We start from the raw sequence: 60,948 nt of genomic DNA, 5'->3' as shown, positions 1-60,948 counted from the left end.
AGCTAAGCAGAGATATAGCTCGCTCTGGCAGAAGAATCTAGGAATCGGACACAGGAGTCCAAGGTTGTGGGGACTGATATTCACCCAGCAGCAGAAATCAGCCGGCAGGGGATTCCAGGTCCTCTGGCCATAGAAGCCCGGAGGCTCAGTCACAAGGAAGGGACCAGCACAGCCATCCAGATGCGGAGGCTAACAGAAGGCCCCAAGTCACCAGCCATACGGGTGAGCACCATACAGTATACTCAGGGACGTGGGCTACTTCTACCCGCTTACAGCAAGGTAGCCAGAAAGAGTGCAGATAGACGGGGAGGCCTACAACTCCACCTGGCCAGGGGAACTCCTGTTTGCTTGCAGACTGACCAGGCCCCTTATGTTAGCCAGTACTCCCGGGAGGGTCTGCCTTAATATCACCAGTAAAGACCCTGAACTGCACTGCAAAGACTCTGAGTCGTTCCTGCTTCATCGCCGCACCAGCACTACTAGTGCTGGGACTCCCGTGCACTATCACCCTCACCATCAACTACACTGCCCTGGGGCTCCACTCCTCCCGTTGGGAGTCACACTACCTCAGCTGCACACACCATCAGCCCCAGCGGTCTGCCTTGCAGCGGCGGTCCGCGCTGACCGCAATCCACGGGTGGCGTAGTCGGACAATTAACCTAAAACCCCCACAAAATACCGCCATCGGCCTGACCACCCTGAGCCACGGGACCGGGTCACCGCCACGGATTCTACAACCCCCAGAGACCCGGCTCCGGGTATCCCACACACGTCCACACTAGGCCCAGGGGGCGAGTTAGCTTTGGCGTAGTCGGCAGGATTTCGTGCCCGCAACCACCGGGTACTGCGCGCCTTCAAAAGCCTGTCATACCTGCCGTGGTGAGGGTCCCCGCCATCCTGAGCCGTTTCCCGCCATCTTCAAAAGTTTCCCGCCATCCGCAGTCGTTTTCCCGCCATCGGACGCCATCTTCGGGACGCCGCGCGGGAAGAAGAGGGGCGTGGACGCCGAAAGCGCGCGAGACCCGAAGCTCTGCCTCACGCATCGACGCTGCGCAAGGTCCTGGAAAGGAGAGAGAGCGACTCTGACATCACCAGAGCGCGACGCAAGGTCCTCCACCCTGACGATCATCTACGGAGCCGCAGCCTACGGAGAAGAAGCAACAGAAGGTAGGCCACACTTAACTAGGGGGGAGGAAGATGATGGATACGGAGGGACCCTCTACCACCAGCGCGGCCGCTGCCGCAGTAATGCCATTTACAATGCCCTATATCCCCGGTGCGGCCTGGCTGCCCCAGTACTCAGGGGAGTCGCTTACCCTAAGCGACTTTAAAGAGAGACTGTACAGCCTGTTTAAGGTATACTCCCTGACAGAAGGACAAAAAGTGAGCATATTGGTAGGCCAGCTAACCGGGGCAGCCCAACGTGAAGTAAAGTCCTGTCAGTCTGGGACAAGGAGACTGTAAAAGAGATCTTAACCCATCTGAGAGACACTTTTGATACCCGTACCTCAGCAGAGATCAAAATGAAATTCTATGGGTGCAAGCAGCGGGCCCAAGACAGTATAAGAGACTATGCTTTGAATTTGCAAGAGGCCCTGGGAGCCATTAAACAGGCAGACCCTGACAGTGTGCGGAATGCAGATGAACTGTTAACTGAGCAATTCATTGAGGGTCTGCTGTCCAACGCCCACCGAACCCAGTTACGTGCAATGGCCTTGCAGAACCCTGGTTTAGACTTTGCAAAGTTCAAAGACAGGGCCATCCGGGTGCTCCGAGAACCGGCACCGGGTAGCGCTGTAACCCACCGGCGCCCTGCTATTACCTATCACCAGGAGGCGGAGCCCTTGTCTACAGAGTCTGTAGGAGCTGGTGCGCAGGCTTTGTATAACAACCCGGCTACAGACCTGCACCATCAGGTCCAAGAGCTGACTAAAAGCGTAGCCGCGCTAACCCGAACTGTGCAGTCTTTACAGGTCTCTCCTCCAGGAAGGATCAAGCTGGCCACCAGTCCGGAGGACGTCCCGTGGCACCGACAGAGGAGGATCCCATCGTCCAGAGGAAGACCCAGCGACAGATACAACGAGGACGGACAACCCATCTGCCACCGCTGCAATCAACCCGGACATATGGCAAGGTACTGTCATTTAAACGGGCACAACCTGGGGCAGAGGGCCAACCCCCAGGCATAAGATCATCAGGCCCATCGAACTGGCGTGATAAATACGTAGGGGGACGTCTGTGTTAGAACCTTGCTCTTAGTTTTTTTTTCCTTTGCTGGTCACATGACCTTGTTGGCCTATTTAATCCTGCTCCGCCCTTCTGGCTTTGCTGGACTTCATTGTATATCTACTTTCTAGCTAGCCTGTGCTCTGTGTCTTGCTCTGTTAGTTTGCTTGGTCTACTGACCTCTATGTTCTATATATTTTGTTTGTTCGTCTGTCTGCTACTATTTCTGTTAGGAGGTGTCCCATATTCCTCCCAGTCCTTAGTACTTGTAGGGATTCCTTCCCCACATCTATAGGTCTCCGTACAGACTAGCTTAGGACTTTAGCAGGTCTGATCGCAGGATCAGTTTCCCTGTTACATCGTAGGGATTAAGCTGAGTTCTATCGTAGGGACAGATCTCCTCTCTTTCCTTAGCTCTGGTAGCAGAACATAACAGTAAGTCCAGCCAGCAAATTCTCTAAGGAAAGATTTTTCTGTTCCATCATGGTGTCGGTTCAGGATTTGGTTCATCGCCTGCAGGGACTCTCTCTGGAGGTGGCCGAGCTCCGTCAGCACGTGAGTAACTGTCCTGGAGCACATTTCTTGGAGCCTAAGGTATGTTTGCCGGATTTATTTTTTGGTGAACACCGAGAATTTTTTTCATTCAAAAATGCTTGCTTATTGTATTTTCGTTTGAGACCTAAGTCCTCTGGGGATGAATCCCAGCGCGTAGGGTTCATAATGTCACTTTTGCGCAAAGAGCCTCAGGAGTGGGCCTTTTCTTTGCAACCTAGTGATACATGCTTCAGATCAGTGGATAGTTTTTTTTCTGCTTTGGGACTATTATATGATGATCCTGACCGTGTCGCATCAGCTGAGACTGAGTTGAGACGTTTAAAACAAGGATCAGGTAATGTGGAAAAATATTGTACTCATTTCCGTCGTTGGTCTACTCAAACAGGGTGGAACGATTCTGCTCTGAAAAGTCTATTTCTTGCTGGGCTCAGTGAAAGGGTTAAAGACCTGCTAATTGCTTATCCTACACCTGAAGATTTGCAACAGGCTATGCAATTAGCTATACGGGTGGATAGAAGACTGCGTGCAAGGGTTAATGAGAGCAAATCCTCTGCTATGTCAGTTTCTGGTTATGAGAATGTATGTACTAACAGTGGTGAACCGATGGAGATTGGATCGGTGGCACCTCGCTCTCAAGAAAAAGACCGTCGATTTTTTGAAGGCTTGTGTTTCTATTGCGGAAAATCTGGTCATTTGATTAAAGGCTGTGAGCTTCGTATGAAGAAAGAAAAAAAAATGGTCAGTCATGCCCGTATTGCCTGTTTAAATTCCAAGGGTGTATTTTTAGCTGCTTCCACGATTGCTCAGGAAAAATTAATGGAATTTCGGGTGTTTGTCGATTGTGGGTCTACTCTGAATGTTATTGATGGGGGATTCGTGGAAAGACTCAATTTAAAACCTGAACCTTTATCATCCCCCATTGCTGTGGTTTCTGTGGATGGTTCCCCTTTGAAGAATATTACTCTCAAGGTCTGTGAATTTCCTCTCACTATTAATGGTGTTCACCATGAGAAATTGGATTTGGCAGTGTTGAATAACTTGCCTTCTCCAGTAATATTGGGATTGCCCTGGTTAAAATTTCACAATCCTGTACTGGATTGGTCTACCAGTGAAATTAAATCCTGGAGCCATAAATGTTATGACAAGTGTTGTAATGGGCGTATTGCAGCTTTGGATAGGGGAGAATTGCCTTTTCCTATTCAGGATTTTTGGAGAGTTTTTTCTGAGAAGGAATCGCAGGTTTTGCCTCCCCATAGAGACTATGATTGTTCTATTGAATTTGTCCCTGGAGCGACTCTTCCTAAAAGTCGTTTATTTAACCTTACTATTCCTGAGAGGAAGGCTTTGGAGGAATACATACAGACAAGTTTGGCCGCCGGTCACATTAGGCCCTCTAAGTCTCCTGTGGCGGTTGGATTTTTTTTTGTAAAAAAAAAGGACGGCGGTTTACGTCCTTGTCTGGATTTTCGTGAGATTAACAAAATTACTGTACGCAATCCTTACCCACTGCCATTGATTCCTGATCTGTTTAACCAGTTAATGGGGGCCAAGTGGTTCTCTAAAATTGACCTTAAGGGGGCATACAATCTGTTGCGCATGAAGGAGGGTGACGAATGGAAGACTGCTTTTAACACTCCTGTGGGTCATTTTGAGAATCTGGTTATGCCTTTTGGTCTTACTAATGCTCCTGCATTTTTTCAGAATCTGATTAATGACATCCTTAGACCTTTGATCGGTAAAAATGTGGTTGTGTATTTGGATGACATTTTGATTTATTCGCCGGATCTGGAGTCTCATTGGCGGAGCGTGCGTGAGGTATTACAGTTATTAATGGACAATTCGCTTTTTGCTAAGCTGGAGAAATGTGAGTTCGCTGTACAGAGAATTAGTTTTTTGGGCTACATTATCTCCAGCAAAGGTTTTGAGATGGATCCGGTTAAGGTTCAGGCTGTGCAGGAATGGCCTAGGCCTATTGGTTTGAAATCGATACAGAGGTTTTTGGGTTTCGCCAATTACTATAGAAAATTCATAAAAAATTTTTCTAGTATTGTCAAACCTCTGACTGATCTCACCAGGAAAGGTGCTGATGCGGTTCAGTGGTCTTCTGAGGCCATTGAAGCTTTTGTGTATCTCAAGGAGAGGTTCACCTCTGCTCCCATCCTTATGCAGCCTGATGTTACTAGGCCGTTTTTGGTTGAGGTTGATGCTTCCTCTGTGGGGGTTGGCGCAGTATTGTCTCAGGATAACGGGGATGGATTACATCCCTGTGCCTTTTTTTCAAAAAATTTTTCGGAGACTGAACTGAATTACGATATTGGTAATCGGGAATTATTGGCTATTAAACTCGCATTTGAACACTGGCGCCACTTCTTGGAAGGTGCGGAATTTCCCGTTCAGGTTCTTACGGATCATAAAAATCTGATATATCTTGATGCTGCCAAGCGCCTGAATGCCCGTCAGGCTAGGTGGGCACTGTTTTTCTCGCGGTTTAATTTCTCCGTTACTTACATCCCTGGTACTAAGAATGTTAAGGCGGATGCCTTGTCTCGCAGTTTTTCTCCCATAGTCGGTGCTGAGAAAGAGGAGAACATTTTACAAGAAGGTGTTGTGATAGCTGCTTTGGACTCCGTTTTGGAAAATGAGATTCTTAAAGCACAGGAGAATGCCCCTTCTAACACTCCTCATGGGAGGTTGTTTGTGCCTGGGACCTTTAGGAGAGATTTGTTTGTTGAGTGTCACGAATCTCGGTTGGCAGGTCATCCCGGAATCTCTGAGACCAAGAGACTGGTGGGTCGCAGTTTTTGGTGGCCTGGATGGCAGAAGGAAGTCATTAAGTGGGTGCGTCAATGTACTATATGTGCTAGATCTAAGTCCTCACATACTCCTGCTGCGGGGTTGCTTTGTCCTTTGGAGGTTCCCAGTGCTCCTTGGACACATTTGGCTATGGACTTTATAACTGACCTTCCCCCCTCTGAGGGTTTTACTGTCATCTGGGTGGTCGTGGACCGTTTTAGCAAGATGTGTCACTTGGTTCCTTTCGTCAAACTGCCCTGCGCTAAAACTCTCGCTAAGGCCTTTGTCAAGGAAATTGTCAGACTTCATGGCGTTCCTACTGACATTGTTTCTGATAGGGGTCCTCAGTTCGTGGCTCGTTTTTGGCGTGCCTTTTGTGATAGGTTGGGAGTTCATTTGTCGTTCTCGTCCGGATATCATCCTGAATCTAATGGCCAGACAGAAAGGAAAAACCAGGATGTTGAGCAGTTCTTGCGTTGTTTTGTGGCAGACAATCAAGAGGGGTGGTCTGAGTTTCTGCCACTTGCTGAATTTGCTCTGAACAATCATACATCTTCTTCTGCTGGTTGTTCGCCTTTTTTTTGTTGTTCTGGGAGACATCCGTCGTTTGGGTCGTTCTCCAAGTTGGGATCTGCCGTGCCTGAGGAGGAGAATTTTTCCGGTGATTTGGAGAGAGTTTGGACGGATGTGCGTGGTAATCTTCAGGAGGCCAACAGAAAATCTAAAGACTACTTTGATAGGAAACGACAGGAGGTTTTGTTCGCTGTTGGTGACATGGTTTGGTTGTCCTCTAGGAATCTGCGGTTGAGGATTCCTTCAAAGAAATTGGGTCCCAAGTTTGTAGGGCCCTTTAAGGTGCTTCAGGTTGTCAACCAATCTGCTGTTAGGTTGGAGGTTCCTACCTCCTGGAGAATTAATCCGGTATTTCATGTCTCTCTGTTGAAAAAAGCTGTTGTATCGGATTGTGACGCCTCTGCCTCTGTTCCTCCGGTGGTGGAGGACGGGGAATATGAAATTTCTCGCATCCTTAACTCTAGACGGTATAGAGGTAGTTTGCAGTATCTTGTGGCCTGGAAAGGTTTCGGTCCCGAGGATAACTTTTGGGTGAGGTCGGATGATGTTTCCGCGTCCAGACTTATCAGAGCGTTTCACAGGAGATTTCCTGATAAGCCTGGTCCTAGGGGATCCGGAGGATCCTCTTAGAAGGGGGGGTACTGTTAGAACCTTGCTCTTAGTTTTTTTTTCCTTTGCTGGTCACATGACCTTGTTGGCCTATTTAATCCTGCTCCGCCCTTCTGGCTTTGCTGGACTTCATTGTATATCTACTTTCTAGCTAGCCTGTGCTCTGTGTCTTGCTCTATTAGTTTGCTTGGTCTACTGACCTCTATGTTCTATATATTTTGTTTGTTCGTCTGTCTGCTACTATTTCTGTTAGGAGGTGTCCCATATTCCTCCCAGTCCTTAGTACTTGTAGGGATTCCTTCCCCACATCTATAGGTCTCCGTACAGACTAGCTTAGGACTTTAGCAGGTCTGATCGCAGGATCAGGTTCCCTCTTACATCGTAGGGATTAAGCTGAGTTCTATCGCAGGGACAGATCTCCTCTCTTTCCTTAGCTCTGGTAGCAGAACATAACAGTCTGGTCTTGCCTGTGGTACTGGATGGCATTCCTATGAGTGCCCTACTGGACACTGGGTCACAAGTGACTACCATCCCGTACGTGCTCTTTAAGCGGTACTGGAATGACTCGGACATAACCCGCTACCCAGATGACGACCTGAGTATCATCGCCAGCAATGGTCAGCCCGTGCCGCAGGTGGGATTCAAGGAGGTGACCATTAAGGTCGGTAAAGTCGAACTGGCGGCACAAGGACTGATTATTGTGGACATAGACCGTCATGAGAGCCACCCTAGAATAACCTTGGGAACTAACGTGATTGAAAATTGTCTTGCAGAGGTGATTCTCATTTTACAGCAGGTTACCAAGAACACCAGTTCCAGCCAGCAGCGTGTGCTCCAAAAAGAGATCCAGGCACTGATGAAGCGGCAACAAGTGGAACTATCTGGTGGTGAGATAGGTAGTGTGAGAATGTGTGACCCGTTCCCTATTGCCATGCCCCCGAAAAGTGAGATGATGATCTGGTGCCGGGCAGCTATTGGTCTAAGAGGTAGAGACTACCAAGCAATGGTAGAACCCATCTACTCAGATAGTAGGCCCACCATTTTGACAGCACGGGGGGTGGTTGATGTACGCCATGGGAGGGTGCCCGTCCGCATCATAAATATCGGGGAGAGAGAAGTATACCTGCCCCGGTATGCCACGCTAGCCAAATTGTTCACCATAAACCAAAATTCTGTAAAGGCCATAGAACCCTTGCCTCCATCTCAACCAGAGGAAGGTAACGGCTCTAAGAAACAAATGGAGGACTGGCGTCAGCAACTGCATTTGGGTACTGACTCCACTCCCTCACACCAAAAACAGGGAGTTTACCAGGTGGTTCAGGAGTACGAAAGAGTCTTTAGTAAACACCCGCTAGACTTCGGGCAAGTAAAGGGGGTAGAACATCACATCCCCACAGGAGACCATCCGCCCATAAAGGAAAGATACCGACCTGTACCCCCCTGCACACTATCAGCATGCAAAAGGGATGTTGCGGGACATAAAGGAGGCTGGGGTAATCAGGGACAGCTGTAGCCCTGGGCAGCTCCACTAGTTCTAGTGAAAAAGAAGGACAACACCATGAGAATGTGTGTAGACTACAGAAAGGTCAACCGTATCACACACAAAGATGCGTACCCGTTACCTAGGATAGAAGAATCTTTAGCTGCATTAAAATCTGCTAACTTCTTTTCCACTTTGGATCTTACTAGCGGGTACTGGCAGGTTCCTGTAGCAGAGGCAGACAAGGAGAAGACTGCATTCACCACCCTGATGGGCCTCAGCGAATTCAACTGTATGCCGTTCGGGCTCTGCAACGCACCAGGAACCTTCCAACGGTTGATAGAATGCTGTCTGGGACACCGGAATTTCGAGACGGTCCTGTTATACCTGGACGATGTCATCGTCTATTCCAAAACCTACGAGGACCATCTGAAACACCTGGCAGAAGTGTTTGACGCCCTGGCAAGCTACGGCCTCAAGGTGAAACCCTCCAAGTGTCACCTGCTTAAACCAAAGGTGCAGTACCTGGGACACGTGGTGCTGACGGAGTGGCTCCCGACCCCAATAAGATCACCGTGATTAAAGACTGGCCAAGACCCTTCAGCATAAAGGAAGTGAGGCAGTTTCTCGGGTTGGTAGGCTACTACTGAAGATTCATTCCCGGTTTCACCAAAATGGCAGCTCCTATGCAGGACCTCCTGATAGGCCAATCCAGGAAGGCCAAAAACCAGAAGCCGCCCTTCAGATGGGAAAAGCTGGAAGAAGAGTCCTTCCGCCAGATGAAGATGGCCCTCATGGGGGATGAAATCCTGGCGTACCCTGACTACAGCCAGCCCTTTATCCTCCACACGGACGTGAGCAACATCGGGCTAGGAGCCGTACTGTCCCAGATCCAGAAGGGGAAAGAATGGGTAATCGCTTACGCCAGCCGAAAACTACGGCCCACAGAGAGAAACCCTGAGAATTATAGCTCATTCAAGCTAGAGTTCCTGGCAGCGGTGTGGGCGGTGACCGAACGTTTCAAGCATTACCTTGCCTCTTCCAAGTTCACCGTGTACATGGATAACAACCCGTTGACACACCTGGACACTGCAAGACTTGGTGCCCTGGAGCAGAGATGGATGGCTCGCCTGTCCAACTATAAATTCACCATCAAATACCGGGCGGGACGCTCAAATGCCAACGCGGATGCCCTGTCCAGAATGCCAAACTTACCGGACGCAGGGGAAGATCCAGAAGAACTGGAAGAAGTCGAACTCCCTGCGTTCCACCGTCATGGGATTACCCTATATTCCCACCGTGTAAGGGACAGGCGCTCTGCCACGTTCAATCCCTTACCTCACTACAGCTGGGCGGAGACACAAGACAGTGATCCCGCAGTCCGTCTGGTGAAGGAAATGCTGACACAGGCTGATGCCCGTCTTGACCCAGACGCTCCGGAGGAGACCAAGCAACTGTGGAAGGAGAAAAGCAGGCTGTTTCTTTACAAGGAGAAGCTGTGCCGGAGAATGGTCAACTCTAGAACACATGAGCTGACCTGGCAGGTAGTGGTCCCATGACGAGACGCGGCTATGGTTCTGGAGGCGTACCACGACGGAGCAGGACACTTCGGATGGAAAAAGCTGGAGTTCTTGTTGCGTGAACGGTTCTACTGGGTAGGCATGAGAGGAGCCATCGAGAGGTGGTGCAGAGACTGTGGCCCTTGCAACCTAAGAAGAAAGGACCGTGCCAGCCAGAAGAGTCCCCTGCAGCCCATCATCACCTGGCAGCCACTGGAACTGGTAGCCCTGGACCATGTGAAACTGGCTCCAAGCAAATCTGGGTACGTCTACGCCCTCACCATCATAGATCACTACTCCCGGTTTCTAGTGGTGGTCCCTGTCAAGGTCTTAATGGCCCAAACAGCGGCCAGGGCCTTCCAGTTGCACTTCTGCCGTCCACACGGGTACCCGGAGCAAGTGCTGATGGACCAAGGACCAGCCTTCGAAGCGGAGGTCTTCCAGGAGTTCTGCAATCTGTATGGCTGCAGGAAGATAAGAACAATGCCCTATCACCCTCAGACCAACGGACTATGTGAGAAAATGAACCAGGTGGTGATAGACTTGCTAAAAACGTTGCCCCTGAAGGAACGCAGTCTGTGGCCTGAAAAACTGCCTGATTTGGTGGACTTGTACAATCACATCCCCGTGGGCTCCACCAACTGTACCCCGGCTTACCTAGTGAGAGCAAGACCTGGTAAGCTGCCTATTGACCTGGATATGGGAGTCCTGACACCTGAGGACACCTCGCCAGAGGCAGACTGGGATACAGAACGGCAGCCGCAGTATCGGAAAGTACAGGAAAGCGTCGAGCGAAGTCTGTCTCAAGCAAGAGAAAGGCAAGAGAAGGCTTATAACCAGTATGCTCCCGCTGTTCCCCTGGTACCTGGAGAGCAGGTCTTGAAGAGATAGAGACGGCTCCACAAGTTGGATGACCAGTGGGAGAAGGACCCGTCCACCGTACTGCCCTCAAGTCATGAGAACCCAAAAGTATGTATCATCAGTAAGGATGGAGGAGAGACCACAGCCATTGTCTCCAGAGACCACCTGAAAAAGTGTCCCGAGTAGCTGCAAAGCCCTGAAGAAGATCAAGAAAACCCTCAACCCGCAGAGGAAAGGGAATAAATGATCAGTACCGTACTCGGAGACTTTCCCCTGTCCTGGACTCAGATCAACAACGCAGTCGTGGTACCCATCCTCACCTTTCTCCAGCCAGCCCCTCAAGGACCTACAGAAGAACAGGTAGTGTCAGAAGAGCAGCCGGCCCAGGAGGCAGAAGAATCCATACCAGCAGCCCAGGAGAATCAACCCTCTGCTAGTAGTGAGCCTGCCGTGCCCCTAGTGAGCCAAAGAGTACGCAGAAAGCTGCCAGGCCTGCCCGTAACACCTTCTACACCCTGTAGTGCAGAACCAGATAGTGGGTTACGTAGGTCCACCAGGAGCACTAGAGGACATATGCCCGCTCGCTGGAGAATCTAAAATGTAATCTGTAAATTGCAAATGTTGAAAAAGGTTTATGTTTTTGTTACCTGGTTACTAATTATGTTTCTCTAGTTACCCTGCAGGTTTATTTGGACTGACAGGTTATGGACGCTGAATAACCGGAACTACATGTAGATAGTTGCACCTTGGTGCCTCTTGCGAAGATGGCCGCGGAAGAGAAAACCTGTCTGGCGTGGCCTCCTTGTGGCCCAAAGTAGCTAGCCTCAGGCTTGCAGCCACGCCCAGGGCCAACGCTTGGGGCTTGCTTTGGACAGGTCCCCTACTCTGTGCCAAGACTTCACCTTGTTGGGTGATATGGACACCCGGTCACGGACACGCCGTGACCTCTAAAGACTAAAGCTTCTTGTATATATGTTGTTGTATTATTGTTTATACCCTGCATTTGTGTTTTCTTAAAAATGTGTTTAGTCCCAGAGTACTAAAATTTACTAGGGGGGAATGTGGCACCCCAGGGGTCTGGTTACCACAGTAATAGAAATATTACGTCTGAGAGCAAGTGGGAGGTTTCTCTGGTCAGGAGCCCTTAAACATGCAACACTTCCTGCCCAGACCTGGGAGGGGAGGAATCTGCCCTTATAAACTGGGTCTGGGGCGGGATTAGAGAGAGGATTCAGAGCCTGAAGACAGTTCCAGACACAGGGAGAGAAACAGCAGGAGCTCTGTAGGAGCAGTAGCTGAAGACCAGGGGCTGGAAGCTAAGCAGAGATATAGCTCTCCCTGGCAGAAGAATCTAGGAACCGGACACAGGAGTCCGAGGCTGTGGGGACTGATATTCACCCAGCAGCAGAAATCAGCCGGCAGAGGATTCCAGGTCCTCTGGCCATAGAAGCCCGGAGGCTCAGTCACAAGGAAGGGACCAGCACCGCCATCCAGGAGCAGAGGCTAACAGAAGGCCCCAAGTCACCAGCCATACGGGTGAGCACCACATGGTATACTCAGGGACGTGGGCTACTTCTACCCGCTTACAGCTAGGTAGCCAGAAAGAGTGCAGATAGACGGTGAGGCCTACAACTCCACCTGGCCAGGGGAACTCCTGTTTGCTCGCAGACTGACCAGGCCCCTTATGTTAGCCAGTACTCCCGCGAGGGTCTGCCTTAATATCACCAGTAAAGACCCTGAACTGCACTGCAAAGACTCTGAGTCGTTCCTGCTTCATCGCCGCACCAGCACTACTAGTGCTGGGACTCCCGTGCATTATCACCCTCACCATCAACTACACTGCCTTGGGGCTCCACTCCTCCCGTTGGGAGTCACACTACCTCAGCTGCACACACCATCAGCCCCAGCGGTCTGCCTTGCAGCGGTGGTCCGCGCTGACCGCAATCCACGGGTGGCGTAGTCGGACAATTAACCTAAAACCCCCACAAAATACCGCCATCCACCTGACCACTCTGAGCCACGGGACCGGGTCACTGCCACGGATTCTACAACCCCCAGAGACCCGGCTCCGGGTATCCCACACACATCCACACTAGGCCCAGGGGGCGAGTCATATGCACAGTGTAAATGACGTGCCCCCTGGGCCGTGGGGTACTCGGTGCCGGGCCGGTCGTTGTTAGGGTAGATGTCACAGTGGCGGGACCCGGTCCGTGACCCTAGGCGGTCAATAAAAGGGGATATTTACAGAGGAATTAAAGTTCTTATGTACAGTTTGTGATGCCACCTGTGGTATGCGGCTAAAGGGAGCCGCCGCTGCGGAGCAGATCCTCTGGAGCTGATGTTAGTGCTGCAGAGTTGGTTCAGCTCTCCACAGGCAGAGCTTAGCTCCAAGGCAGTGTAGATGTTGTTGTTATAGATGTTGCTGTGCAGTGTAGTGCAGGGGGTGATGGCGCAGCAGTAATAATTCACAGAGACAGTGGGGTGCAGTCTTCCAGATTTACTCACAGTTCTCACTTTGCTCCTGGTTACAACTGCAGATCATAACTTCCCACGTCATTCTGTGCTTACCCAGGGAGGGGTTCAGCCAACCCCCAGGTACCTCCGGAGTACATAACAGGACCCCCTTCTGTGTGTTCCTTCTGGCCATCTCCCTGCACCTCACACCCAGTGTCCCAATCCAGTGACCGCTGACCTTGTCGGGCGATGTCTTCTCTGTCCCCTGGGTCCTCTATGGCCACCTTTTCCGTGAGTTAGATGTGGCTTTGGGCTGCAGCACCTGAAATGCTGCACCCTCCGGGTACCTAGTTGAATATTGCAATTCTCACTAGTTAGGGGCCGGTCCCCTCTGTGACCCGATCCCTCCACCGCCTGGTAGATTCGGGCATACGGGTGGCCTCCAGCACTGCCTGTACCCCTGGGATCCTTCCTTCACTCCTGGAGCATTCTCTCTGCTCCCGTTCCTTCCTCCTCTTCTTCTCCTGGGCTTCCTCACTCAGGCCCGCGCTTCCCTGAGCAGAGCTCCTGCAGAGCTCCTGCTCCCAACTCTTCCTCTGACTCAATCTCCTCAGACTCTACTCACTCTAGAATGTTCCACCCTCTCTTTTATATCGCTACTTACTGAGCTCCCCTGAACTACTTCCTCCACCCACACCCACTACATGGTTCCCCCTACTTTGGTTCCCCCCACTCCAGCCAGGGACAGGGCTCAGCAGAGGAGCAGTGCATCTTGCCCCTCCTGCTGGTCTGGAGTAGTGTAGTGTGGATGCAGGTGTTTGGGTCCCGGGCAGTACTCCATCCTTACCTGAGAGTGAGATGCAGTACCTCTGTGGCGACCGAACCCTCAGGGGTGCCACATAAACTGTAAGCAATACTCAGATTTTTATATGCTGTCATCTGGGGAAAATAAATTAAAATTGTAAATGCAAAGTAATATTTATATAGCTATGTAGACCTTATTATGACTACACTGTCAAATATTTTTGAAAACTGATACTTGCATAGTGTGCAGTAAGGGGTTAATAGGATGTCTGACAGCGATCCCTCCCACCTTTATGGTCAGCCATAAAGTTACCAAACAATACAGTCATACAATATCCCAATAATGCTGCCCTATTAATAAACTAAGGAATGCAGCTACATATTATCTTTCATAGGTTTGTGCACAAAAGGCTAGTGAGACTAGAGGTTCAAGTTCCAGGGCCAAAGCCATCACAGTTAGATTGTCCAGCTTCACGGCCAAAAATTTTGAGATCTAAAGTTTTGTTTTGCTGCTTAAGTGTTTTTAGATCTTTTCTACGGTTACTGGAGTATAATTATCAGAATTTCATACGTTTTTAAACTTTTATGGACAAATACATAAACTTTATATAAAGACCCAATATTTATAGTTCTGGCCCTAATTTTCTAATTTTGAAGACTTCTGCCCTTCTCCTTGGCAGCTGGATATGACCTTCTGGCCCACATCCTGACTGATGACCACCCATTCTTGTCTAATTAGGGCTTGGAGTTTATCACATTTTCTGTGTTTTTGTTTCCCACCCACATTTTTGAGGACCACAGGTTCTCAATGGGGATCTGGGGAGTTTCCTGGCCATGGACCCAAAAGGTCAAAGTTTTGTTCATCAAGCCACTTAGTTATCACTTTTGCCATGTGACATGGCCTCCATCATGCTGGAAAAGCATTATTCATCACCAAATTGCTCCTGGATTGTTGGGAGAAGTTGCTCTTGGAGGATGTGTAGATACAATTCTTTTTTCATGACAGTGTTCTTAGGAAAAATTGTGAGTGAGCCTACTCCATGGATGACAAGCCCCCACACATGGAGGGTCTCAGCATGCTTTACTGTTGGCAGGACACAGGACTCATGGTAGCTCTCACCTTTCTTGCAGTACAATCCCTGGACTTCCTGCAAAGTTATCTAAAAACACTTAAACAGCAAACTGCGGAAACCAAAATTTGTGTCAGTCCTAAAACTTTTGCCCACAACTGTTATATCAGAAGATAATATGCCCAGAGATGATATAGCCATTAGGCCAGCCCTGGTGGGAGATATAATAATATACAGTTCTTGTGATATCCAAAGAAGGTGCCCCAAATAACTTAAAGGGGAGCAAACATCAGAAAATTGTCTATTGGTTAAACATTTTTGGCAATTTTTGGAATTTTTTTTAATGTAACAATCTTTACTAAAAAAGACATTATTACTCTTGCAATTTTTGCACTGCCTACTTCAGGTTCGTCAGGAAGAGCTTTCAGCAGGCTCCTTATCATCAGAGTCAGGATTACAGTGACAGGTAACACCCCTATACACAACTGATAACATAGGATCCACCAACCACAATAGGTGATGTCACACCTCCCTTCCCTTTGCACAGGCTCAATTGTTGCTTTAGTACAAAAGATAGGGTCTGACTATGTTCATTTCTGCTAATGTACGTACGTTGCCACATTGGCGGGAGTGAAAATTGCAAGAATTCTAATTTTTATACAGTTTGTGTGTCACGACACAGCTGTCGGGTGACCAGGGGCTCGTACCCTGTCCCTAACCTTAGGGGGCGCTCTAGCTCGCCCTATTCCCCGGGATACCTCTGAAGGTGAGGATGCCGGGGCCCCCACCCTCGCCCTAACTCCTGAGTAAGCCCTCCGTCTGTTCACTCCCCCCACCCAGAGAAGGGGGCGCTACTGTGCACCGTAGTACACCAACCCGACAAAAAAGGTTACACAGACAGGAGTAAACAGAAAACTCCAGGCACACAAAATATTCATTCACATATAACAGAGGAAAGCATCGGGGTGTGAAGGTAGGGGAATAAACCAAAAATGGGGAAGGATAAGGCATTACCATGCATACAAACCAGACACCAGTCACAAATAATTCCTTCAGTTCTCCTTCTCATAAGAACTTCTCTCTCTCCATTAGCCATGCAGCAAAAGCTAGCTCTGACAAGGATTAGTATCAGAGCCCAGATTATAAAGGGAAAAGGAGTGGCTAACCGAGCTCAGCGGTGAGCACAGGGAATTCCAACATGGCCGCTTAACCCCTGTTCTGCCGGAAGAAATAAACACACATTTAAAATGACGGAGACGTGCTTCTTCTCGGAGCTGGAGTAGGAGCCATCTGACGCTGAGGTCTTCTGGCTCCAAAGTGTCGCGGTAACCCCGTGACATTGTGATATAAAAAAAAGCACTGGTATAATTTAAAAAAAATAAATTAATACAAAACCTTATTGAAACATGTCATTTTCTACTGATAGTTTCCCTTCAAGTAGGGAACAGACTGGCCCACAGGAGAAGAGGAGAATCCCCCGGTAGGCCCCACCTCGCTATATGAGCAGTAGATGGCACAATACACTTGATTCACTATGTACAGTTAGAGGCAGAATCTCATCATTCATTTAACAAACTACCCAGATTATTATTATATAGAAGCAAAGGTAAATTTGTGGATGAGGGTAAAGTAATATTTGCATGTAGCTAATTATTGGCCCCTCCAGAACCAATGTTACTAGTGGGCTCTCAGCACCCCAGTCCGACACGGGCAGGGAATACAGCTTCATTTAAATTTTGTAATATTATATAGAGCTCCCTTACTTTGCGCTCTGATGTGATAGTCACCTCTAAGGTACAGATGGAGCAGAGCGTAGTGCAGTGTACAACGTATCATTGCAAAGAGGGGAGTTGGGAATCCATAGTTTGTTGTCTCTTTCTCCAAAATCTTTAAGATTTATACACCAGGTTATTAAAAACCAAAAAGTCTCCTAGTCTCTTTTTTTAGTTTACAAAACTGCGTGTTGCATTAGGTTTTCCTCCCTACTCCCTCACTCTATCAAGGAATGCAGAAAGAGAGAGAACGTAGAAATGACCATGTATTCACATTATAGAGGACAGTGTCACGATCCACCGCTCAGTGTCTTGGATGCAGTGACTGACAGCTCAGTCATCCAATCTAGTGCAGGGGCGTGCTGAGCTGTCGGTATTTTGATTGACAGCTCAGCTGTCCAATCTGAGACTGAGAGGCGCTGAGCTTCCTTCAGGTGTTCCCTGTTCAAAGTGATTACCTAGCTACTTAACTAAGCTGTCTGTCCCACATAGCTGTCAGTCGTAGCTCTCAGCTCAGTGTTGTGAGTTCTCTAAATTCAAACATTCTGATCTTCTGTTGCTGGATCCTGGATTTGCCTATTGACTACTCGTCAATTGTCTATCCCCTGACCTTACCCCCGCTGTACTACAGAACACCAGTGACTGTCTGGCCACAGTTTCTAACATCATGTCCTCTCTCTACCTGAAACTCAACCTTTCCAAAACTGAACTTCTTCTACTCCTGCCGTCTACTCACCTCTCTAAATCTGACATCTCTCTCTCCGTGTGTGGCACCACAATTATGCCGAGCCAGCAGGCGCGTTGTCTGGGCGTTGTGTTTGACACCAATCTCTCCTTCACCTTCCACATACAATCTCTTGCCCACTCTTGTCGCTTGCACCTGAAGAACATCTCTAGAATCGGCCCCTTTCTCACCTTGGAAACAATAAAACCCCTCACTGTTGCCCTGATCCACTCCCGCCTTGACTACTGTAACTCTCTATTAATTGGCCTCCCCCTCACTTGACTTTCCCCTCTCCAGTCCATCCTTAATGCTGCAGCCAGGGTCATCTATTTGGCTAACCGTTACTCAGACTCCACCGCACTGTGTCAGTCATTGCACTGGCTGCCCATGAATTATAGGATCCAATTTAAATTGCTTGTTCTCACCCACAAAGCCCTCCACAGTGTGGCACCCCCCTACATCTCTTCCCTCATTTCTGTTTATCGGCCTACCCGTTCTCTACGCTCCGCAAGCGACTTTCGACTAACATCCGCACTAATCCGTACCTCCCACTCCCGGCTTCAAGACTTCTCCCGAGCTGCACCTATTCTCTGGAATGCTCTACCCCAAGAAATTAGGATAAACCACAGCTTACACAGTTTTAGGCGCTCCCTAAAACCACACCTGTTTAAAGCAGCCTATCACCTTCTCTAATCGAAATCCTTTTATATTCTTATAGCCCATTCCTTATTTCTCCAAACATAAGTCTCCACCGAACCCAAAAGCACTACAGATACTGGCTGGTGATGAGCTCATGCAGCCTTTATCTATCCCTCATCCCCTCAAGATGGCTGGACCATCCTTGTAAATAAGCCATTGTACTTTGTGTCACCCCCACCTCGTTGTAGATTGTAAGCTCTTACGAGCAGGGTTGTCATTTTTGCTGTAATTGTATTATCTTTAGCTATGTTACTTATGACTGTTGTATATGAACCTGTGAATTGTTAAGCGCTGCGGAATATGTTGGCGCTATATAAATAAAGATTATTATTATTATTATTATTATTACTCGTTTGTATTACTCCTTTTGCCTTGATGCACTTTGACCTTGGAATTCTGACTCTGGACTGTGACCTGACTACGGTTTTGTCTCTTCCCTCTGTTTATGACATACCCTCCTGGCTCTTGACCTCGGACTTCTTGACTACCCTGACTCTCGGCTTGTCCGTGAGAAGTGACTCTGCATCACAGACAGTAGTTCTATGGTGATGTTATTGTGGAGGAAGGTCCTGGCAGGACACTACTTAAACATCTCCTCAATAGAAACCTGGTACAAAACACTACATGGCCGTAAAATACATATAAGGAAACACAAGACAGTTTCTACTTTAACAAGTTTATTATATTCTGTAATACTTAGAAAATGAGTATGTGTTTAGGCAATTCTTTTACTGATCCTCTTGAAAGTCACACCGCCAGCTTCTGAAATCTGAAAAAGAGTGCAAGAGATAAATATTACTAATGAAAATTAGATGTGCGAATATTAATTTAATGAAGGACATCTTGAAAGTCACTCGTACGTTATTAGGACTCCGCTGATGACTCCAGCTTAGCTACACTGTCCCTTGGAGTCTATGGTAATCTGAAGTCTTCATCAGGTCACAACTGATGCTGATAATCTTCCTCCATACTTTATACTTTGATTTCAAAGTTTTCTTGGACTTTGATATTGATGACCTCTATCTTAAGGGTTGGCTATAAAGTTCGGATTGATGAGGTTCTGATTTCCAGCACGCCTTACTGATCTGCTGATTTGTAGTGCTTGTGTGAAGTATTGCAGCTCAGTCCCTGCCACTTGAATAGAACGGCGCTGCAGAGAGCAGCAGTACCAGGCACTGTCACTACTAAATGTATGGCCTCTATCTTAAAGGTTGGCCATAAAATTTGGATTGATGAGGGTCCGATTTCCAGCACGCCCACTGATCTGCTGATTGAAGGGGCCATCTGCTGTTTACAAGGCACTTTGTAGTGCTTGTGTGAAGTATTGCAGCTCAGTCCCATCCACTTGAATAGGATTGCTCTGCAAAAAGCAGCAGTACCAGACACTGCCACTACTAAATGTATGTAGCTGTTCTTGGTCCCATTGTATGCTTTTTGCAGTGGCTTTCTTTATAGGAAAGCACAGTGGAAAAAGAGATTGCCGATGCATGCCACCCCAACGATCGACCTTGGTGGGATAACTGGATGCGCTTGGTGTATACACAGAAAACGTACATGTTGCATCCGAATATACATCTTGGATGCAACAAGAACTGTTACTTAAAGGGTTATTGCTATCATTAAAAGTTATGACCTAGCCAAAGCATAGGTGATAGGTTGAGGACCAGTAGGGAACCAACCACTGGAAGTCCACTTATCCCAGAGACTGGTTCTCTGAAATGCCCAGTTAGAATGGAGCGGTGGCAACTTATCCACGCCACCGCTTCATTCATTCTCTATGAGATAGCCAGGTACAGCACTTGGCTCATTCCAGCCGTCCCATAGGGAATGAATGGAGAGGTGGTGCTCCATTTCAGTTAGGGCATTTGAGAGCCCCGCTTTTGGGATCGTTGGAAGCATAGATGATAGCTTTTAATGATAGGAATAATCCTTTAAAGGGTGTTCTCAAGTTTGGAAGTTACTTCCCCATTACTGGGGGTCTGACCCCTGGGAACACCACCAATCCCAAGAACTGGTCTCTCCCTGGGAGAGATGGCACTCCATACCAATGGGGCATTTGTGAGCCCCTGTTCTTGGGATCGTTGGAAGGATAGATGATAGCTTTTAATGATAGGAATAATCCTTTAAAGGGGTATTCTCAAGTTTGGAAGCTAGTTCCCGATTATTGGAGGTCTGACCACTGGGACCACCACCAATCCCGAGAATTGGTCTCTCCCGGGGAGAGATGGCACTCCATTCCAAAATGGGATTTGTGAGCCCCGTTCCTGGGATTGTTGGAAGCATAGATGATAGCTTTTAATGATAGGAATAATCCTTTAAAGGGTATTCTCAAGTTTGGAAGTTACTTCCCGATTACTAGTGGTCTGGCCGCTGGGAGCACCACCAATCCCAAGAATTGGTCTCTTTCTGGGAGAGATGTAATTCCATTCCAATGTGGCATTTTCGAGCCCGTTCTTGGGATTGTTGAGAGCACAGATGATATTTTTTAATGATAGGAATAATCCTTTAAAGGGTATTCTCAAGTTTGGAAGTTACTTCCTGATCCCTAGTGGTCTGACTGCTGGAAGCACCACCAATCCCGAGCATTAGTCTCTCCCGGGGAGAGATGGCACTGCATTCCAATGTGGGATTTGCAAGTCCAGTTCTTGGGATCGTTGGAAGGCTAGAACGTAGCTTTGAATGATGGGAATAACTTTTTAAGGGGTATTCTCAATTTTGAAAGTTACTTCCTGATCATTGAGGGTCTGAGCGCTAGGACTCCCACTGATCCCGAGAGCTTTAGAGCCCTGTGTCAATTGATGAGTGGTTGATGATGCGTACCTCCGCTCCATTCATTCTTATGGGAGTTCTGAGGACCAGCTGAGTTCAGCGCTCAGTTATCTCCGGCGGTCCCATTAAGAATGAATGAAGCGGATATGGGTATAATCGACAACCGATTCTCAATATTTTCATATCCCCATGAAAGCACTTCCTGTCTTTCATCTCTGCGTCCATATCAATGGGGACAAATACATAATGTTCACACTCACCTCCACTAGATTTCCTCCGACAATCTCGGATGAATGCTTATATTTCCCAAAGTCAACAACTATCTTCCCTCCTTCACACTGGACGGTCGCCTGTGTAAAATAATTCCATATATTTAGAATAACATCAAGGCTCAGAAGCCTACAAAATGTTATGCAGTGAGCAATAAAACATGACGCCATCTATAGGACATTTAAGGAATTGCATGCAATTTAATCCCTTTACCCCCAGGCCATTTTCCATTTTTGCGCTTTTATTTTTTGCTCCCCTTCTTCCCAGAACCATAACTTTTTTATTTTTCCGTCAATACGGCCATGTGAGGGCTTGTTTTTTGCGGGATGAGTTGTACATGTGAACGACACCGTTGGTTTTACCATATTATGTACTGGAAAACGGGAAAAAAATTGCAAGTGCGGTAAATTGCAAAAAAAGTGCAATTCCACAGTTGTTTTTTGAGGTTTTTTTTTACCTTTGTTCACTAAATGCTAAACCTGACCTGCTATTATTATTCCCCAGTTGATTATGAGTTCGTAGATGCCAAACATGTGTAAGTTCATTTTTATTTAAGTGGTGAAAAAAAATCCAAAATTTGTTAAAAAAAAAAAAAAAAAAGTCGCCATTTTCTGAGACCTGTAGCGACTCCATTTTTCGGGATATTGGGCTGGTGAGGGTTTTTTTTTGCGCTCCGAGCTGAAGTTTTTATTGATACCATTTTGGGGTAGCTAAGCTGTTTTGATCACCTATTATTGCATTTTATTACAATGTTGCGGCGACCAAAAAAACGTAATTCTGTCATTTTGATTTTTTTTATTCTATAGGTCTAATATATAGCAGGATAGTAGCATTAAAATGAGTAAAAACAAACACTGACACCTATAGGCAAGGAGTGGTAGTACATAATGGGATAGCTATTTATGTGCGTAATTGGAATATTATATTGTTTCTATATGAAAGTTTGTGATGTTGTCCACCTTATGGTAATTTTTTTTTAGTTAAAAATCACTTTTGCAATAAAGGTTGCAGCGTTTGGCTTTTCCAAACTCTTCATTTTCCTGTACCATTAACTTTAACGTGGTCTGTGGTCATCAACCTACTAAGAGGAGCTCAGAAAAAGACAGCTAAAACTGTTACCGATTCTCCATCAGATGGTCATAGAAAGCTCACTGATGGAATCTCAGTTAACTCATTCTGCAGCTAGCCATAGACTGTACAATATAGGGGCTATAGAAGGAAAACGGTGAAACATTTTCATGAAGTTCAACTGCAATAATTATTTTTAGCCCCAATTCTATCTATCTATCTATCTATCTATCTATCTATCTATCTATCTATCTATCTATCTATCTAAAAGGGTGGGCAAAGTTGACGCCACCTGGAGGTTTTCGCACGTACTGCATGATATGAATTCTGCCATTAATCAGGAACATTAGTAGAGTAGAGGCTTACCTTGAATTTCTTTCCACTCATGGTCTCCATGTCAGACTCCTTTCCTACAGTGAATTTATTGGTCATGGTGTGGCAGGGGTAGATTTGGGACCATGTGAAGTCATCTCCATTTTGAACTACTTCAGTAGTGAATTTGAAGTCTTTTCCTTTTTGGATGGTTTCAGCAGGGATACCTGGGAAGGAAAGAAAGAAACATAAAGGATGGATGAAGTAAGTAATAGACTCCATGTCCTTCATTTTTTGAGGTCTTTATTTTTGGTCCTGTGCTCCACACATTACAATCATGAATGTCAATATAACAAATAGTTCATTTTTCGGAGGGTTCTGCTGACTTCTCTTAAATCTATGGATATCCACAAAGCCAGGACTAAGTAATGGGGAAAGAGGAACCTCACAGGAAGCCGTATGCTGTGCCTCTCTTTTGAAGAAGAGGTTCTTCAGCAGCTAGAATGTGTATTATAGAGTTCTGTGTCCCAGCTGCTGCAGAACATCGTAACATACACATCAGCTGCTGCAGAACCTCATAATACATCTCAGCTGCTGCAGAACATCATAATACACCTCAGCTGTTGAAGAACATCATTATACACACCTCAGCTACTGAAGAACATTATCATACACACCTCAGCTGCTGCAGAACCTCATAATATACACCTCGGCTGCTGCAGAACATCATAACACACACCTCAGCTGCTGCAGAACATCATAATACACACCTCAGCTGTTGCAGAACCTCATAATATATACCTCAGCTGCTGCAGAACCTCATAATACATCTCAGGTGCAGCAGAACATCATCATATACACCTCAGCTGCTGCAGAACCTCATAATACACACCTCAGCTGTTGCAGAACCTCATGACACACACCTCAGCTGTTGCAGAACCTCATAATATATACCTCAGCTGCTGCAGAACCTCATAATACACCTCTGCTGCTGCAGAACATCATCATATACACCTCAGCTGCTGCAGAACCTCATAATACACACCTCAGCTGCTGAAGAACATAATCATACATACTTTGGCTGCTGCAGAACATCATCATAATACACCTCAGCTGCTGCAGAACATTATCACATATACCTCAGCTGCTGCAGAACATCATCCTACACACCTCAGCTGCTGCAGAACATTAACATAAACACCTCAGCTGCTGAGGAACATAATCATACATACTTCCGGTGCTGCAGAACATCATCATATACACCTCAGCTGCTGCAGAACATCATCATACACATCTCAGCTGCTGCAGAACATCATCATACACATCTCAGCTGCTGAAGAACATCATCATACACACCTCAGCTGCTGCAGAACATCATCATACACACCTCACCTCATAATACACCTCAGCTGCTGCAGAACCACATAATGCACCTCAGCTGCTGCAGAACCTCATAATGCACCTCAGCTGCTGCAGAACCTCATAACGTACCTTAGCTGCTGCAGACGATAATTTTTAGACAGGATAAGAATTTTCATATTGACTTATTGTCAGGGATTTCCCCCATAGTCTTGAAAAAGAGGTTCTGAAGCAACTGTGGGGTTTATTATAAGGAATAATACTCTCCATACAATAAATAATTAGGAGTGTCACCACAGAGATCTGTGATCTGTATGACGGTATTTGTCCATCTTGTCTTACCAATGGTCGACATGAAGGTCTCATAGTTCTCCTGGCTTTCCACCTCGTACTTTCCTGTGAAGCTCATGGTTCTTTGGGGAGATGAGAATAAATGGAGTAGGACAGAAGATAAGAAAAGAAGAGAAGGTACTGAGATGAGAAGATTGAGGCTTTTTAAACTATTTTTCCCCTTACTCCTCCCTGCATGACCTTTACTATGACTGGTGTGGTTGGTCAAGTTTGCCCAATCCGAGCGGTGCCAAGAAGTGATTCACCAGCCCTGGTGTTATTGAACTGTAGATAAAGTCTAGAATTTACTGCCCTGAAATCCTCCAGGTATTCTGGGAGACGGTGATAATTTACTTCTTCTTGTAATGATTCTCAATGTGATTTCTCTGCAGCGAGAGAAATGAGGAGAACAAATAATGTATCAGAATAAGCACGAGAAAAATGGTGCAAATCCAACAAAAAATTCTACGTTCAGATTGGGCACAACGGGCTGCATTAATGAAGCAGCTTTCGAAAAGTTTCCAAAATTTTTGGACACGTCGAAGTTCTGCAAAAATCTTGTGACTTTTGGTATTTTTATGACTAGGACTTTGGGCAAGATGGGGTATGGCCAAGAGCGCCCAACAAATTCATTGTAATTGACGGTACAAAAGTGGGATCAATTACGATAGACGGGTTACATTTCTTGTGGTGGAGTAGGTGAGTAGAAAGATGGGTCAAATTAAGAGGATGCAGAAACCGGTGAAATTGAGATGCCGGACTGGGGACAGCCACTTGGGGCAGGATGCCATTGTTTCCAGCACTTTGGTTGTACCGGTCCACAGGCCGCACTTTGTCCAGGTCTGACCTAAGTGGCTATACTGCCGCTGGCACCCGCAGTTTGTACATGTCAAGTGAATGTCGCCATGGGGTTCACATAATCATACCTGCAAACCCTAAATTGTGGGACTTATACAGTATTTCCTGACCATTTTTGCTTTGGAAGAACCCTAGACTGCCCCTTTAAATGTAAAAATATGCTAATTCCTTACAAGCCCTGCCTCTCTATGCCCTGAATGCATTCTACCATTACTCTCAGGCAGCACGCCCGCTGTCTCCAATAAAAATAATTCTCACTTTATTTGCGCAAAATATTAAATTATATAAAAGTCCATGATAGCGGAGATGTAATCTCAGATTGCATCTCCGCTATTAGCTATCATGGACTTTTATATAATTTAATATTTTGCACAAATAAAGTGAGAATTATTTTTTATTGGAGACTTCTCCCACTTTTTTCCTATGCACCTCAAAACATCTCTAGAATTCGACCTTTTCTTACCTTTGACTCTACGAAAACTCTTACTCTTGCTCGTATTCATTCTTGTCTACTGCAACTCTCTACCAATTGGTCTCCCTCTTACTAAACTCTCCAATCTGTCATGAATGCAGCAGCCAGGATCATATTTCTGTCCAGTCACTATACTTATGCCACCATCATGTTCCAGTCTTTGCACTGGTTACCCATTCACTACAGAATCCCATATACACTTATCACTCTCACCCACAAAGCTCTCCATAGTTCAGCACCGCCCTACATCTCTTCGCTCATCTCTGTCTACCACCCTACTCATGCCCTCCGTTCTACTAATGACCTAAGACTAAAATCCTCTGTAATCTGAACCTCCAAGACTTCTCTCATGCTGCACCAGTTTTCTGGAATGCGCTACCCCACACAATCCAGTTAATTCCCAGATTTTACAGTTTCAAGTGTACCCTAAAAATACACTTCTTTAGACTGGCCTATCGTCTCACATCACTGATCTAATGATCTATCCCCTGTTGTCTCTTCCATGCACTCATTAGTACTCTTGTCACCCAAGGTGAGGAAAGGAACAAGTGTACAAAGATGGGAAGAGGGGGAAGGGAGCCCAACAAGTAGGGAAAGGGGTAGTGGAGACCCCTAGGCAGATCTATTATCAACCTGACTACCCTATCTTCCCTATATAGGTTTCATACCTATCGCCGAGCAGGAAACCTAATCCCTGAATGTCCCTAGAGCTAGGCCCTAGGAAGGGAGGGGACGGAGTGAGCACTAGTCAGGCTCCACTGTAACTAAAGACAAACAAAGGGGTTACACTTATCTTGAGAAGACACCAGAGAGATAACGCCGACTATCCTTCAAGGGAAGTCCAAGAAGAAACTAGTACTCCAGGCATGGACAGAGGAACATAGAACTATCACTGGCGACTCTTTGGAGACACTGAGAGTTTTTAACTACCAAGCAAGGGTGTGTCAATTAGCAGCAGAAGGTGGAGATCGCTGCTGGGTCCTAAAGGGAGAAGGATATCACTACACTACAGAGATGAGAGGGTCAAGAAGGTGTCTGCAATGCCAAGCGCAGTGACCTTCTACAGCCGGATCCAGAGCGACTGTCTGTCACACTTGATACACCCATGACAACTTTGTACCTGTACTTGTACAGATACTGGCTGATGACCAGTTCATGCAGCATTATTTGAATGTCCCTATTTATTCTACTGATGGCTGGACCACACAAGTTCCCTTAATTTTTACCTTTTACCTTTCATTTTACCCCTATTTCCTCATAGATTGTAAGCTTGCGAACAGAGCCCTCACTCTTCTCAATTATTATTATTGATAAATCTGCCATGAAAATTAGAACTGTAGGAAGAAACCTGAAGGAACTCTACCCCAGTTATGTGGCTATAAAAAATAGAGCACAATACAAAGAGATGTTGGATATTTTTGGAATTCCAGCCAGAAGTGATGACAAGAAAACACTCGCCTGTTCTAAGAAGTTAATGATGTAGTGAAAAAAATAATGAAAAATCTCAACTTATTTAACTAAAAAAATAAATAAAACACATTTTAATTCCGTTAGAAGACCACAAAACATTTCGGCAGGTAAACAATTAAAATTCCAATTATAGTGATCCGCTTGTTAAAAATGGTTACAAAATAAACCAAAAAATGTAAAAGCTTAAATTAGCAGCGCTTCTTTACTGGAGTGTTACAGATGTAATATATATGGAAATTAGGAATGGAAATATAATCAGATGGAAGAAATAATCTTATAAATAAGAAGGAATAAGGAACTGAACAAAAGTAATATAACAAGGTCACGCGTGCCGTAGAGACCGGCCAGGCAAGATGCTACGGGGGATTTGGAGACAGGAGGCCAAGCTCTGGTTTTTGCCATCTGGTAGAAGATCTTATTAGATCTTCTGTAGAACTTTCCGCTCTACAGAGATACTTCATTTATTAGAACAATTCCTGGAATTCGCATATACCATATGTCCATACAGTAGATTCCCCATACACTTCAATCACGGGATAGAATATATGACATACATATGTGTGACACCCCAGGGGTCTGGTTGCCACAGTGATAGAGATATTACGTCTGAGAGCAGGTGGGAGGTCCTTTGGTCAGGGATCCTGTGCATGCCACACCTCCTGCCCAGTCTTGGGAGGGGAAGGACTTCCCCTATATAAACCCGGGGCTGAGGCAGAGTTAGGGAGAGAGAAGACAGAACAAGAGTAGAGAAGAGAAGCAGCATAGCAAGAAACATCAGGAGCTCTGCGGGGAGCAGTGTTACAACGAGTCAGGGGCTGGCAGCTACAGAGCTCGCCCTGACTGAGAAGATTTCTTACCGGACCCGGAGTCCGAGGCTGTGGGGACTAACTCTTACCCAGCAGCAGAAACCGTCCGGCAGAGGATTTCAGGTCCTCTGGCCCAGAAGCCCGAAGGTACGGTCACACGCGTGGGACCAGCACCGCCATCGTGGAGCGGAAGCCATTAGAAGGCCCCGAGTCACCGGCCATACGGGTGAGCACCACACGGTACACTCAGGGACGTGGGCTACTTATTCCCGCCTCTAGCAAGGTAGCCAGAAGAGTACAGTTAGTTGGGAAGGCCTACAACTCCGCCTGGCCAGGGGAGATCCCATCTGCTCAAGGACTGACCAGGCCCCTATCACTAGCAAGTACTCCGGGAGGGTCTATCTTTGTCACCAGTAAAGACCCTGAACTACACCGCACCGTCTCTGAGTGGTTCCTGCTACCCCCATCATCCACGTCGGCTGCCCTGAGGCCATACCCCTCCCGTTGGGGGTTATACCATCCACGCTGCACCATCCTTCCACCGGCCTCAGCGGTCTGCCCTGCAGCGGCAGCTCCATAGCTGCATTCAACGGGTGGCGTAGTCACCAACCATCTACTGCTAGTACATCGCCGCTCAGTTTGACTCCCTGGGCGCGGACCGGGTCGCCGCCACGAGACTACAACCCTCAAGAGATCCGGCTCCGGGTAAGCTCCCGCGTGCGCAACGCAGCGCGACACAGGCCCAGGGGCGCGTCATATGCCCCAGACTTTAGAGATAGACGACCATTCGGAAACTAAACATGAACCCAAAAGAAAAAACCCGAACACATAGGTCATAATGTACAAAAATAAAGAATTAGCCAAACAATATGTCAGACTAAAAAACCTTTATTAGAAACGTCATTGGTTCTTGGTGGTGCTGAAACAAAAAGTGCACACACGGGTATATATATAAAAAAAAAACATTAAAAATGCGTAATACATCCATGTAAAGTACAAATGCAAAAAAACAAAGGACCAAACTAAACCATAGTATATCAATGCTGCGTACAAGATGTAAAATATGTTCTGTATTATACCCACATACTCTGGTACATAAAGTACGAAAAGTGCATTGCAGCCCTATCAGTATTCAATTACATATAAGGTCAATGACCAGATAAAGCTGCAGATCTCATATACCTAAAAGATTGCAGGTGCAAGTAAAAATGCTCAGAGTGGAAATAGAGGTATATATTTTGGCCAAATGAGTGTCTACAGGGTATAAGTACAAGCTAATATATAAATTTGCCCTGTAAATCAAGTATCACAGCTTGTGAACACTTTTTGCAGCCAGCCAAGAGTTTTTTAAGTCTTGTTTGAGGGATTTTCATCCATTCTTCCTTGGAAAATTCTTCCAGCACTGTGAGAATCCTGGGTCATCTTGTATGCACTGCTATTTTGAGGTCCAGCCACAGATTTTCAATGATGTTCAAATCAGGGGTCTGTGAGGGCCATTGTAACACCTTCAGCTTGCGCCTTTTGAGGTAGTCTATTGTGAATTTTGATGTGTGGGATCATTATACATTTGTAGATGCCAGTTGAATTTGTAGAATTTGTTGAAATTTCATTGAATCCATTCTTCCCTCTACCCGTGAAATGTTCCCCTTGGCAGTGGCTGCAACACAACCCCAAAGCATGATTGATCCACCCCCATGCTTAATGGTTGGCGAGATGTTATTTTCCAGAAATTCTGTGCCTTTTTTTCTCCACACATACCTTTGATCATTGTGGTTAAAGAGTTCTATTCTAACCTCATTGGTCCACCGAACTTGTTTCCAAAATGCATCAGGCTTATTTAGATGTTCTTTTGTATACTTCAGACACTGAATTTTATAGTGAGGATGCAGGAGAGGTTTCCTTCTGATGACTCTTCCATGAAGGCCATATTTGTGCAGGTGTTTCTGAAAAGTAAAACAATGTACCACAACTCCAGAGTCTGCTAAATCTTTCTGATGGTCTTTTGTAGTCAAGCGGGGATTCTGATTTGCCTCTCTAGCAATCCTACGAGCAGCTCTCACTGGAATTTTGCTTGGTCTTCCAGACCTTATCTTGACCTCCACTGTTCCTGTTAACTGCTATTTCATAATTACATTTCGAACTGAGGAAAGGCCAACTTGAAAACGCTTTGCTATCTTCTTATAGCATTCTCTTGCTTTGTGGGCCTCCACCATTTTCATTTTCAGAGTGCTAGTTAGCTGCTTAGAAGAACCCATGGCTGCTGTTTTTTGGCACAAAGTTAGAAGAGGCTGGATTTTTATAAAGCTGGGAAATTTGCATCACCGGGCCTATCGTAACGATGTTAATGAACAAGCCATAACCCTAACAAGCTAATTAAGGCCTGAAACCTTGGTCAACGTTATCTGAGCATGCAAATTTCCAAGGGCTCTCAAACTTTTGCATCAGCCCATTTTCCTTTTTGTAATTTTTAAAATGCAGAGAATGACAATATATATATATATATATATATATATATACATATATATATATATATATATATATATATAGCCTAAAATACAAAGGAATTGTGTCATCTTTGACTTTTACAGATCATTTCATCTTCAACTTGCTTAACTGTTCACAATAACAGTAATTTTGACCCGGGGTGCCCAAACTTTTACATGCCATTGTAGACCCATACATACTTCCTGTAGAGATATAAGACCCACTCCTACTTCCTTTAGAGAGAATGAGACCAACCCTCACTTCCTGTAGAGATACATAAACCCACCTCTACTTCCTTTAAAGATACATAGACCCACCCCTACTTCCTGTAGAGATATATAGACCCACTCCTACTTCCTGTTGAAATATATAAACCCACCTATACTTCCTGTAGAGATATATAAACTCATTTCTACTTCCTGTAGAGATATATACCCACCCTTACTGCCTGTAGATAGAATGAGACCAACCCTCACTTCCTGTAGAGATACATAGACCCACCTCTACTTCGTGTAGAAATACATAGACCCACCCCTACTTCCTGTAGAGATATATAGACCCACCCCTACTTCCTGTAGAGATATATAAACCCACCTCTACTTCCTGTAGAGATATATAGACCCACTCTCACTTCCTGTAGATACAGTTATATGAAAAAGTTTGGGCACCCCTATTAATCTTAAGCTTAATGTTTTATAAAAATTGGTGTTTTTGCAACAGCTATTTCAGTTTGATATATGTAATAACTGTTGGACACAGTAATGTTTCTGCCTTGAAATGAGGTTTATTGTACTAACAGAAAATGTGCAATCTGCATTCAAACAAAATTTGACAGGTGCATAAGTATGGGCACCTCACCAGAAAAGTGACATTAATATTTAGTAGATCCTCCTTTTGCAAAAATAACAGCCTCTAGTCGCTTCCTGTAGCTTTTAATGAGTTCCTGGATCCTGGATGAAGGTATTTTTGACCATTCCTCTTTACAAAACAATTCCAGTTCAGTTAAGTTTGATGGTCGCCGAGCATGGACAGCCCTCTTCAAATGATCCCACAGATGTTCAATGATATTCAGGTCTGGGGACTGGGATGGCCATTCCAGAACATTGTAATTGTTCCTCTGCATGAATGCCTGAGTAGATTTGGAGCGGTGTTTTGGATCATTGTCTTGCTGAAAGATCCATCCCCTGCGTAACTTCAACTTTATCACTGATTCTTGAACATTATTGTCAAGAATCTGCTGATATTGAGTGGAATCCATGCGTCCCTCAACTTTAACAAGATTCCCGATGCCGACATTGGCCACACAGCCCCAAAGCATGATGGAACCTCCACCAAATTTTACTGTGGGTAGCAAGTGTTTTTCTTGGAATGCTGTGTTTTTTTGCCGCCATGCATAACGCCTTTTTGTATGACCAAACAACTCAATCTTGGTTTCATCAGTCCACAGGACCTTCTTCCAAAAAGAAATTGGCTTCTCCAAATGTGCTTTTGCATACCTCAGCCGACTCTGTTTGTGGGGTGCTTGCAGAAACGGCTTCTTTCGCATCACTCTCCCATACAGCTTCTCCTTGTGCAAAGTGCGTTGTATAGTTGACCGATGCACAGTGACACCATCTGCAGCAAGTTGATCCTGCAGCTCTCTGGAGGTGGTCTGAGAATTGTCCTTGGCTGATCTCACCATTCTTCTTCTCTGCCTTTCTGATGTTTTTGTTGGCCTGCCACTTCTGGCCTTAACAAGAACTGTCCCTGTGTTCTTCCATTTCCTTACTATGTTCCTCACAGTGGAAGCTGACAGGTTAAATCTCTGAGACAGCTTTTTGTATCCTTCCCCTGAACAACTATGTTGAATAATCTTTGTTTTCAGATCATTTGACAGTTGTTTTGAGGAGCCCATGATGCCACTCTTCAGAGGAGATTCAAACGGGAGAACAACTTGCAAGTGGCCACTTTAAGTAGCTTTTCTCATTATTGCATACACCTGGCTATGAAGTTCAAATCTCAATGAGGTTACAAAACCAAAAAAAGTGCTTTAGTACGTCAATAAAAAGTAGGTAGGAGTATTTAAAACAAGAAAATGATAAGGGTGCCCATACTTATGCACCTGTCAAATTATGTTTTAATGCAGATTGAACATTTTCTGTTAGTACAATAAACCTCATTTCAAGGCAGAAACATTACTGTGTCCAACAGTTATTACATATATCAAACTGAAATAGCTGTTGCAAAAACACCAATTTTTATAAAACATTAAGCTTAAGATTAATAGGGGTGCCCAAACTTTTTCATATAACTGTATACAAAGACCCACCCCTACGTCTTGTAGAGATATATAGACCCACCACGACTTCCTGTAGAAATATATAGACCCACCTCTACTTCCTGTAGAGATATACAGACCCACCCCTACTTCCTGTAGAAACACATAGACCCACCCCTACTTCCTGTTTAAATGTAGGGACCCACCATTACTTCTTGTAGAGAGAATTAGAGACGGATTGCACTTGACAACTAATTAGGGCAAAAGGGAGATACCTAGTGATTGGCACTTTGGAGCCATTTTCCATTTAATTTTTAAATAAAGTGATTTGCAGATTGCATATTATTTGTCATAATATCTAAAAAAGATCAAGTTGTCGAAAAGAGCATGGGATAGGTGATAATTATGGGGGTTCAGAGATCAAGTTGTCGGAAAGGGCATTGGATAGGTGATAATTATGGGGGCTCAGAGGCTCAAGCTGTCAGAAAGTGCATGGGACAGGTGATAATTATGGGGGTTCAGAGGCTCAAGTTGTCAGAAAGTGCATGGAACAGGTGATAATTAAGGGAGTTCAGAGATCAAGTTGGCGGAAAATGCATGGGACAGGTGATAATTATGTGGGATCAGAGATCAAGTTATCGGAATGCACATGGGATTAGTGATAATTATGGGGGATTGGAGATCAAGTTATCAGAATGCACATGGGATAGGTGATAATTATGGGGGATCAGAGATCAAGTTATCGGAATGCATATGGGATAGGTGATAATTATGGGGGATCAGAGATCAAATTATCGGAATGCACATGGGATAGGTAATAATTATGGGGGATCAGAGATCAAGTTATCGGAATGCACATGGAATACGTGATAATTATGGGGGTTCAGAGATCAAGTTGTTGGAAAGGGCATGGGATAGTTGATAAATATGGTGGATTCAGAGATCAAGTTGTCGGAAAGTGCATGGGATAGGTGATAATTATAGGGGTTCAGAGATCAAGTTGATGGAAAGGGCATGGGAAAGGTGATAATTATGGGAGTTCAGAGATCAAGTTGTTGGAACGGGCATGTCATCTGTGATAATAATAGAGGTTCAGAGATGAAGTTGTTGGAAAGTACATGGGATAGGTGATAATTATGGGGGTTCAGAGATCAAGTTTTCGGAAAGGGCATGTGATCGTGATAATTATAGAGGTTCAGAGATCAAGTTGTTGGAAAGTGCATGGGACAGGTGATAATTATGGGGTTCAGAGATCAAGTTGTCGGTAAGGGCGTGGAATAAGTGATAATTATGGGGGTTCAGAGATCAAGTTATCAGGAATGCCCATGGGAAAGGTGATAATTATGGGGGTTCAGAGATTAACTTGTTGGAAAGGGCATCGGATAGGTGATGAATATGGGGATTCAGAGATGAAGTTGTTGGAAAGGGCATCGGATAGGGGATAATTATGGGGATTCAGAGATTAAGTTGTCGGAAAGTGCATGGAACAGGTGATAATTATGGGGGTTCAGATAACTTTATCAAGGGATTAGGTACAGCAGACAACTCCTAAGAGTTGGCCCAGAGTGGCTACGGGTCCCAGTGGAAGCAGCAAATCATATCTTTTATGGCCTTTTTGGGAAGAACATGTAGCCGGATGGATCGCTTGATACAGACATAGAATTTTCAGCCATAGCAAGTCAAGCAAAGTTCAATCTCTCTGCCTCTAGTAAGTGCTCGCACCCGCTCCTACATGTCAATAGCCTTTCTATGAAGTCTTGCCAAAATCCAACTGATAATAGACATCGATTAAAACTGGGTGTGATGGCTATATCATGCTAAAAAGAAATAGGATTTATACTAGAGGTAAAGATAAAAAAAAGTCAATAAATCAATTACAAGAGAAACAAGTATTGTTATTGCACCTCAGCGGGGAACTGAATAAATGAAGAAAGGAATCGATAGGGAAAATACACACTCAGAACAACGTCATTGTAGCGTCGGCGTCCCTGCCCTCTGCTAGGCAGGGACGCTGTTCCCCTCACCTCTCTGCTCCGAGCCCGGCGTCCTCCTCCCGCTCTGCTGGCAGCGCGCGCTCCTTCCCGGCCACTGTGCTTAGGGCGCGCGCGCGCTCCCTCCCTCTTAAAGGGGCCGCGCGCGCCGTCCTAAGGAGTCCCCGGCCAATGGCCGGAGGACTTCACCATATATAAGGCACCTCCTCCAAAATGGAGGTGCCCGAGCAATGTTGTTGCACTGTTCACTACTCTGCTTCAGCCCTCAGGTCCCGTTGCCAGTTACCTGCCTGATTCCTGCCAGAGTCCTGCCAGTTTGCTGTCTGTTTCCTGCCTGATATTCCTGCTACCTGCTTGCTAGCCTGAGGTCCGACGGTCTGCCTTCCTACTCCTGTCAGTCTGTCTATGGACCAGCTTGGCCGCTCACCTGGGAGCGCACATCTGCTACCTGCCTGCTTGCCTACCTGGAGGCTCCGCCGTCACGTGCTGTGACCACCTGCTATTCCAGAGACTCCTGCCCGCTCACCTGGGAGCGCTCCTCCGCTACCTGCCTGCTTGCCTACCTGGAGGCTCCGCCGTCACGTGCTGTGACCACCTGCTATTCCAGAGACTCTTGCCCGCTCACCTGGGAGCGCTCATCTGCTACCTGTCTGTTGGTCTTCCAGGAGGCTCCGCCGTCACATGCTGTGACCACCCGATTATCCAGAGACTCTCGCCTGCTCACCTGGGAGCTCACGTCTATCATCTGCCGCCACAGGTCGTACCAATCCTTTACCCAGAGACTGCCCCGGTCACTTGCCGTGACCTCCTGCCCGTTCATCCAGAGACTGCCCCGGTCACTTGCCGTGACCTCCTGCCCGTTCATCCAGAGACTGCCCCGGTCACTTGCCGTGACCTCCTGCCCGTTCATCCAGAGACTGCCCCGGTCACTTGCCGTGACCTCCTGCCCGTTCATCCAGAGACTGCCCCGGTCACTTGCCGTGACCTCCTGTCCGTTCATTCAGAGGCTGTCCCAGTCACCTGCTGTGACTGCCTGCCCGTCTACCCTGGTCGCCACCCGCTCCCTTACAAGGACCGCCCCCTTGTATAGTAGCTCAGAGGTTCCGCCTCCCAGACCCGTTACAGTCATCTTGGTAATATTAAGTAAGAAGAATCACTGTATTCATGTAACTTTCCATAGTCTTGGAAGGCAATGGCACGAAATGGATATTGTCTATGAGCCACATGGGCCACTTATGGGCCTGATCTTATGATTATCATGATGCATGTGCTATTTAACAATTTGGAATAATTTTTCAACATTTTATTTATATACAGTTAGGTCCAGAAATATTTGGACAGTGGCCCAAGTTTTGGCATTTTAGCTGTTTACCAAAATATATTGAAGAAACAGTTATAAAATAAATAAGGGCTTCAAGTGCAGACTCTAAGCTTTAATTTGAGGGTATTTACATCCTAAATGGAGTCAGGGCTTAGGAATTACAGCTCTTTAATACGTAGTTGCCTCTTTTTCAAGGGACAAAAGGTAATTGTAAAATTATCTCAAAAGTTCTTTAATGATCTGCATGGGCTTTTCCCTCATAAATCTATCATCAATTAGCCAGGTAAAAGGTCTGGAGCTGATTCCAGGTGTGAAATTTGCATTTGGAAGCTATTGCCGTAAACCCACAACATGCGGTTAAAGGAACTCTTAAAGGAAGTGAAACAGACAATCGTTAGGCTGAAAAAAAGAAGAAATCCATCAGAAAGAAAGCAGAAATGTTAGAATGGCCAAATCAATAGTTTAGTACAATATGCAAGAAACAAAAACGCACCCGTGAACTTGAGAACAAAAAAAAAGGCTTGCACGTCCACAGAACACAACAGTGGTGGATAATCACAAAATCCTTTCCATGGTGAAGAAAAATCCTTTAAGTGAAGAACATTCTCCAGTAAGTAGGTGTTTCAGTATCTATCTAAGGCTAGCATAAAGAAAATGCTTCATGAGAGCAAATACAGAGGATTCACCACAAGGTGCAAACCATTAATCAGTCTTAAAAATGGAAATGCCAGTGACGCGCCCCCTGGGCCGTGGGGTACCCGGAGCCAGGCCTGTAGATGCTGGAGGTTGTAGTCTCCATGGCGGCGACCCGGTCCGTGACCCAGGGCGGTCAAACCAGGGTAGTCTATGTGTATAGGTTATATATAGTCCGACTACGCCACCTGTGGAATGCGGTTATTGATAACCGCCGCTGCGGAGCAGTCCGCTGAAGCTGGTGGTATGTGCAGCAAGGTGATGTGACTCCCCACAGGAGGAGTATAGCTTCAGGGCAGCGTGACTGGATGATGGTGGTGATTGTGCAGGGCGTTCTAGTACTGCGAGTGCTGGCGCCGCAAGGAACACAGAAACAAGATAGTGCAGTCCCAGGGTCTTTACTCACTGTTGTTGTAGTTCAGATTACAGGTACCAAGCAATCTTCCCCCGTCGTGCTGTGCGTACTCAGTGAGGGGTTCAGTCCACCCTCAGGTATTTCCAGAGCACTTATCAGGACCCTGTTCTGTGTACCTTCCTCTGGCCTCTTCCTGCACCTCACACCCAGCGCCACTTCTATCCGGTACCCTCGGGCCTTGGCGGGCGACATATGTTCCGTCCCCTGGGTCCTATGTGGCTACCTTCTTAGGGCTACTGGTGTCAACTTGTGGCCTGCAGTACTTGAAATGCTGCAGCCTCCGGTTTCTAGCTGAGCCTTTGTGGTTTCTCTACTAGTTGAGGGATCCAGTTCCCTGTTCTGGCCTGACCCCTCTACCTCCTGATAGCAACGGGCGTACGGGTGGCCTTCTGCATGGCCCGTACCCCTAGGGTCCCTTCACTCCTCATTCCTGGAGCCGTCCTGCTCCCTCTCCTCTCTCTCAGGCTCAGGCCTCCTGACTTGGCCCGCCTGTGGAGCAGAGCTCATACAGAGCCTCTGCTCCCTGACTTCTCCTCAGTCTGTCTGACTGGAACTCCACCTTCTGACTCCCCTGAACCAAAATGGTTCCTTACTTTTATACCTCCTACTGAAGTGCTCCCAGGATCTACGTCCTCCACCCCATCCACTACATAGTTCCTGTTAGAACCTTGCTGTTAGGTTTTTTTTCCTTTGCTGGTCACATGACCTTGTTGGCCTATTTAATCCTGCTCCGCCCTTCTGGCTTTGCTGGACTTCATTGTATATCTACTTTCTAGCTAGCCTGTGCTCTGTATCTAACTCTGTTAGTTTGCTTGGTCTACGGACCTCTATGTTCTATCTATTTTGTTTGTTCGTCTGTCTGCTACTATTTCTGTTAGGAGGTGTCCCATATTCCTCCCAGTCCTTAGTACTTGTAGGGATTCCCTCCCCACATCTATAGGTCTCCGTACAGACTAGATTAGGACTTTAGCAGGTCTGATCGCAGGATCAGGTTCCCTGTTACATCGTAGGGATTCAGCTGAGTCCTATAGTAGGGACAGATCTCCTCTCTTTCCTTAGCTTTGGTAGCAGAACATAACAGTAAGTCCAGCCTGCAAATTCTCTAAGGAAAGATTTTTTTTTTTTTGTTCCATCATGGTGTCAGTTCAGGATTTGGCTAAACACCTGCAGGGACTCTCTCTGGAAGTGGCCGAACTCCGTCAGCACGTGAGTAACTGTCCTGGAGCATATTTCTTGGAGCCTAAGGTATGTTTGCCGGATTTATTTTTTGGTGAACATCGAGAATTTTTTTCATTTAAAAATGCTTGCTTATTGTATTTTCGTTTGAGACCCAAGTCCTCTGGGGATGAATCCCAGCGCGTAGGGTTCATAATGTCACTTTTGCGCAAAGAGCCTCAGGAGTGGGCCTTTTCTTTGCAACCTAGTGATACATGCTTCAGATCAGTGGATAGTTTTTTTTCTGCTTTAGGACTATTATATGATGATCCTGACCGTGTGGCATCAGCTGAGACTGAGTTGAGACGTTTAAAACAAGGATCAGGTAATGTCGAAAAATATTGTACTCATTTTCGTCGTTGGTCCACTCAAACAGGGTGGAACGATTCTGCTCTGAAAAGTCTATTTCTTGCTGGGCTCAGTGAAAGGGTTAAAGACCTGCTAATTGCTTATCCTACACCTGAGGATTTGCAACAGGCTATGCAATTAGCTATACGGGTGGATAGAAGACTGCATGCTAGGGTTAATGAGAGCAAATCCTCTGCTATGTCAGTTTCTGGTTATGATAATGTGTGTACTAACAGTGGTGAACCGATGGAGATTGGATCGGTGGCACCTCGCTCTCAAGAAAAAGACCGTCGTTTTTCGGAAGGCTTGTGTTTCTATTGAGGAAAATCTGGTCATTTGATTAAAGGCTGTGAGCTTCGTATGAAGAAAGAAAAAAAAATGGTCAGTCACGCCCGTATTGCCTGTTTAAATTCCAAGGGTATATTTTTAGCTGCTTCCACGATTGCTCAGGAAAAATTAATGGAATTTCGGGTGTTTGTTGATTGCGGGTCTACACTGAATGTAATTGATGGGGGATTCGTGGAAAAACTCAATTTAAAACCTGAACCTTTATCATCCCCCATTGCTGTGGTTTCTGTGGATGGTTCCCCTTTGAAGAATATTACTCTCAAGGTCAGTGAATTTCCTCTCACTATTAATGGTGTTCACCATGAGAAATTGGATTTGGTAGTGTTGAATAACTTGCCTTCTCCAGAAATATTGGGTTTGCCCTGGTTAAAATTTCACAATCCTGTACTGGATTGGTCTACCAGTGAAATTAAATCCTGGAGCCATAAATGTTATGACAAGTGTTGTAACGGGCGTATTGCAGCTTTGGATAGGGGAGAATTGCCTGTTCCTATTCAGGATTTTTGGAGAGTTTTTTCTGAGAAGGAATCGCAGGTTTTGCCTCCCCATAGAGACTATGATTGTTCTATTGAATTTGTCCCTGGAGCGACTCTTCCTAAAAGTCGTTTATTTAACCTTACTATTCCTGAGAGGAAGGCTTTGGAGGAATACATACAGACAAGTTTGGCCGCCGGTCACATTAGGCCCTCTAAGTCTCCTGTGGCGGTTGGATTTTTTTTTGTAAAAAAAAAGGACGGCGGTTTACGTCCTTGTCTGGATTTTCGTGAGATTAACAAAATTACGGTACGCAATCCTTACCCACTGCCATTGATTCCTGATCTGTTTAACCAGTTATTGGGGGCCAAGTGGTTCTCTAAAATTGACCTTAAGGGGGCATACAATCTGTTGCGCATGAAGGAGGGTGATGAATGGAAGACTGCTTTTAACACTCCTGTGGGTCATTTTGAGAATCTGGTTATGCCTTTTGGTCTTACTAATGCTCCTGCATTTTTTCAGAATCTGATTAATGACATCCTTAGACCTTTGATCAGTAAAAATGTGGTTGTGTATTTGGATGACATTTTGATTTATTCGCCAGATCTGGAGTCTCATTGGCGGAGCGTGCGTGAGGTATTGCAGTTATTAATGGACAATTCGCTTTTTGCTAAGCTGGAGAAATGTGAGTTCGCTGTACAGAGAATTAGTTTTTTGGGCTACATTATCTCCAGCAAAGGTTTTGAGATGGATCCGGTTAAGGTTCAGGCTGTGCAGGAATGGCCTAGGCCTATTGGTTTGAAATCGATACAGAGGTTTTTGGGTTTCGCCAATTACTACAGAAAATTCATAAAAAAATTTTCTAGTATTGTCAAACCTCTGACTGATCTCACCAGGAAAGGTGCTGATGCGGTTCAGTGGTCTTCTGAGGCCATTGAAGCTTTTGTGTATCTCAAGGAGAGGTTCACCTCTGCTCCCATCCTTATGCAGCCTGATGTTACTAGGCCGTTTTTGGTTGAGGTTGATGCTTCCTCTGTGGGGGTTGGCGCAGTATTGTCTCAGGATAACGGGGATGGATTACATCCCTGTGCCTTTTTTTCAAAAAAATTTTCGGAGACTGAACTGAATTACGATATTGGTAATCGGGAATTATTGGCTATTAAACTCGCATTTGAACACTGGCGCCACTTCTTGGAAGGTGCGGAATTTCCCGTTCAGGTTCTTACGGATCATAAAAATCTGATATATCTTGATGCTGCCAAGCGCCTGAATGCCCGTCAGGCTAGGTGGGCACTGTTTTTCTCGCGGTTTAATTTCTCCGTTACTTACATCCCTGGTACTAAGAATGTTAAGGCGGATGCCTTGTCTCGCAGTTTTTCTCCCATAGTCGGTGCTGAGAAAGAGGAAAACATTTTACAAGAAGGTGTTGTGATAGCTGCTTTAGACTCCGTTTTGGAAGATGAGATTCTTAAAGCTCAGGAGAATGCCCCATCTAACACTCCTCAGGGGAGGTTGTTTGTGCCTGGGACCTTTAGGAGAGATTTGTTTGTTGAGTGTCACGAATCTCGGTTGGCAGGTCATCCTGGAATCTCTGAGACTAAGAGACTGGTGGGTCGCAGTTTTTGGTGGCCTGGATGGCAGAAGGAAGTCATTAAGTGGGTGCGCCAATGTACTATATGTGCTAGATCTAAGTCCTCACATACTCCTGCTGCGGGGTTGCTTTGTCCTTTGGAGGTCCCCAGTGCTCCTTGGACACATTTGGCTATGGACTTTATAACTGACCTTCCCCCCTCTGAGGGTTTTACTGTCATCTGGGTGGTCGTGGACCGTTTTAGCAAGATGTGTCACTTGGTTCCCTTCGTCAAACTGCCCTGCGCTAAAACTCTCGCTAAGGCCTTTGTCAAGGAAATTGTCAGACTTCATGGCGTTCCTACTGACATTGTTTCTGATAGGGGTCCTCAGTTCGTGGCTCGTTTTTGGCGTGCCTTTTGTGACAGGTTGGGAATTCATTTGTCGTTTTCGTCCGGATATCATCCTGAATCTAATGGCCAGACAGAAAGGAAAAACCAGGATGTTGAGCAGTTCTTGCGTTGTTTTGTGGCAGACAATCAAGAGGGGTGGTCTGAGTTTCTGCCACTTGCCGAATTTGCTCTGAACAATCATACATCTTCTTCTGCTGGTTGTTCGCCTTTTTTTTGTTGTTCTGGGAGACATCCGTCGTTTGGGTCGTTCTCCAAGTTGGGATCTGCCGTGCCTGAGGAGGAGAATTTTTCCGGTGATTTGGAAAGAGTTTGGACGGATGTGCGTGGTAATCTTCAGGAGGCCAACAGAAAATCTAAAGACTACTTTGATAGGAAACGACAGGAGGTTTTGTTCGCTGTTGGTGACATGGTTTGGTTGTCCTCTAGGAATCTGCGGTTGAGGATTCCTTCTAAGAAATTGGGTCCCAAGTTTGTAGGGCCCTTTAAGGTGCTTCAGGTTGTCAACCAATCTGCTGTTAGGTTGGAGGTTCCTACCTCCTGGAGAATTAATCCGGTCTTTCATGTCTCTCTGTTAAAAAAAGCTGTTGTGTCGGATGGTGACGCCTCTGCCTCTGTTCCTCCGGTGGTGGAGGACGGGGAATATGAAATTTCTCGCATCCTTGACTCTAGACGGTATAGAGGTAGTTTGCAGTATCTTGTGGCCTGGAAAGGTTTCGGACCCGAGGATAACTCTTGGGTGAGGTCAGATGATGTTTCCGCGTCCAGACTTATCAGAGCGTTTCACAGGAGATTTCCTGATAAGCCTGGTCCTAGGGGATCCGGAGGATCCTCTTAGAAGGGGGGGTACTGTTAGAACCTTGCTGTTAGGTTTTTTTTCCTTTGCTGGTCACATGACCTTGTTGGCCTATTTAATCCTGCTCCGCCCTTCTGGCTTTGCTGGACTTCATTGTATATCTACTTTCTAGCTAGCCTGTGCTCTGTATCTAACTCTGTTAGTTTGCTTGGTCTACGGACCTCTATGTTCTATCTATTTTGTTTGTTCGTCTGTCTGCTACTATTTCTGTTAGGAGGTGTCCCACATTCCTCCCAGTCCTTAGTACTTGTAGGGATTCCCTCCCCACATCTATAGGTCTCCGTACAGACTAGATTAGGACTTTAGCAGGTCTGATCGCAGGATCAGGTTCCCTGTTACATCGTAGGGATTCAGCTGAGTCCTATAGTAGGGACAGATCTCCTCTCTTTCCTTAGCTTTGGTAGCAGAACATAACAGTTCCCCCTCTCTAGGTGGTTCCTCCCGACTCCAGCCAGGGACCAGGGACTGTGCTCTCCGTAGGAGCAATCTTGCCCTGTCCCCCGGAAATGTGGTGTAGTGAATGCAGGTGTTAGGGTCCTGAGCTGTACTCCTTCCTTACCTGAGAGTGAGATACCACACCTCTGGGTGAGATGCAATACCTCTGTGGCGACCGAACCCTCAGGGGCGCCACACACCCCCCTGGTAAAACACAGCACGTCCGGGGGCTGGAACAGAGCAAAAGACACGGTAAATTGTGACTTGCAAATTTTTGGATGCGTCACATTACATAACATTATGGATACTTTTTAAAAGGACATTTCTCTTCACACTTATAAAATATTTCTTCATACATATACTGTAAGACATTTTTAATATAAACATTCTTCATATCAACACATTTTCAAGTAAAACTTTTGGTCAACCGGTCACAGTAATGCCTGCAACCAGGTGTCCATTTTTCGGTAAAGTGCAACTTGCAAACACGTATATGAGGGACCCGTCCCAAACCCTCAACGGAGGCCCTGGAGTGGCTGCAGGGCTTAGACGATCCAGATGCTGGACCTCGTCTTCGGCCACCTCCAACGGGTTTTTGTTCTGAGGTCACTCGTTGTGGTTCTTATAAAACCAATAAGGGGCACCTCAATAGGTGCAACTATTTACAAGAAGCGGCTGCTCCCAGTCCTCAGCCGGTCAGTCTTTGGACCCGTTACGGGTAACTAAATAAACGGGTAACAACACAAACGTTAACTGGCAGTGTCCATTCTGCACGGGTACTAGTGACTGTGTGTAGCCTTTAATAGAAGTGCTCCCTCCGGGGAGGCTCTGGTCCATGGGAAGATGACCCAGCCGGGTCTTCACCTTCACAGGGATAAAAGTCACTCTCTTCCTCCACCTTGTGAACATTTAAGGCGTACCAGCCTCTGACGCCTTTGTGACGGGTATAGGTCACAATGTCTCCGGGGTAGAGGTCCCTATCAGGGTGACCTGCTTTTAGGTGGGACTCCACGTCCCTCCTGTTGACAAACAGATCAATGTCCTTCTGCGGGTCCCGGATGAATCCCCATCCGGCCTCCAAATTCAATTTAACTACGGTCCCTTCTTCCCTGGGACCGTGGGTGACTTTGTTGGACTGACGGGCCCGGGCTTTCTCCTGCATATTCTGGGCCTCCAATTTCTCCCACCGCATGCGCCGTGAGCTACGCTCTTTTTCAAATTGGACCAGCTGCTGGTGGCAGAACTCCTTGCGGTGGGCTGCGGCTGCCCTGGTCTCCTGGGAGAACCCCATCAGGTCCTCCCCAGCAGGGTCCCACTCAAATTGGGCCTCGTCCTCCGGTACTTGGGAGACGACGGCCGGCTGCGAGGCGGGCAGGAGCGAGGGGCACTGGACTTCTACGTCCGCGGACCAGTCCCACTGGCGGCGGCGGTACATCCACTCGGCTGGCCGGGGAGACGGCTCCTGCAGGGGGCCCAGAAGCTGGCTGGATGCTTCCGGGATCTGGGGAGCATACTGGGCGGATGCGCCCGGGGCTTGTAGGCCTTGCGGCGGGGCCTGGAGAGGGCCGATGCTGATGATGCCCGGAGTCAGAGGGCGCGGCTTTGGGCCTGGGCGCAGGCTGGTGGTGGCAGCGCCCGGGGTTAGAGGACTTGGCTGCTGGGCTTGCTGCGGGATCAGGAACAGGCCGGTGTCGGCAGCGCCCGAGATCGGCGGCTCCACCAGGGGGCCCAGGAGCAGGTCGACGCTGGCAGCGCTCGGGACAGGGAGACTCCTCCTACCTGCTCCCGCGGCCGCTCCTGCATCACGCGTCACCTCCTGGCGCTAGTCGGGATCCGCGACGGCTGGGGTACTGCCGGTACTGGGCAGCGTCCTCTGCTGCCCGTCCGCCATCCTCTGCTCCATCTCCTTCTTCCATCCGGCAATGGCGTTACGCTGGGCCTTCTCCATCCTCCGGCCCAGGTCTTCCATCCCGGAGCGGAGGAACTCCGAGACGTCCTGGGGCAGCTTTGCCACGAGCTCCTCAGGGTGTAGGGTGCTGTAGGCTGCAGCAGGCCGCTGGCTGGGGCTCCGGTACTGCCGTCCTCCATCTTCTCCACCGGGTGCGGTCTGTCTAGACTGATCCAGACCACACCCTGTCTGCCAGTTTTCCTCTCTCCCCTCCCCTGCTGGGGGCGGTCCCAGGGCAAGTTGCTGCGGTCCCATGGCAGCCTGCTGTCGGTCACCTTCAGGGTCAGCCCCTCCACCTTGATGGACACACTTGCATACATGACCACTGCTGTTTGGAGCGGGCTCCGCTTCTGGTGCCATTCTGGGACCTGGCCCACGATGGGAGGTGGTTTCTTGTCGTCTTTTAGCACGCACATAATGGCGCCCGTTCTTCTGGGGCGGGTGCCACATTCAGTACAGTGAAACAGTCTCTAGGCACGCGATACCCGGTGATAACGGGTTGGTTGCATATCCTGCCGACTACGCCAAAGTTGACGCGCCCCCTGGGCCGTGGGGTACCCGGAGCCGGGCCTGTAGATGCTGGGGGTTGTAGTCTCCGTGGCGGCGACCCGGTCCGTGACCCAGGGCGGTCAAACCAGGGTAGTCTATGTGTATAGGTTATATATACTCCGACTATGCCTCCTGTGGAATGCGGTTATTGATAACCACCGCTGCGGAGCAGTCCGCTGAAGCTGGTGGTATGTGCAGCAAGGTGATGTGACTCCCCACAGGAGGAGTGTAGCTTCAGGGCAGCGTGACTGGATGATGGTGGTGATTGTGCAGGGCTTTCTAGTACTGTGAGTGCTGGCACCGCAAGGAACACAGAAACAAGATAGTGCAGTCCCAGGGTCTTTACTCACTGTTGTTGTAGTTCAGATTACAGGTACCAAGCAATCTTCCCCCGTCGTGCTGTGCGTACTCAGTGAGGGGTTCAGTCCACCCTCAGGTATTTCCAGAGCACTTATTAGGACCCCGTTCTGTGTACCTTCCTCTGACCTCTTCCTGCACCTCACACCCAGCGCCACTTCTATCCGGTACCCTCGAGCCTTGGCAGGCGACGTATGTTCCGTCCCCTGGGTCCTATGTGGCTACCTTCTTAGGGCTACTGGTGTCAACTTGTGGCCTGCAGTACTTGAAATGCTGCAGCCTCCGGTTTCTAGCTGAGCCTTTGTGGTTTCTCTACTAGTTGAGGGATCCGGTTCCCTGTTCTGGCCTGACCCCTCTACCTCCTGGTAGCAATGGGCGTACGGGTGGCCTTCTGCATGGCCCGTACCCCTAGGGTCCCTTCACTCCTCATTCCTGGAGCCGTCCTGCTCCCTCTCCTCTCTCTCAGGCTCAGGCCTCCTGACTTGGCCCGCCTGTGGAGCAGAGCTCATACAGAGCCTCTGCTCCCTGACTTCTCCTCAGTCTGTCTGACTGGAACTCCACCTTCTGACTGCCCTGAACCAAAATGGTTCCTTACTTTTATACCTCCTACTGAAGTGCTCCCAGGATCTACGTCCTCCACCCCATCCACTACATAGTTCCCCCTCTCTAGGTGGTTCCTCCCCACTCCAGCCAGGGACCAGAGACTGTGCTCTCCCGTAGGAGCAATCTTGCCCTATCCCCCGGAAATGTGGTGTAGTGAATGCAGGTGTTAGGGTCCTGAGCTGTACTCCTTCCTTACCTGAGAGTGAGATACCACACCTCTGGGTGAGATGCAATACCTCTGTGGCGACCGAACCCTCAGGGGTGCCACACCAGATTAGACTTTTCTAAAAACATCTAAAGAAGCCAACCCAGTTCAGGAAAAGCATTCTTTGGACAGAAGAAATTAAGATCAACCTGTACCAGAATGATGGGAAGAAGAAAGCATGGAGAAGGCTTGGAGCGGCTCACGATCCAAGGCAAACCACATCCTCCGTAAAACATGGTGGAGGCACTGCGATGGCATGGGCACATATGGCTTCCAATGGTCCTGGGTCACTAACTGTATTCTTTTATTGTTTCACGAGGATTTATAAAATGTCAACGATTTAACCTTTTCGTCGTATTTTTGATAAGTTAACAGACAGCACACTAACAAATGTGATTTTCCAAGTGGACCATAAAAAATACACTATTCTGGTTGATTTTTATGGACAAGAATGGTACATGTAATAGAAGGCGGATCCTGCACTAGTCCGCGATGAGGACGACCACAGGACGAGAACCATGAGGACGACCACACAGAGCCGTGTATGGAGCCTATTATACATGCAATACATAGGTGACTTAAGGCTATGTGCCCACGTTGCGGAAATGAAGCAGAAAATTTCTGCTTCATTTCCGCATGTGCTCTCCCGGAAAAACGCATGCAGAATTCTGCACGCGTTTATCGCGCGTTTTCCACATGGGGAATTGCCTTGCGTTTTTTATTGCATTGCAAAGGCAATTCCGCTTGCGGAAAAGCAAAATTAATTGACATGCTGCGGATTTTTGCGCGCATCAAAAACGCTGTGGAAAAATCCGCAGCATGGGCATAGAACTTGCGGAATCCCCTTGGGGACCATGGGGGGCGGATTACCTAGCGTTTCACAAGCGTTTACGCTGCGGAAATTCCGCAGCATATACGCTTATAGAACGCTAAATGGGCACATACCCTTAAACTTAAAAAAAACAGAACACATATTACGGAATATATAAGATGGTGCAAGAGCTTGATAAATGTGATAAAGAAAAGCAAAATAAATAAAACAAAAACTTTGAAAAGTCACAAAACATTCCAAGAAAGAATGATAACGTCCGCACAAGAACTTGTAAATGGAGAAACAGAACCACCTGCTGCCATCCGACCATCAGACGGAGAAAAAGCTTTATTATGGCTAAAGGGATAGATCGCCAATATCATGAAATGTCAGAAAAAAGTATTTTGTTTTTATAATTATAGTTCCGCATCTCCAATGGAACAAGCCTGTAAATAACACATTATTTTGCACAAACAGTGAACACCGTAAAGTTGAAAAAAAAGATGAAAAAACAGACTTTACTCGTCTAAATAAATAAGTAAAAATTAAAATATATATTAAACACTCCTCAATATTGAAACTACACAACCAATAAGGAAAAGTTATGGAATTATGGAAATCCCAGGATGGACAGACAGGTTACTGATCTGCAAATGATGGAAAAATGTTAACAAAATTTAAAAAATGTCTCGATTTATTAACTAATGGTGTATGAGCGTTATGTGCAGGAATCCCTGCACTTACAGCCTCGGCTGCTATCAATGAGGTTATTAGTGGTCGTCTGAGGAATGTTCTGCTGTGCTGATTGCACTTGGGTATGAAAATCATCAAGATCTGCTGCTGGCAGCTCCCTTTGCAATTATCGACCAATGACGTCCCAAATGTGCTCAATGGGAGACAAGTCCGGAGACGATGCAGGTCATGGTAGTGTCCACAGCTGCAGGGACTCTTTGGTGAAATGGCCGTACCACTTACAAAATAACACCTAAAAAATATAAAAAAAAGATCCCAGTTTATTTCAATTTCAAGTGTAATAATTTTTATATAAAGTTTTTACATTTGTCTTCCTCTAGATTCATCTGTTTATTTATCCTCATTACATGGTGTGTTATTTTTTAGAGAAGTATATGGTCTAAAATACATAGATTTATTTTATATTTAAAGGGAATCTGTGAGCAGGTTTTGCTATATAATCTGAGAGCAGCATGTTGTAGGGTCAGAGAGCCTGATTCCAGCAATGTATCGTTTACTGGGCTGCTTGGTGCAGTTTTGATAGAATTCCTGTTTTCTCTGCTATAGATGTATAGTTGTGTATAACCCGGCCCACACCACTGATTGGTAGCTTCCTGTGTACACTGTCAGCAAGCAGCCAATCAGTGGCGGGGGCGGTGGTTACACAAATTATCTGGACTGCCTTGCATGTGACACCTAGTCCCGCAGAGATAATCTCCTGCTGATAAAACACTGATTGTATTGAAACACACCTAGTAAGCCAAGTAAGTGATATATCCCTGGAATCAGGCTCTCTTGCTCTATTTTATGCTGATCTCAGATTGCAAAGCAAAAACATGTTTACAGATTCCCTTTAAGAAGAAAATTACATTTTTGAAAATCAGGTGTGGCCTGACGTTACTTTTTAGACTGTAGCATAAATCCAGAAGAAGAAACCTTTCTAAACAAATATTATTTGTATTACTACACATAGTAATTTACAGCATAAGATTATAGTTTCCCCTCTAGTTTCTATCTGATAAAAAATGTTAAAAAATAAAAAGTTATACATTGTTATAATACATTTTTATTACATTTTTAATGTAACTATTTTATTACCTTAACCCTAGTCCTAGCCATAACCCTAGCCCTAATTCTAGTCCTAATCCTAACCCTAACACTAACCCTACTCCTGTTAGGGTTAGAAAAAGAGTGCAATAATGAAATATGTGGGTTTTTTGGGTGGGATGATGGAGGGACACGACATCAGACCAACAACAACCTTATATTGATGAAAATATAGTGATAGGTCTTTACTGGAAAACCCCTTTAAGACAATGGAAGAAGAAAATAAAAGATTATCTGATATTAATTGCAGCATGGATACGGTATAGTAATGTCATATTACAGCTCCACAAGGCTGATGAGAAAAGGGTCATTCACTTTGTTTTATGAGTTCATGAACCAACGCTAGATGACAAGGAGCAACGACAACCCTTATTCCGGTAACTTCGGCTGTTCTGCATACAAGACTTATCAGAATTGTCAATTATCACAAGGTCACCAGTCAGATAAGAAGCCAGTGCCGCTGGCATCTTATCTGACTCTGACACTAGGTTTTGGTGAAAATTGTATGGCATGCAGTCCAAAAAATATGATGAGCCACAACCAATCCCATAAGCCAAGTATATATGATACTTTGCATTGTTTTGGCTTAGAGGGTTGTTTCACTACTTTGACATTGATGATCTATCCTTTATTCGAATAGGGACAGATCAGTAGTACCAAGCAGCGGCCACGACTCCATAATCGAAATGGTGCTGAGCTCAAGCTGATCATTGGGGTGATGGGTGTTAGACCCCCAACGATCTGATATGCTTAGTATAGGTCATCAATGTAACAGTAAAGGAACAACCCTTTTAATTTTCATTAATTATTTGTTAGGTAGCAGATAAGTAGTTAAGAAGCGTCAAATTAGTAAAATTAGAGAGGATGGGGTCACCAGCCTAATATTTAGAGGTGGCTAGAGGGCTAACTGGCTCCCTGACAAGACATCTGACCTGACATCGGAGTTCTACAAAAAAAAAAATCCTTGAACTTTATTTGAAGTCTTCCAATATGGAGATGCTTACTTTGTAAGGTTACACCGTTACAGTAGAACAGGATTAACTTTCTCGCAAGAGGTTCTTCTCCCTCTAAGTGAAGCGCAACACTAGATGTAGTCTCTTGGTCACAGTTCCCATACACCATACTCTGTTGAGGTTTCCTTCACTTACTCACACGTTTTCATGGAAGACATAGCTCAGGTGGTTCACTGGTCCCGTCAAACTGAGAGTCCTGATTCTGTATGGAGCGTTATATGGGGGCCAGTATTCTGCATGGAGCATTTTATGGGGGCCAATATCCTGTATGGAGCATTTTATGGGGGCCAGTATCCTGTATGGAGCATTATATGGGGTCCATTATTCTGTATGGAGCATTATATGGGGCCCATTATTCTGTATGGAGCAATATATGAGGCCCATAATACTGTATGGAGGACTATGTGGTGCCCATAATACTATATGAAGGACTATATTGTCCGGTCTGCACTGTGCAGTGTGAGGATTCGCCGGTTTCTGAGCTATTGTGGAATTTACAATAGATATCGCTCATGTAATGTAAAAAGTGAAATCTTCGGCATTGTACTATGCATATACTGCATTTCTCTGCGGTATCTGTGCATTATGAATCATGGTATGTGTTTAAGAGGCCCACTGAGACTTTTTCGCCATAGGATAGGTCATCAATATTTGACCGGTAGGGGTGTGACACATGGCACCCTGACTGATCAACTGTACATGGTGTCGGTAAAGGTCAGAACTGCTCATTTAGTTGCACAGCTCCATCGACTGTATAGTGGCCACAGCCGAATACTGCACCTCCAACCCTACTGATTTGAATAGGGGCGGATGTGTAGCACCCAACCGCGGCCACTATACAGTCGATGGAGCTGTGCTGTGTAGCTTCGCAACTGAGCAGTTCCGGCCGCAACCAACATCGGGAACAGCTAATCTGCGGACGTGATGGGTTTCGTACCCCCACCGATCAGACATTGATGACCTATCCTAAGGGTAGACCATTAATGGTAAAGCCCTGGACAACCCCTTTAATCCGGTGTAAATTAGCAAAAAGTATATATAATAATAAGCTAAAATCCTACTGTTGTTCACCTTTCTGCCATAAAGTGCTCAGAAGTGCCCCGATACATATTTGCCAACTGTCCCGAATTTCCTGGGACACCTGGGCTGAAAAGGGGCAGGAGTTATTTGAAACCTGTCAAAAAAAGTGGATGACCTAAGGCGGTCCAGGGGAGTTACTAAGAGTGGTGAGGACGTCTAGGGAGGGACAGGGTTATCGTTTAGGTGGGACATAAAATGAAATGTAGGCAATTATACCCCCAGAACCCCATAAAATGCCCCTATGTAAATATTGGGAGAACATACACATGGAGGAATATTGCCCCGGTTGAATTCTGGACAATCCTCCATGTTGACCCCCTCCGTCGGTTATTCCCTAGATCATTAAAAACTGAATGCGCCAGAATAACTAGCTGACAAGTAACAATTACATTTTGCAATTAAGTAAATAAGCAAGTAATTAAATTAATAAGGAGAAACGACAAATTAACTAACGTCAGCCAGTGAACACGTTACACCGCCACCGAGCGACAGGCTGTGACAGAGAGAAGAGCAGCTGATCATAGTGACACGGCGTGTCATGCCACGAAGGTGTCAGCAAACATTGCGCAAATTTGTCAACACTTATCAAAGTGACACACATGAAAGATGATGATCGGTGGGGAAAGAAACACGGACACAAATAAATGTGTTACTTCCATGACGAAATTGAGTCTAGTATTCATGATTACTAATTAAAGGGATATTAGTCTCGGCAAAAAAAAATAATTCAATACAATTTTCCAACATACTCTCTGCATCAGTTCATCATGGTTGTCTGGATTTTAACTTACTGTCACAGTATTGAAATCTGAATTATTCACTTTTAACAAGTAAGAATCAGACCAGGGCAGCACAAATTGACTTGTTCTTCTCTATGACACCTTTTTTTCGGTCCGAGTGCTGTTCATGAAAAAAATGGACACCATTCGGACCAATGTTATTGTCACGGGTGTGTCAGGTGTGACAGACAGTCGCTCTGGATCCGGCTGTAGAAGGTCACTGCGCTTGGCATTGCAGACGCCTTCTCGATCCTCTCATCTCTGTAGTATAGTTATATCCTTCTTCCTTTAGGACCCAGCAGCAACCTCCACCTCCTGCTGCTGACTGATATACCCTTACTTGGTAGTTAAAAACTCTCAGTTTCTCCAGAGAGTCGCCGGTGATAGTTCTATTTACCTCTGTGCAGACTTGGAGTACCGGCTAGTCTCGTCTTTGGTGCACTTGGAAAAAAAATCGTAGCAGTAGTGTCGTGACGCTTAGTCACTACTCACTTGGCAAGCCGTGAGACAGGTTAGTCAGGAGGTACGAGGTCAGATACTAGAAGGGCTCATAGTACAGAGGGGTGAGACAAAGGCGTGATCAGGTAATAGTCCGGGGTCAATAACTACGAGGGTACATCAAAAACAGGGAGTACAACAAACAGATAATCAGAGGCCAAGTCCGGGGTCAGATACCCGAAGTCAGAGAGAGTCAAAAGCAGAAGGAAAATTCCAAAAGAGTAGTCAGAGCAAAATCCATGTTCATCAGCAAGATCAGAAGTCAAACACAGAGCAAGCACACACACCTAACTATACCAAATCTACAACTGATAATCTGCTGCTCATAGCAAGCCAGCTAAATACCCTGCAAATTATTTGAGGACAGGAGGCATCTGAAGAAACGCCCGTATGCAAAACCAGGTTGAACATCAGGGCTGTCAATCAAAACGCTTACAGCCCAGCACGCCCAAGATCATATTGGATGACTGGACTGTAACTCGCAAAACTGACAGTCCAGCACACCACAGATCCCATATGACGGCTGAGCTGTCACTCACAGCGTCCCTAGTCCACAGTCAGATGTGAAACCATCTTCCGTAAATCGGATGAGACTCGTCCATTCAAGCTCTGTAGTTGTCTTTCTCCTGCAATGCCATAGACAATGAATGGAGCAAAGATCGAATGTTCTTGGGTTAGTGGGGGTCCAGCAATAAGGGATATCTTGCAATTTGGGGAAAACAATTTTCAGTGCCTTTCCAGTGGTTCAGTACCAATGGTGGGATCAGGTGTGCAAGTGCCCATCAAGGCTAGTGGCGCCCCCAGTGGTAATACAATGCAGTCTTCCTTTAAATTGAGAATAATATTTTTTTTTATTTCATGAAACTTTTTTTTTAATCCATTCTTTCTTAATTGAGTTTTCTATCCATTTTTTACACAAAACATACAAGAACCTTAACAATGTACATTTAACATAAGAAAGGTGTACAACACGTGTACATATCATATATAACATATCACAATAGAGAAACAGCATGAATTACTTAAGAAATCAAGAATTAGCAGGTATAGCCCATGGAGATGAAGCCCATAATTTCCATGTATCGATAATATTATTTCTACTTTGCCGTGATAGTGTTAACATATATTCATAATGATAATGGGTATTAATTTTCCCAATCATATCTTCCATTATGCAGATAGAGGAGGATTTCCATTTCAGTGCTATACTTTGTCTAGCAGAAATTTAAATATGGGTTACTACCCATCTAAACTTATATGGGATTGCATCTATTCCAATATTCAACACTGCTAGACCTGGATTCGGCATTAATTCATGAAACTTGAAAGAACGTCATCGATATACCCCATTACATTTGAGCCTTCATTTTTGTTCTCTACCCTCTGTAGAGCCTGTTACTGGCAATCTATTTCATTCAGCATTGCTCATTATCTACTTTGCAATAGAAGAAAGTGAATGACAAAGTAATGCATGAGATTTCAACCTCCTAAAAGTCAGATGTGTCATAAGAGATCTTTACATCCAAGGTTCAAAGATGACTCCTCTAGACTGGGGAGAGGCGTGAATCAGCTGCTCTGTCTGGAACTGAAGGAAAATGCTTTTTAAAGGAAAGTTTTAAAGAAGTATTCCCATCTCAGACATTAAGGGCATATCCACAAAGAGAGAATATAGACGTGCACAGCTTTCTTCATTGTGTGCTTAGACGTGAAAATTGAGATGCAGGGGCCACGTCATCAGGCAAGACGGAAGTCTTAGAGGTGGGATCAGCACCTCCCTAACTAGGAGGAAACTATAGCTGTTTTCATCCTGATATTCTGGCCCATGAACACAATGCCAGAAGTGTGGAACTGTTTAACCAATGTGTCCTACGTCAGATTGGGGTATATGAAACAGGCTTAAGTATGTCAGGTTGGCGTATAGGAAGCAGGGTCAGGTACGTCGTATTGGGGTATGGGAAACAGGCTCAGGTACGTCAGGTTGGGGTATATGAAGCAGGCTCAGATACAGTACAGACCAAAAGTTTGGACACACCTCATTTAAAGATTTTTCTGTATTTTCATGACTATGAAAATTGTACATTCACACTGAAGGCATCAAAACTATGAATTAACACATGTGGAATTATATACTTAACAAAAAAGTGTGAAACAACTGAAAATATGTCTTATATTCTAGGTTCTTCAAAGTAGCCACCTTTTGCTTTGATGACTGCTTTGCACACTCTTGGCATTCTCTTGATGAGCTTCAAGAGGTAGTCACCGGAAATGGTTTTCACTTCACAGGTGTGCCCTGTCAGGTTTAATAAATAAGTGGGATTTCTTGCCTTATAAATGGGGTTGGGACCATCAGTTGTGTTGTGCAGAAGTCTGGTGGATACACAGCTGATAGTCCTACTGAATAGACTGTTAGAATTTGTATTATGGCAAGAAAAAAGCAGCTAAGTAAAGAAAAACGAGTGCCCATCATTACTTTAAGAAATGAAGGTCAGTCAGTGCGAAAAATTGGGAAAACTTTGAAAGTGTCCCCAAGTGCAGTTGCAAAAACCATCAAACGCTACAAAGAAACTGACTCACATGAGGACCGCCCCAGGAAAGGAAGACCAAGAGTCACCTCTGCTTCTGAGGATAAGTTTACCCGAGTCACCAGCCTCAGAAATCGCAGGTTAACAGCAGCTCAGATTAGAGACCAGGTCAATGCCACACAGAGTTATAGCAGCAGACACATCTCTACAACTGTTAAGAGGAGACTTTGTGCACCAAAGCCTTCATGGTAAAATAGCTGCTAGCAAACCACTGCTAAGGACAGGCAACAAGCAGAAGAGACTTGTTTGGGCTAAAGAACACAAGGAATGGACATTAGACCAGTGGAAATCTGTGCTTTGGTCTGATGAGTCCAAATTTGAGATCTTTGGTTCCAACCACCGTGTCTTTGTGCGACGCAGAAAAGGTGAACGGATGGACTCTACATGCCTGGTTCCCACCGTGAAGCATGGAGGAGGAGGTGTGATGGTGTGGGGGTGCTTTGCTGGTGACACTGTTGGGGATTTATTCAAAATTGAAGGCATACTGAACCAGCATGGCTACCATAGCATCTTGCAGCGGCATGCTATTCCATCCAGTTTGCGTTTAGTTGGACCATCATTTATTTTTCAACAGGACAATGACCCCAAACACACCTCCAGGCTGTGTAAGTGCTATTTGACCAAGAGGGAGAGTGATGGGGTGCTACGCCAGATGACCTGACCTCCACAGTCACCAGACCTGAACCCAATCGAGATGCTTTGGGGTGAGCTGGATCGCAGAGTGAAGGCAAAAGGGCCAACAAGTGCTAAGCATCTCTGGGAACTCCTTCAAGATTGTTGGAAGACCATTTCCGGTGACTACCTCTTGAAGCTCATCAAGAGAATGCCAAGAGTGTGCAAAGCAGTCATCAAAGCAAAAGGTGGCTACTTTGAAGAACATAGACTATTAGACATATTTTCAGTTGTTTCACACTTTTTTGTTAAGTATATAATTCCACATGTGTTAATTTATAGTTTTGATGCCTTCAGTGTGAATGTACAATTTTCATAGTCATGAAAATACAGAAAAATCTTTAAATGAGAAGGTGTGTCCAAACTTTTGGTCTGTACTGTATGTGGGGTTGGGGTATATGTATTGCTAATAAAAAATATGGATATCTTATAGCCTACATATTGTAACATATTGTTTATATGCTTTGATAAAGTGTGGTGATTAGACCAAGTGTGGAATATATTGCAATATACTGCAATGTAATATCACTGATATACTCTGATACTGATAAAGTAGTTCTTTCACATGAACTGTCCTTGATGCACGCTATCCACAAAGTGTTTGCTAGGTGTCAATGCAGTAAGACAATGTTAATTGTTCTATGGTCCATTATCCTGATTTGTACACAAGTGACCAGTGTTATATTTGCTTTGACAAATAGTGTTATTGTAACCAAAATACTGATTCAGATAATGTGTGTACACTTACCATTATGTTCCATAAGAAATACACATGTAGCACCGTGAGGATTCGGCTGCTACAGGGGTATTACACCTCAAGCCAGAGGTGTGGTATTCCACTCCCGGGTAAGGATGGAGTGTGGAACTGAGCTCAGTAGGCTGCATGCACTACATACATCCCATTTCCGGGGGACAGACCAATGGTACTCCCACTAGAGAAATGTGCAGGTACGACAGCGTCTGTCCCTGGCTGGAGTGGGAGGGGGGGTGGAACATCCCAGTAGTGTAGGGGCAGATAGGGGGAGCAGTCTGGGTAAAGCTAGGAGCTCATTGGGTGCTGGTCACCTGAGCTCACACATAGAGGGAGTATATAAGGTGGGAACCATCTTAGATCAGGGTCTTTTGTAGAGGTTTGGTCAGTCAGTCTGTCAGAGTGGAGTCAGAAGAAGAGAGCAGAGGAGAAGAGCAGCTCCAAGGCCCAGAGAGAGAGAGGAGAAAGAAGGACCCAGAGGGGGAGAAGAGAGAACTCCAAGAACCCAAGATTAGATCAGCGGGTGAAGAGTTGGCACAAGGGTACCGGATCCCAAGCTGGTGGAGGGCACTAATCCTCAGCCAGAGACCGGAGGTCGTGGGCAGGATCTGCCACGACCACCCACTAAATCCACCCGGAAGGCAGACCAGGAATAGGGTCAGGGAACCCAGAGACAAGGGTTTACCAACAAGAGGCCCGAGGGAGCCGGACTTAGGTGGATCCCTGGTGGGGAAGGCCAGAGAGAAGGAACGTCAGAAAGGGAGCTCAGGATCACGCTCCAGAATTACTTGGGAGTTGGCCGAGTCCAGGACCTGGTGGACGCAGCACGGCTCGGGCGGTCACTCAAGGCCGGAGTGACCAGAACAACAGCAGTAAGTAAAGACCCTGAACTGCACAGCCCGACTCTGAGTCTCATTACCATCCTCCCTGCACCTCCACAACCACCATCCTCTACACCTGACCCCCTGAGGCTATACCCCTCCCGTTGGGGGTTATACTATCTGAGCTGCACACACATCACCAGCCTCAGCGGACCCTGCTGCAGCGGCGGCCGTATTGACCGCAATTCAACGGGTGGCGTAGTCGACATAAAAGAACATCTAGTAACATCTATAAGGACTGCCACACACTGAGCTTGACACCCTGGGCACGGACCGGGTCACCGCCACTCGGAGACTACAACCCCCATCTGATCCGGCTCCGGGTATCCCCCAAACAACACTGGCCCAGGGGGCGCGTCAACTTTGGCGTAGTCGGCAGGATTACGTGCCCGCAACAACCGGGTACTGCGTGCCTGAAGAAAAGTACACCGTTACCTTAAAAAGAAGTCTCCCGCCGGTTCCGGAGGGTCCCCGCCAACGGACCCCATCACAGGTCGTTTCCCGCCGGTTGTCCGCCATTTGCAGCTTTTTCCCGCCATCCATGGAGTTTCCCGCCACTGGGAGACGATTCCCGCCATTTCCAAAGATTTCCCGCCTTGGAAGAGCGGACGCCATTGTGGGCGTGCCAGAGGGTGGCAAGAGGTCACCTCCCATCGTGGGCCAGGTCGAAGAATGGCGCCAAAAGCGGAAACCGCGCCCACCAACAGAGACTGTGATGCTGGAAGTGTCCATCAGCGTAAGAGAACTGCCCCTGGAACTGACAATCACAAAGTTGCCCCGGGACCACCCTAAATGTGGGCGGAGACGGAACAAGAGAGCAAAGATGGGTGTCGCCTATAGCAGTCTGGAGAGAGCGCACCCGGAGACAAGAAGTCTGGAGAGGAGTCCAGAGAGAGCCTACCCGGGGATGGAGGGAGAGTCAGGCAGCACCGACCCAGTGGTCAGGAGCCTGCTACAAGCCACAACCCCACTAGGCCTAGTGGAGGTCCTGGCACAGCTCCCCCGAGACCGGGAGTGTGCACAGACTGCGCTGGAGGGCCTCGCACGGAGGATGGCCCGGGTGCAGCGAGAGACGTTGGCGGAGTGGAGCCGAGAGATGGCCCAGCGGACCGAAACCCGTCAGCGGAGCACGCCACCCGAGACGAGGAGACAGACCGCCTCTGAGGATGGTGCAGGAGGACTGAAGGCCGGAGACGGCGCCGAGAAGGGAGCTGAACGGACGGAGGCAGGTAAAGGGGACGTCTCTACCCCGAGCCGGGAAACCGCGTGCCTGCCCCAGCTCCCCGTCGCAGAGCCCGAAGTTCCCCCTGCCGTGCCCGTCGCTGCATCGTCACCGCCGCCGACTAGGCCTCAACCGGAAACCGCGGCCGCGACCCCTGTGACGTCACACGCCTCGACCTCGAGCGTGGCCAAGCAGGAAATACCATCGGCCTGGTCGCAAGGCCTAGTACACCCGGGCGCCGCCATTCCAACAGCGCCCCCTACCTCCGCGGAGCCACCAGCCTGGTCGCAGGGCCGAGTAACCACGGGCGCCGCCGTTCTTACGGTGCCCTTTGCCTTTAGGGTGCCCCAAGCCTGGTCGCAAGGCCTGGTCAACCCGGGCGCCGCTACCATCAACGTGCCCTCAACATCTAGAGTGCCGCACCTGGGTGAAAATCTATTTGCCCAGCATACGTGCCCGGATGGGCAGCCCTTTGTATGGCCCCAGGAGTACATTCAGCTGGAACTCCAGAGAGCAAGGCCCATGTGCGAGCCCCTGATTCCGGCTCCGAAGCCTGTAAAGAGGACCTCGCCCCCGCTAGAGGAGGCACAGTTTGAGTGGGACCCCACCGGAGGAGACCTCATGGGGTTCACTCAGGAGACTCGGGCGGCCGCAGCGGAGCGTGCAGAGTGCTGCCGCCAGCAGCTCGAGGTCTTCGAGAAGGAGCGGAGAGAGAGGCGGGTCCGGGAACAGCAAGCACAGATAAGGAGCGCGGAGCAGAAGAGCCGGACCAGGAGGAACCCCCGTGCAGCTCATGGTCCCCGTACCACCGGGACTGTGATTAAATTCAACCTGCAGCATGGGTGGGGCTTCATAAGAGACCATCATACCCCCGGCGACGTCTTTGTCACCCGCAGAGACGTAGAAAGCCATCTGCCGGAGGGACACAGAGGTCGTGACCTTTACCTGGGTGATGAGGTCACCTTCACCCGGCACAAGTGTGCCAAAGGACCCTACGCCCTCCATGTGCATCGCCTGACGGAGGAGGAGCTGCGGTGTGAGGAGGAGCAAGAGGACCCGGAAGGGTCTGAAAATGAAACCAACCAACAAGAAAGAGCAGGAGGACGCCGTCGTTGAAGTACGGTAGAGAGAGACTGTATAAAGTTGCCCGTCGGGGTACCAAGAACTGTTGCTGATTTAAATATGTCCCCGTTGGGACAAGAGTGAACTGTTAACCCGTGTGTCCCTATTCCCATTACCTGGCCGAGGACTGAGAGCGGCCATACCTCCCCTTGTACATAGTTGCGCTTCTTAAAGCGCCCCCTACTGGTTTTATAGGAAACCATTTTCTTTAAGAGACTGTCGCGCTTTACCCGGTCACAAGTTGCACCGTGGCCGGAGGAGCAAGAGTTTTTACAAGAATGTTATATATGAAAAGTTTTATATGAAGAGTTTATTGCTGCTGATGATATATATGATGTTTTATATGTTTATATGTTTATGTTTATGAAAAATAATTGTATGTTTTGGATGTTTTTATCTTTAACAGCCCGAGGACGTGCTGTGGTTTACCAGGGGGGAATGTAGCACCCTGAGGATTCGGCTGCTACAGGGGTATTACACCTCAAGCCAGAGGTGTGGTATTCCACTCCCGGGTAAGGATGGAGTGTGGAACTGAGCTCAGTAGGCTGCATGCACTACATACATCCCATTTCCGGGGGACAGACCAATGGTACTCCCACTAGAGAAATGTGCAGGTACGACAGCGTCTGTCCCTGGCTGGAGTGGGAGGGGGGGTGGAACATCCCAGTAGTGTAGGGGCAGATAGGGGGAGCAGTCTGGGTAAAGCTAGGAGCTCATTGGGTGCTGGTCACCTGAGCTCACACATAGAGGGAGTATATAAGGTGGGAACCATCTTAGATCAGGGTCTTTTGTAGAGGTTTGGTCAGTCAGTCTGTCAGAGTGGAGTCAGAAGAAGAGAGCAGAGGAGAAGAGCAGCTCCAAGGCCCAGAGAGAGAGAGGAGAAAGAAGGACCCAGAGGGGGAGAAGAGAGAACTCCAAGAACCCAAGATTAGATCAGCGGGTGAAGAGTTGGCACAAGGGTACCGGATCCCAAGCTGGTGGAGGGCACTAATCCTCAGCCAGAGACCGGAGGTCGTGGGCAGGATCTGCCACGACCACCCACTAAATCCACCCGGAAGGCAGACCAGGAATAGGGTCAGGGAACCCAGAGACAAGGGTTTACCAACAAGAGGCCCGAGGGAGCCGGACTTAGGTGGATCCCTGGTGGGGAAGGCCAGAGAGAAGGAACGTCAGAAAGGGAGCTCAGGATCACGCTCCAGAATTACTTGGGAGTTGGCCGAGTCCAGGACCTGGTGGACGCAGCACGGCTCGGGCGGTCACTCAAGGCCGGAGTGACCAGAACAACAGCAGTAAGTAAAGACCCTGAACTGCACAGCCCGACTCTGAG

The 60,948-nt window shown here is 46.8% G+C and overlaps 1 protein-coding gene across 1 annotated transcript; it reads right to left on the bottom strand.

Moving 5' to 3' along the window:
- Positions 1–18,839: 18,839 nt before the first annotated feature.
- On the bottom strand, positions 18,840–24,459 carry LOC141164527 (gastrotropin-like). The gene is made up of 4 exons (XM_073649887.1): positions 24,300–24,459; positions 22,653–22,825; positions 21,209–21,298; positions 18,840–18,948 (listed from the first exon to the last, which is right to left on the bottom strand). The coding sequence occupies exons 1-4, from the start codon at positions 24,364–24,366 to the stop codon at positions 18,895–18,897; spliced, it is 384 nt and encodes a 127-aa protein (XP_073505988.1). The 5' UTR covers positions 24,367–24,459; the 3' UTR covers positions 18,840–18,894.
- Between the last annotated feature and the right edge of the window lie 36,489 nt (positions 24,460–60,948).

This window comes from Phyllobates terribilis, unplaced genomic scaffold (assembly GCF_046119375.1).
Source record: "Phyllobates terribilis strain yellow unplaced genomic scaffold, ASM4611937v1 Scaffold_10__3_contigs__length_209671492, whole genome shotgun sequence".
NCBI classification, from domain to species: Eukaryota; Metazoa; Chordata; class Amphibia; order Anura; family Dendrobatidae; genus Phyllobates; species Phyllobates terribilis.
This window is presented reverse-complemented; position numbering and strand designations above follow the sequence as displayed.

Excerpts from the sequence above, each read along its gene's own strand:
- LOC141164527 (XM_073649887.1), bottom strand. The coding sequence starts at position 24,366 with ATGAGCTTCACAGGAAAGTACGAGGTGGAAAGCCAGGAGAACTATGAG. Across the intron at positions 21,299-22,652 it reads TGAGTGGAAAGAAATTCAAG|GCGACCGTCCAGTGTGAAGG; the intron begins GTAAGCCTCTAC and ends TATTTTACACAG. Across the intron at positions 18,949-21,208 it reads TCGGAGGAAATCTAGTGGAG|ATTTCAGAAGCTGGCGGTGT; the intron begins GTGAGTGTGAAC and ends ACTCTTTTTCAG.